At 52.0% G+C, this 68,397-nt stretch overlaps 4 protein-coding genes across 8 annotated transcripts; 2 read left to right on the top strand and 2 right to left on the bottom strand.

The window, feature by feature from the left end:
• Positions 1-17,262: 17,262 nt before the first annotated feature.
• Positions 17,263-21,091, bottom strand: SNAI1 (snail family transcriptional repressor 1). Its single transcript, XM_027646091.1, has 3 exons — positions 21,013-21,091; positions 19,834-20,337; positions 17,263-18,650 (listed from the first exon to the last, which is right to left on the bottom strand). The coding sequence occupies exons 1-3, from the start codon at positions 21,089-21,091 to the stop codon at positions 18,469-18,471; spliced, it is 765 nt and encodes a 254-aa protein (XP_027501892.1). The 3' UTR covers positions 17,263-18,468.
• Positions 21,092-25,184: 4,093 nt separating this feature from the next.
• RNF114 (ring finger protein 114) lies at positions 25,185-31,261 on the bottom strand. Its single transcript, XM_027646297.1, has 6 exons — positions 31,100-31,261; positions 30,147-30,297; positions 28,937-29,043; positions 28,284-28,398; positions 27,384-27,491; positions 25,185-27,175 (listed from the first exon to the last, which is right to left on the bottom strand). Exons 1-6 carry the CDS (start codon positions 31,216-31,218, stop codon positions 27,110-27,112), a joined length of 666 nt encoding a protein of 221 aa, XP_027502098.1. The 5' UTR covers positions 31,219-31,261; the 3' UTR covers positions 25,185-27,109.
• A 382-nt stretch (positions 31,262-31,643) lies between these two features.
• On the top strand, positions 31,644-40,230 carry SPATA2 (spermatogenesis associated 2). Its single transcript, XM_027646216.1, has 3 exons — positions 31,644-31,756; positions 34,359-34,784; positions 36,438-40,230. Exons 2-3 carry the CDS (start codon positions 34,467-34,469, stop codon positions 37,689-37,691), a joined length of 1,572 nt encoding a protein of 523 aa, XP_027502017.1. The 5' UTR covers positions 31,644-31,756; positions 34,359-34,466; the 3' UTR covers positions 37,692-40,230.
• A 579-nt stretch (positions 40,231-40,809) lies between these two features.
• On the top strand, positions 40,810-65,628 carry LOC113948423 (opsin-5-like). 5 transcript variants are annotated; one of them, XM_027646046.1, is made up of 9 exons: positions 40,810-40,845; positions 48,604-48,751; positions 49,340-49,438; positions 51,341-51,429; positions 58,828-58,915; positions 60,534-60,696; positions 61,263-61,390; positions 62,952-63,280; positions 64,087-65,628. In XM_027646046.1, exons 4-9 carry the CDS (start codon positions 51,400-51,402, stop codon positions 64,639-64,641), a joined length of 1,293 nt encoding a protein of 430 aa, XP_027501847.1. In that variant the 5' UTR covers positions 40,810-40,845; positions 48,604-48,751; positions 49,340-49,438; positions 51,341-51,399; the 3' UTR covers positions 64,642-65,628. The 5 variants fall into 5 exon arrangements, with proteins under 5 accessions (XP_027501847.1, XP_027501846.1, XP_027501848.1 ...); XM_027646045.1 differs by lacking the exon at positions 49,340-49,438; XM_027646044.1 differs by lacking the exons at positions 40,810-40,845; positions 49,340-49,438 and adding an exon at positions 54,611-55,070 and having other exon boundaries at positions 48,742-48,751.
• The last annotated feature ends 2,769 nt before the right edge of the window (positions 65,629-68,397 follow it).

Genomic DNA, 68,397 nt, shown 5'->3' with positions numbered 1-68,397 from the left:
CGGCCGCGGAGCTCCAGACTTTCTGTCTGCACGGGGACTTCCCGTCCCCGCTCGGCGCTGCCGCCGCGAAACCAAAGAGCGGCTTGTTCGGCTGCCGGAGCCGCCTCCGCGCTGACTGCCCTTCTCTGTTCCCGCTAGGAATAATATACCCAGGGCTTTGCGCATAAATTGAGTTTCGCAGAGCCAGGCTGGTGGGGAGACTTTAATGGGAAGGAAAATAAACTGTGTACTCGGCACGCGGGGAGGTGTGGTGCTGGCAGAGGGGCGCCGCGAAAAGGCTCCTCTTGGCTTCTTTTTTCCCCCGACTTGTTTGCTGAGGGAGCACACGTATGCACGCCCGCCTGTGCAATGTGTTTGCTTCCCGGGATGCCAAGGAAAAGAGAGGCATTCTAAAGTAGCTGCTTGAGAGCTCTGAGGCCTCTGAGCTGCCGAATTGCATCGGTGACAGCAACCCAGCCTGGCCCTCGGAGGTGGCGTCTGCCTCAGGAGAAGCTGCTGCTTTCCTCCCCAAATCGCTCCCCTCAGGGCTCCGGGGAGGCTGTGGTGCTGCGGGCACGCAGGAGGGATGTTGCCGTGCCGGGACGGTGCCAGCGTGTTTGTGATTTCTCAGCACAATGCTGCGATTCAAGGCCTGGGGAAGAGCATGAGTCACGCTGTGAACTTCCCCGGCCAGTCACCGCTGGGAAACACGCTCACATCTGCTCAGCCACCCTCACAGTGCCTCTGCTCAGGAATAATCCCACCGCTTCTCCCTTCCCGCCTGCTCCCGGTGCCGGCTGGAGCTGCTCCGAGAATATCAGCAGCCCAGGGACGAGAGTGCAGGGGAAACAGTGAGAGAATCCAAGAGGGGGGAAACAGCACCGAATCTGGATGCAGAAGAAAAGTGTCTGAGTTTAATTGCTTTGCTGTGCACGGTGGACACGAGCCAGGACAACGCAGGGTGCTTTTGGGGCAGCTGGGACCTGCAGCCCCCATGCCCCCCCTCCCCCCCGGCAGAGAAGGCTCTATTGACTTAACTCTGAGGTTGCACCTATTCGTGTTTGCGAAGCCTTTGAAGCCCTCGGGGAGAAGCGCAGGGCCGTCGGATGTGCCTGTGACTCAGGAGAATCCGCCCCCTCTATGACCAATAATTACCCCGAGCGGGAGGAGGGAGGCCGGGGGGTCAGCGGGCATCCCCCCACCTGCGGGCAGCCCCGGGCGCAGGAGGGACAGGACGGGCTTCCCCGGGGCCAAGCTGGGGCTGGGAAAAGTCCACGGGTTTGGGAAGCAGTGTTTGCCTTTGAACACGCTCACTGTCAGCTTTCACGAACGTCAGAAATACAAATGGGAAGTGAAATCCCTCTTTTATAAAAATATTTGCTTTAAGCTGAACGAGGGTTGTTAAGGGAAAGGGTGGGTTTGAGGTTTTTTCAGTGCGATGCTCCTCTCATCCTGCTCCCCGGGAAGGCAGCCTCCCCCCGCCCCGATGGTCCCCGAACCTGTGTCCCCTCACTTCTGCAAAATCTGCCCGAGCCGAGGGGGTCCCAGGGAGCAACCCTGACACAGCTCAGGGCAAGCAGTCCCTCAGAGAGACCGAATGCTGCTTTTCTGCCCTGAAGCCCAGCCCGCAGCTCGGGGGCGCGGGAGGTGCCCCCCATCCCACGTCCAGCTTCCTGCGAGGAGAGCCATCCCACGGCGCGCCGGTGCCTCCGTCTGTGCCGCATCCTGCTGAGTAACACCGGTCCACATCCATACATGGGGAAGAGCCGGGCGAGAGCCTTTCTCCTCTGTCAGACCTCTCCCTCGCTCAGTAAATAACATTCCTGCTAATGCTGGTATGTAGGAAACTTTCCAGCTCACGTCAGCGTCGCGGCTCCATCGCCTGCCCCCAGCAGCAGGTCTGTGTGGGGCAAGGACAAACCCCGGCCAGACTGGGGTGCAGAGGGGGTCCCTCCTCACCCACTGCTTCCGGTTCCACCTGTACTGGCAGCATTTTGTTTTGGGGAAAATACAAATCTCTCAGATGACTTGTTCCCCCTCGTTCCCCCTCGGGGGTTGACAAAGGGGTGCCTGTGAAATGATGAGTTCTCCAAGTGACTAAGGCACCAGTGAAAAGCCTCGTTTTGCATTAGCCCAAACATCCTGACAGACCTCAACTCCTCTGCTCCTGCTGCAGCAGCTCCCAGGGTTGGGCATGGGGTGAGAAAGAGCCAGAGAGAAGAGGCAGCGGGTGCAGGAAGGAACCCAAGCACCAGCACAGCAAGACTCTCATGTCCCTGGCCATCCCTGCTTTGGACAGCCCGTGGGTGACTCAGGAATCATTCCCTTCTCCTGCTCAGCCAGAGCTTGGGCTCATTCATGAATCATCTCCTTTGTGTTCAGGCAGAGGGGTACATTGGGGAAGGCACTGGGGGCTTCCTCACAGGTACAACACCATCCTGGGTTCCCCCTTGATGCTCTTTGCACCAAGCTGTGACACTGGGCTGGTGCTGAGGTGTACCTTTGTTTGCCAGTTAAAGCAGCAGTCTCTACATGCTTACAAAAAGAGGGTTTAGGTTTGTCCTAGAATTGCTTGGGATGGTTTAGCAGTGTTAATTCAAAGAGTTCTCCAAGGCTGTCTTGAGGACCTGACAGGACCCTGCTCAAGTCTGGCAGGCAGGGGTGCTTGGGGTCCCTCACCCTCTGCATCAAGTAACCAGGGTGGTGGAAGCTCAAAACTGACCCCAGGCCTGTGGTGGTGGTAAAGATGGTCTTGGCAGGTGGACCTGGGCTATGAGATCCATGCAGATCCAAGAGCGTATTCAAAGCTTTTGCTGTTTGGTTCCAGGTTTACCCCACTTGGGATGCAAACATGCACAAAAGCAAAGCTTTGGGCTGTCTCCAAATACCCAGAGCTGAGCATCTGGGCTGGGCTGATCCCTGGAAACAGGTGCCAGAGCTTCTCTCCCTGCTGCTGGCAGACATGGCCAAAGCCTTCCCCAGCACCTTCTTGAGCTGCTGCCACACACTGGGGCTACCCCTCACAGCCACCTGTTGGCTGCAGACGCAGTGCCCTCTGCAATTTGGGAAAGGCCCAGCCACAGGCACAGTGCCTCCTGTGGCTCTGTCCCACTCTGTGTGCACCCACACAGTGCTGCTTCCCGGTGCTGCTTCCCTCAGCACCAGGCCTCTGGGACCCAGAAGGGGAATTTTTGCTCTTGTTCCTCAGCAGCCAGGCATTCTCCTGCGATGGCCCAGTGTGCCAGACACCCCCCTCACTCGCCCACACCCTCCAGGGAAATCACACCCTCATCCCAAACTGATGCAGTCAGGCTCCAGACTCATTTTATGGCCTTAGAGGGAACTCTGTGGCTCAGGGATGAGCCCACATGTGTGGCTGTGTATCACAGCCCTGCAGCCTTGAGAGAGGGGCCTCTCTGGTTATTCCCACTGCAGATCCAGGTGGACACGGTAAAAAGGGTGCTGGTAGTGCCAGGAAACTGATATGTTTTCATGCATCACTCCAGGTCACAGTGTGGCTCCCTGGTAGAAAATAGGAGTAGGAGCCACAGCTCTGGGACTCAGCATGGAGACAGCCTGCCATCCACTTGAGCCCTTCCTGGCCTCAGCAGAGGAAATGTGTGCTAAGGGCTGCTGGGGACAGGCTGTTTCCTCCCGTGGGCTTTTCCTTCTCTTCTTTGCCCTATTTAGGTATGTAAGGATCAGTGGAGGAAAGCTTGGCTGGCGTGGGGTGTGCAGAGCTGTGGATCATGATGTGGGGCTGGCAGGTCTGTGCATCCTCCCTGGGATGGGGTTACCCTGCCCATCTCCTTCAATCTCCCTTTGGCCAAGGATGCTGTGATAAATCCCTGCAGCGGGTCCAACCCCACACCAGCCCTGGGGCCACGAAGTATCCCTGGCTTCGCACTTCCCATGAAGAGGCCGGATCCTGGTGCAGCAGTCGGGCTGCGTTCCCTCCTAATACACCTATGTGAAGCCAGCAGTGGGATTTGGCCCTCTCTGTGCATCCCTGACAACCTCTCCATGAGTAATGACACAAACGTGCTTCTCGCCCTGTCCCCACGCTGGGCTGCTCACCGGGGCGTCCGCGGGCTCCGCTCGCGCTTCCGCGGCTCTGCTTTACATCAGAGCAGCTCCCGTCCGTCTGTCTGTCTCCTCTTCTCCCCTCGACGCAGCTTCCAGACAGTGTTAAATGCCCAAAAGGAGAAGCAAGCCAGGCAGCAGGCTGTAGGCAGACCAGGGGTCAGGAAGCCTCCCCAGCACCACGCCTGAAGTGCCAGCCTGGCCCCTCCTCCCCACCGAGGTGACAACAAGGACATTTGCTCATTGGCAAGTGCTGAGAGCTAATCATGCCCCCGAGTGCCAGGAAACCACCTGGAGACTTGCCGAGAGGGTGAAAACTATCGATGGGCTCCCCTGGATGTGGTGGTACTGAGAGGAACCAGAGCAGCCTCTGCCTCAGTGGCCCCCGCTGTCACCTCCACTGCTGTTGGGGATCGGCTGTGCCAGTGTCCTGCCCTGGCTCTGCTCAGCCATCCTGACAGCTCAGCCCCACCGGGCAGCTGGTGCTGGAACACTGCCTGAAACTGGATGGAGGAAGGAAAGACCTGGATGACAAAAAAAGTTTCTCCCAGAGGATGAGGCTGCAGGCGAGATCTCCATGTGCTCCCGCCCCGCTGCCGGACATTAGAGGACAGATGTTACATCTGTAACAAACTTTGCACTGGCAGCCTAATTGCTCATTTGCTGTAGAGCTCTGCAGTGATGTGTTTGTCTTAAAAGCAGCCCCTGTGGCTGTGGAGTTGTTCTGAGACACACAAGTGGCTGTTCATGCTTGAGGTGAGAGAAGTGCTGGGTTCCCATTGCCTCCAGCAATGGAATAATCCAGGTAGAGCAGTGCAGCTGGTGAGGGGTGGCCATGGGTGCTGCCGGACCCTGTGGGTGCTGCCAGACCCTGTGGGTGCTGCCAGACCCTGTGGGTGCTGCAGCAGCACGTGGGTGCTGCCAGAACTGCTGAGGCACTGCCCACGTGGGATGGCCATGGCTGGGAAGTGGGTTTGTGCCCAGCTGTAGTTACGATGAAGGGAAATGAAAATAAAAGCACGGTGTTTCCAACTGTCTCCTAACATGCCCCCAGATGTGGTGGGATGGCTGTCTCAGTGCTGCTGTAGCCCAGCGAATGGGATGGGGACTGGGGGAAGACGTGGCTAGGGCCTGGCTGCAGTCCCTGCAGGAGCCCGGGATGCCAGTGAGATAATGAGAGGGGATGTTAAACATTACTGCAGTCACAGGGCTATTTATCTGACACGAACAGAGGCAGCCGGGAATCCTCCAGGGTGCACAGCTCAACTTAGACCCCATTAAAGTTCCTTTTATTCCCTGTGTTTTGGCTGACATTGAAACAGTGCCTGAATTGCTCCTGCGGGAGGCGGTTCCACGCCTGGCGTCAGGTCTGCTCCCGCTCCGGCCAGCGGCCGGGCTCCTGCTGCCTCTGCTCCTCCATCCCCCTGCACCCCCAGACACCCACACGCCAGCCTGGAGGGGGCTGAGCAGGGCAGGGACAGGCAGCTCCAAAGGGCAGGGCACTGCTGGTGTGGGCAGAGCCACAGGAGAGGAGCTGAGGGTCCCCTTCGATTCCAGCCATCCCAGGACTCAGAGGGCTCCCAGCTCTGGCCAAACTCTGCAGGATGGGGACAAGAGGGAGAAGCCGAAGGGGCCATTTTCTCGGAAGCCAGGCTTGTGCTGCCTGCCTGCAGCCATACTCCCGGCACTGCTGCTGCCAGGAACTTATCTCCCTCTGCTCTCAGAGTTTCCTGGGGATTTTTTTTTTTTGTTCTGAATCAGGAAAAAACCTCAAAAACCTCACAGAGATTGTGCTGTACCTGGGCAGGAGTGCAGCGGGCTGAGCAGAGCCTCCCTTTAAAGAGCTGAGGTTTCCAAGCCAAGTCTGCTGTGAATTAGAAACGTGTTTAGTTTTTTTGGGAGGACACACCAAAATAAGACAATTCAGAAAGTTCCCAAACATTTTTTGGACCTCTGAATTCCTGCCCCCCACCTCCCCACTAGCCACTCCTGGATGTGGCTTTAGGGCTGCCAAAGGACCATGGTCAGGGCAGTGGTGATATGGAGCTGCTTTTTCAAGCCAAGCTTTGTATGGCCAAGCCGGATGCCACAGCACCAAGCCGAGGGGATGCCCAGTGAGTGCAGGTGCCATCACACCATCACCCACCCTGCATGGTGTCTGCAGAGGTGAGCAGGAGCCAGGTGCTGCTCCCCGAGGCAGGGCAAGGCAGGAGCAGAGCAGGGCAGCCAGAGGATGGGGAATTCGGATCCAGAAGCGGAACAGACAATTTCCAAGCCGTCGTGACGGTGCGCGGTGATGAGCCGGGGCTGCTTCAAAGGGAACCAGCTTTAACTGGATCAAACCCCGAGCCAAAAGCATAAACACTAGGAGGAAGTTTGGCTAAAGTTAAATCATGTTTTATTTAAAAATCTCCCTCTCCCTGTTGTAAGATGGAAACTCTCCATCTGAAAAGTGAAACTAAGATTGGAAACAGTCTGCAGTCATTAAGCCTATGCTACTTTTTTTTTTCTCTCCAGCTTCTCAAGTAAAATATCAACTGGCTCCACTGTCAGGGACAGGAAACATTAGTAATAAGTTCATAGATTTACATTTTCTCCAGGGAAATACAGGAATATCAGAGATCAAAAGTTGGAGAAAGGAGTTATTTTTATACAGTGATTTGCAACCAGCATTCATTGAGGGGAGTAAATAAATTACAGGCCCTTCACTTTGGGGTTGTTTAAGTTCTTTTTCTTTAATGCTGTCCTTTTTAACTACTGTAGAGAGTCTGTCAGGCCTTACACAGAGCAGGGAGACTTTCCTGCCTGCCAAAGGGGCTGTTCTCCAGCAAATGTAGTTGGCCACTGCAGTTGGTTGTCACATGTGAACATACATAGGGGCCCGTGGGTAGGTGGGCATTGGGGTGGCTCAGGCTTGGATGTAGGACAGGCCAGCCTGATGTGGGGGGAAAATATGGGGAGATGGCTCTGCTGGCCAAAAAGGTGCATTTGGGGGCTGTTAGACCCAGCCAGGTACCCATGTGAGGCAACACTACTGCTGGAGCTGGGCAGCACTGGGGCTGTTGGGGCCCCAACTCTGCCTCCACTGCTGGCTCAGCCCAAGCAAGGCAGTGTCTGTGGGCACCCCGCTGTCCAGGCAGGCAGGGGTGGCCCCATGGGCTTCACTGCCACCCAAGGTGTCCTCCCCCACAGCAAGGGGCTTGTGGCACCCCTGGCTCCCCGGGCAGTCTCTGCCTGAGCTCGTGTCCCAGTGCCCTGGTACACCCAGTGTCCCATGCTGGGTCTGCTGCCACAGCCCCTGCTGCCCCACACCATGGGGGACCACAGCTCCCAAGGCCATGTCCCCCTCATCTCCAGGTCACCCGCAGGGGCTGGACTCCTCTGGCAGGGTCGAGGGTGGCAGGGAGCCAGTCCCAGCCATGGTGGAGACACTGGAAACTTTGTCCAGGAATTTTGTCTGGTGTCATCAATTAAAGGTGAGGGACTCGCTGGCTGGGCAGGATAATGAATGATGGTTTTAAGTACAACTGGAAAAACAATAAAATACTCTATTAGGGTGACACAGCTGTGAACAATGAACATTAAACAACTTCACACTCGCAGAGCTGCTGCAGCAACACTTAGCCCTGGCGCTTGATGGATTCCTGTTTGGAGTGCGCCTCGCAAAGCCACTCTCCGTCCACCCCGGGCTGGGAACTGCTCTCTCCTTCTCCTGCTTAAAAATACATCCACATAAAACGTGCTTTAAGAATCCCTTAAGGTTCATTAATGTCACAGGCAGGGGAGGAGAAAAGAGTTGGAAGGCCTTGAAGTACATGTCGGAAACACTCCAGAGAAAACTGTAAATGCTGCTGGGATGAACTGCAGGCTCTGGAGGATCAGTCATGCTGCAAGACTATTTATTTTCCAGTCTATTTTAAACACTGGACTGTTTCAGATAAGAGTTGCCTGTGGTGGCAGACAGGATCGTGGGACTGGTGTGCAGGAACTCATGCCAGATTCATTTCTGGGGAGTATTTCCTCCCTGCCTTGATAAATCTGCCTTGTCTGCTGTACCAGGTTACTTCCTTTGGAGTTCTCTCTCCTTATTATTACTTATTAAAATTGCCTGCAAATAGCACTTGGGCTTCGTGCAACATCCTGTATGACAATTCATCCTTCTCGTTATCTCAAAGCTGACAATTCCCACCAGGGCCAGAGAGGGTGGGTGGAAAAATGCCTTGAGAAGAAACAGAAATGGCCATCCCTTCTTTCAAGGCTGGAGAAACCACACAGGGGAGGTTGGAGAGAGCAGGAGATAAGTGGGGACTTCCCCCCTTCCGGGACAAAACCAAGAAAGGGAAGAAAAGAATCAAAACTGGTAACACCTACGAGCACCCTCCTTCACCCGCTGGTGCTGGGGTCCTGGGCTGGTGTTCAGAGGGGTCAGTGAACCCCCTGCGACCTGACCTTGCAAACTGCCCCCCCCTTGCCTAGATCTTATCTAGGAAATGGTGCTCAGGTTACACAGCTTGGCCGTGCAGGGCTTTTGGCTGCAGAGAGTGAACCCACATCTTCCCTCCGCACCTCCCGACACGGCCGTGCGGAGAGGCCCGGGCAGGGTCACTGGTCCCTGGACTTTGGAACTCTGCTGCATCCCTTGCTGTGGGGAAGAGATACAACATTTTGGTGACTAGGGCTGCGTGGAGGGGCAGGTCTGGGGAGCTGAGCTGCTGGTGGAGCCCGATGCTTGTTCCTATAATAGGGCTGCAGATGGCATTGGGTGCAGATGCTGTGCTGGAGCTGCTCTGGGGACGACTCTCCTCACCTTCCTGTCCTCCAGGGCTTCATCCTCAGCAGCGTGAGCCGGTGGGTTGAAGCTCCTGGCCCTCATCTCACCCAGTCCTCTCAGTCTGATGGAGTCGAAAAGTCCACTTTGACTCCTGCAAGTGTGGGGCATTGCCACTGGGGAGCTGCATTGGTTTGAGACCGTTTCCACCCTGAGCATCCCTCGTGGAGGCACAGCAACAGCTTCTTTGGCTCCATCCTGCCAGCCTTTCCCAACCCTGACCACGCTCCATCCAACTCCTCTGCCAGCTCCCAGCCTGAGCCATTCCGGCCCAGAGCAGCCTTTTCCTGGGGACGTGCTCTCCATCTCTGGCCTGGGCACCACGGCCCTGCTCGGGGATGGTGCTGCCCTGCACATGTGGGCTTAATCACGGAGCATCTGCTTCCCATTGCAGCCTCCCAGGGCAGGTTTCCCTGGCAGCCTCCTGCAAGGGTGATAATTTTATGTACACAGGCTGCTTCAGCGAGGTATCAGGAGAGCTGGGCAGCAGCAGGGGCACAGGGGGCTCTGCCCTGGTCAGGGGGAGCGGGGAAGAGGGGGGCCAAGGCAGTGCAGAGGGAGAGACGCTCCACTTCCCACTGGGGCCGTAGGGAAGCTGGAAGCAAGTCTCAGAGACACTTGGCCCGGCACAGCAGCATGGAGGGATGCCAGGGACTATTTTGGGAAAGCTTGCTCATGGTAACATCCCAAGCCCAGGGTAGCACTGACATGGTGTCGCTGGCACAGCCCGACCCACCCGAAAGCTGGCGGGTTCGCGAGACGGCTCCTCGTGTGCGGTGATGGGCAGCCCCAGCGCCAGGCAGGAATCTTAACTATCACTTCCCAGCCACAGGTCCTAGAAATGGCAAATGCTGCTGGTGCCAGACGATGCATGACTCCTCCAGACATTTTGGAGAAGCCTCTGGAAAACTGTCTCTTCAAGGGAGCTCAATTTTGGCTTTCTAAATTGAGGCTTCCCAAATTACTTTTGGAAGCATTAGCCATTATTATTTTCCTTCTTTCTGTCTCATCGCAGTATTTTCCCTGACACTTGGTGATAACAGTGTCCAAGCGCTTCATGCTCCCCAGGAGGGGTCCCACGCCATAATACCCCCAGCTCCCACACTGTGACAGTCCCCACACCATAACAGCCCCAGCTCCCACACTGTGACAGTCCCCACACCATAACAGCCCCAGCTCCCACACTGTGACAGTTCCCACTGCTGTGCTGGTGCTGCTGTCACTCCCGTCCCCAGGCAAACAGGGGTGATGCCGAGCAAGAAATTCTCAAGTCTTTCCTTGGCAATGGGCAGGGAGCACTGCAAACCCCATCTGTGCTGCAAACCCACCCAGCAGAGATCAGTGCCAGGGGTTGCCAAGGGTACCCAAGTGCCAGGATGAGGGGCGAGAAGGTGGCTGTGGTGGGGTAGGGCGGGGATAATCCCGGCATCCCTGTGGCCAGGGGCTGCTGACAGCAGCATATCACCCTCTGAGAGCACTTCAGCTGCACAAGGAAAACCTCAGAGCACTTTGATCTGTGCCGAGTCTCCTTGATGGAAAGCAGGGACCGGTGGTGGTGGCTGCAGGATGAGCCCTTCAGCTGCCAACTCTCCTGACTGTCCCGGTGGGACAGGGCTGGCTGCCCCTGCAGCACTGAGCAGTGCTGGCCTCACCAGTGGGGATTGAGGGGGCACCCAAAATGCATGTACACAAGCAGGCTTTTGGCTTGTCTGCTGGGTACACCAGCTCCCTGCCACAGGGCTCAGAGACCTCCTTACAGCTGCTGCTGTGGTATGATATTCCTCACTGTGCATGGAAAAGTGTGCATGTGGAGGTGATGTGCCCTGACCAAGGGTGCAGAGTCAGTATTGGAATGTGATACCTGCATCCTTGTTCTCTGCTCTGCCAACCTGCCCTCACTCAGTGCCTGGTGGCTTTGCAGGTGTTCCCCATCCGAGGCTCCAGGTGCTATGGGGAACAGCTCCAGCACCCAGGAGCTCAATCCCAACCTTGGCAGGGGCTCCCTGTCCGGGCTGCTCTCAGCACACCCTGCCACACTGGGGAGGATGCTCATGGGGAGGATGCTCAGAGGGTGAGGAGAGGAAGGCTGAGGGTGCCCCATGTGCAAGTGGCTCCTTGGCACACATCTGTGCCACAGACCCTCTCTGCCCCTCTGCTTGCTGATGTTATCCTCCAGCCAGGAGCTGGAGCATGCCGGGAAAAGCTTCCTGCATCTGCACTCACAGCCTCCCCCACGTTCCCTCCCACCACCCTTTATTTATGGGACAGCTATTTCCTTTCAGAGAGAAGTAGCCAGCAGTATGAAATGGCAAAAGGGTTTGAATGAAAACAAGGTGTTTGCTTAAATTGCAGAAGATTTGAAGTTTCCCATGGGTGATGGTGTGTGACACCCCAGCCTTCCCTTCCACCCCTGCAGCTGGCAAGGACTGCAGTCTCTGCCCCTCAGGCACGTGCCAGTTGCTGTGTTAGCTCCTGAGATGCTCTGAAGACCATTTGAAGGAAACCATTTGCCATTCATCACAGTGTCTGCATTCAAAAACTGGCCTTCAGGTCCTCACCTGAGTCTCAAGTCACAACTATGATTTTTTCCAGCAAATGTGGGCCCCATGTTGCTGCCCTCCAGCTCTGTGTAAGGGATGATGGAAAGCTATTGCTGTAAAGTGAGGTTTAGGGGGCAAAATTTGGATAATATTGATCACAGACAGCAGCTGCCATAGCCAGGGCAGTAAACTTTCCCACTCCAGTACTTCTTTTGACCTAAAATAACTTCTGTCAGGCAGGTTGAGACCCCAAACTATAGGGCCATATCTGAGGATGCTCTGACCATTGTGGTGGAGGTATCTGGGGGACCAGGTCCCTGCAGCTGCACACAGGCTTTGAAGCCAACCGGATGGGTAGGACACAGGGAACACTTCCCAGCACTGTGGTGTTACCCTGGCTGGGCACCTCTGCGCTGGCTGGGAGCTCCCTGCACCTCTGTGTTTGCTCTGTCACCACCTCGAATGGCAGCAGATACCTTCATAGACAGAGGGAGGGCTCTGTCTCTTCCTGCCCCTCTCCTCGGTGAGTCGGAGCTCCAGTGCCAGCCGCTCGTCCTATGGTCCTGGGGTGACATCCTCTCCTGACACACATCGGTTTCCTGCGCGCGGCTCTCGCGCCACTTCCTACCCCGCTTCGGTTTCCACCAAGCACTGCGTGTCACAGAGTGTGTGGGGGGAGGAAAGAAAAAAGAAATAAGATGAGTAGCTTTTCTTTCTGTGGACTGCACAGGCTGGGCAGGCAGTGCCCGTCCCCACAGCCTGGGTACTCAGGAGCATCCTGGCACCAGCTCACCCATCGTATCCGTCTGGGTGAGGAGAGGTCATGTCCTGTGGTCACCAACGCTTTGACACCAAAACTCACTTGTTCCCTTATTAACAGCCTGATTTCTGAGGTTGGTGAGAAGGGCAGGTGCTCTGCCCCTCCCTGGCATACCTGAGCTGCCGGGGCTGGGTGCTGACACCCCTGTCTTGATTTTAGGGCAGCGGGGGGCTGCCCTGTCCATTGCTCCCTCCCCTGCCCGCTGCAGGGCCACTCTCCAAACCCACTTTCTGCCTCATCAGGGAAGCGGGAAAAGCGATCAATGGCTCCAGCTCTGGCTTTAGAAAGTGGATTAGGGCCAGTGAATAGGAACTGTCTCTCTAATGAAGTGCTATTACCAACAGGCTAATTGAGTAATGACATAATGCAGGCCCTTGAAGCTCTTTATAACGGACCATGACTCCGAGCAGTGACACGCCGCCACTTCCTCGCCTTGCCCTGCTCTGCCTCCAGCACATCGAGGCAAAGGAGGCTCAATGTGCAGCACCGTCCTCCCGGAGCAGCCACAGACAAAGTGTCGCCAGCATAACCCTGCGTGGAAAATGCGGAGGTGGAGGGGAACCCGGACTAATTAGCTCGGGAGCCGCCAATCTCCTCCATGTGAAACGTGAGCCTTTTTATTGGGAAAAGTAAAACAGGCCTCGCATTGCTTTTAGGGAGCCCAGTAAAACAGAAGGTGATCCGTAAATATGTATGTTATGCTGGATTTAAAATACTTTCTGATGATTTTCTAGGCAGATATCCAATAAGTTACAGCACAGCATTGCTCTTGTAGAGCGGTCGGTGCAGGCTGGTGGGGAGGACACAGGTCACTCCTGTGCATGCACCGGTGTCCCTTGTGCCAAAGTGTCCATCCTCAGGTAAAGAAATCGATTATATCACCCTTATGGCAGGTCGCTGATGCTCTGCTGGTGCAGCCCTGTGGTGGGCATCACCCCTTGTCCCACTGGTTTGGGGGCAGGCAGGGAGGCAATCGCTGACAGCGTGGCCGTGCCCAGAAAGACGAGTACAGACAGTCCAAGACCACAGTGATCCTGCATCCCAGACCACCTCCATCCACAGGGAGACATCACCTCTATTTTAATCCTCCAGCCTTGTGTCCCTTCCCCAGGCCTGCCTGGCTCTCTCTCTCTCTGCATTTGCTGTGCTTTGTCTCCATGGGAAGACTCGCACCTCCCCAGCCTCACGCTATCAGTTCATCATCCGATTAAAGATTAATTTGAGATTATTGCTCATGTCAATAGCCCAGAGCCAGAAAAACAATGGCTACACCTGCAGCTTGTTTGTGAGCCCTGTTCCTTATGGTGAGCTGTTAATGGATGGGGGCTTTCACCAGGACTGCCTGTTGACAGGGGCTCTCTGAGCCCTGCACCAGCACCTGCTGCCCTTGTCCAGCCAGGAATAACCTCACACACCTTCCGAGGCCTCCCACATCCCAGCCACCTCAAGTGGGAAACCCACGTTTCCTCTGCTGATCACCCCACGAGCCATCCCTGCCACAAAGCTCCGATCATTCCCTTCCCCAAATCAGAAACAGCCACCCAGTGATTGGCTTTAATAAGGGACCTTTCCCTGGATTTTGCCTGGTTTCTGTTTGTTCAGCTTTTTCTAGGTAAGGTAAGAACCAAAAGAAGAATTAGGCTGCTGCACTTTGTAGGGGCTGAGCTTTGGCTGCCATCTCTGGGGACTGCACACTTTAATGCTGGAAATGCTCCTCTGTAGGCTGTGGGGGATCCAGGAGATCACAGAATCACAAGGAGAACATTTCTGTCAGATAGGACAAGAAAGTGGAAATTTTTTTCCTTTCTACTGCCCTGGAGGTGGGAAGAGGCATTCCAGGGGCCCCCAGAGCTGCTCTTCACCCTCACAACACAAGGGCCAGGTGTGCCTCGTGCCTGTCCGTGAGAGACATGGGGACAGAAAGGGGTAAAACAGGCAATTTTGGGAACTGCAGCCTCCAAATCACTGAGGAGATGAAGCTTAGCCTTTGCAAAGGTGGCTGTAATCCTCCCGCTTCCCTTCTCATCCCCTCTGGGATACTCCAGATGCTAACAGAAGCAGGACAGGGCAGTTTCAAACAGTGTTATGGAAGCCTTAAAGCCCTTTTTAACCCGGTATCTCTGCTCCAAGGGGGTCCCACGGCAGGGTGGGTTTCCCAACACCCTTAATTCTGCGTAGGGTCAGGGAGGGGGGAAAAACACTAGTCGTCTGTGGGAAGAAAAGGCACTTTGTGGTTTCCCTGGAGCCTTTGAAAGGGCTCCAGGAGCTGAGGGGACGTGCGTGCTCATTTAAAGGTCCTGTGGAGGTCCGTGGAAATGAAAGAGCGGAGTTCAAACGCTCGACGCCGCGGCCGTGCCACCGCCCGGGGAGCGCGGCAGCGCGGAGCCGGCACCGCCCGCACCCCGGCACCGCGGCACGGCCAGCGGGGCCCCGCTACCTGCCGGGCGCTTGATTGAATCCCGGCTTTTACGAGCGCTGACACCGTAATCTGTTACAGATGGTCACACAAGGTGGTCACCAAATGGTTCCTCCGTTAATCGCCGGCTGTGTGTCCCCCCCCCCCCCCCCGGTCTCCACGGCTCCCACCCCCCAAACTGCAGCCTGCGCTACCTGGCTGAGACAGCCGGGCTGCGGCAGCGCCTTTACCGTGCGTTTAGTTCCTGCGGCACTAAAACGGAGAGGGGCGAAAAAAGTCATGCTGAGTTTTCACCATGAACCCTTCAGCCTTCGTTGTGCAGCACTGGTTGCCTGGACAAGCACAGGGGACCAAGGGCAGGGGACCACGGCACCGCTGCCAGGGATGCTGCTCGGCAGGTTTCCTTCAGAAAAGGAAATGAAAAAGCAATTGTAATTCATCCTCAAGCCCAGTCCCGGGTGCATTTCTCCATCACAGAGCCCCCAAGGTGTACGGGGGCAGGGAAAGGCCAGAGGGGATCACCCTTGTCTGCAGCAGGCTCGAGCTGCACCCAGGAGTGTCCCGGCCGTGGTCCCCAGCCCTCTGCTCACCCCAACAGCCCTCAGGTGGAAATAGGAAATACTTTTGCAGTAAGAAAATGAGCAGCTGGTCATAAGAGCAGAGATTTGGGCCACATCGATCACCCTGCGACGGGACAGCAGCTGGTCCAGACCTGGGCATCACCTGGGGAGGTCCAAGGCACTGCCGAAGGGGCGGGACATCACCTGAGCAGCCGTGTCCCCAGGGCACAGGGTGCTGGGCAGGGCAGGGAGCAGATGCAGCAGAAACCCAAGTGCCAGTGGGCTGAGCTTTTGTGATTCAGAACAGGCAGCATTTCTTTTTTCCAGTGTTTTAAGGCTGCATTTGTGTTTGAATGCCAGCGGGATTTGTCAGTCGAGCCTGGGCTGTTCACCACCCGGTTTATACCTTCCCTCTAAAAGCCTGGCGTCCCAGCCAGGCGCTGGACAAAGCCAGGAACACAACTGAGAGCAGCAAAGCTTGCTAAGGAGGAGGTTTCTCACAGCTCTCACCGCCGGCCTGACCAATATTAGTTGAAGCCCATTGAGAGGGAGCTGGCAGGAGTCCCCGGTGTGTGCCACTGCGGGGATGAAGCAACAGCCTGAATGACACGGGAAAGGGTCAGGGTCCCCATCTGGTGACAGCCATGGCACACGTGGGCGGGGGGAAGGCACAGCCGGTGCGGGTGCAGGGCCCTGGTGGGGCTCTCACATGTCATCGGAGCTGCAAAGCCAACCCCGGCCGGGGGCTGCTGCTGCTCCCAGCGTACCCACTCCTCGATCCTCCTTTCCAGCTTCTGCAGGTGGTCCGTACTCAAAATTGGTCTTTTTTTTTTTTTTTTAACTATTTAGCTGCTTTTGCGGCTCCAGGATTTTATGGATGGAAAGCTGAAAGTAATTAGTGCCCCTCCCCCGCTTCCTGTTGGGAAAAGGAAGAAAAAAGCACACACAAGAGCAAACCCAAAACTTCCTGCCCTGCTTAATAATCGAGTAATGAGTCCAACTCGGCTGGGAAAGTCAGTTTATACCGGGTGAGCTCTTAATTAAAGAAGGGCCAAGCAGCAGCTCTGCTGACTTTTACAGCCACACACGTCTTCCTGCTCCGAACAGCCCCTGCGAGAGGCGCTGGGAGCCGGACGCCCACGGGCTGGAGGGGGATCAGAGCTGGAGGGTGCCTGCTTTTATTCCCTGGTTGGAAGCAATGTCCGTGAGATAGCACTAAGGAAGTGCGGGGGGAGGGGGGAGAAAGAACAAAATTGCATCCCCTGGGGGAGGCAGGCAGCAAGCCTGGCTGCAACTGTCCCTGAAGCACCTCAGATGTGTAGGAGGCTGGGAAGTTGCAAGGCAGGTGCTTTGGGGCACTGGGAGTTTCATTATGGAAATCCTGGAGGCAGGTATGAGGGGGTACTCCGGAGGACCCACCCCTCGGTGCCCCCCAGGTATGGAGGCAGAGGGACGGCCCCACCTGTGCCGGCTGAAGAGCTCTTCGGTGACAACAGGATGGACACACCTCTGCTGCCGCACCACCCACATCGGGTCGCCCACCAGGAGGTTCAGCTCCCTGAGGCATCTGGTGCTGGAGCCATCTCTGGGGAGGCTCAGGATCCTGCCATAAGCAGTCCCATCATCCCAGCAGGGGCACAGACCTGCTCCCCATGCTCAGAGAGTGCTGAGGGACAAGGACAGGCTACAGGTGCTCCAGCAGTTCCGTGGGGAAGCCAGCACCCACCTAGGCAGGCTGGGAGGGACAAGGCAAGCCATTGTGCTTTCCCACACAGAGCCTGGGAGATCCACTGCACCCCCAGCCCACACCACTGCACAGCTGCCCCAGCCCTTTGACAGGAACTGACTCAGCCTGACTTTTCCTCTCTAGAGAACCAACTGCTTCACAGATCCCTGCCTGCAAATGGCACTTGCCAGTCACCTGCAGCCAGAGGCCAGGAGCACCAGGTAGAAGGAGAGCTGAGCCCAGCCCCCTGGTCCCCAGAGCACTGCCCCCTCACAACTGCACGTTCAACCCAGGCACCCACAAAACCCTATTATAAATTAACCATTTTATTGAATATCAATAAACTGTATATAATTATATAAAAAGTTTCATCATTACAAAATTGTGGCACAAAAATATAAATACCAGTGTACCTTTGAAATGTAAACATCCTCTTTGTAATGATTCCATGAAAACAATGTCCAAAGAAAGATGCATTCAGGAGGCACCTGTCAATACCCATAAATAGGGCTTTTGGCACACACCTGTCGATGGGCAGCCTTGGGACAGGCCACCATTGTATCAGCTGACAAGTGCCTGCTATTAGTCACAGTTCTCTTGAAAAGCAGTTGTTAAGAGTCATATTAACAGGTGCTTGAGTGCATAGCTGCTCTGTAAACAGGGCTGGGGTTTGAAATGGCTACCCCTGCCTTTCATGGACACTGTTAATCTCGCAGGCATTGCAAATTGTCATTGTGCTGGGGAGAAGCAGCTGCTTCACAACTACTGGGATACTGTATTATTGCATAGTTACACCTTCTACAGGCAGTGTATATACACTCGGGGTGGGGGGGAGGCAACGTTTTGTCCTTCATTAAAAAAATATCGGTTTTTAGAAGTTACCAAGTGGTTACGATGTTAAAAAGAAAAAAAAAAACAAAAATCCAAAACAAACAAAACCAAAAACCACCAATAGAAAAACCCCACCCCCCCAAGCTACATGGTTGCAGTGTTCGGTACCGGCGTGGGGCCAGGGTGCAGGTCCAGCCCTGAAAGGTGCCTCTGGCAAGAGGGGGCACCTGCTGAGGGGCTGTGGCAGCAGCAGGGCAGGCTCAGGGCTGTGCCCCCCGAGTCTCACACACTTGATTTGCCACCCACACTTGCCACTGTGTCCAGTCCTGCACCCCCAGACGCCAGGATGGGAGAAGTGGTCAAAGCACCAAGCCTGTCTGAGTTCAAGAAGCATTTGGACAATTCTCTCAGGCACATGGTGCGTGATTATTGGGGTGTCCTGCGTGGGGCCACGAGCTGGACTCGATGATCCTGATGGGTCCTTTCCAACTCAGGTTATTCTATGATCAGGCTCTTGCATTGCACTGGAGGCACCGAGCGAGGAGTGTGAGGGTCTCAAGGGCCAGAGGAGCTGCGTTCAGCCCGGTGCACACTGCAACGGCGATGGAGGAATCTAACTCCTAGAGAAACTAGTTATAATATAGGTTTTTGTGATGCGAGAGGCCGGGGGAGTGGAGTCCAGTCCTCAGCGAGAGCCGGAGCAGCCTGTCTCCTCGTGCTTGTGGAGCAGCGACATGCGGGAGAAAGTCCGGGAGCAGGTTTTGCACTGGTACTTCTTTACATCTGAATGGGTCTGCAGGTGGGCGCGGAGATTAGAGCGGTCAGCAAAGGCCCGATTGCAGTGTGTACAGGAAAAGGGCTTTTCACCTATGGGACAAAGAGAAACGCTCCCAATTAACCAGTGCATCAACACATGAGGAATATCAAAGAAGGAGCCATTCATTAGCCAAAGTTTGTGCAGAGCACAGTGAAAAGAAGTGCTGGCTGTTATTGTTCGGAGGGAAAGACGGGTATGTACAGCATTGCTCGGGGAAGAACCGCCGGCTTGGGAATTGCCTACTCCCAGAAAAATCTCTCCTATGAACCACGGAAAATTAATGCTGGAAACATCTGCAAGCAGCAAGGCTGCTGCACGTACAAACGAAGACACGATACTCGTCTCCTGCCCGGAGCCAAGCAAGGAGTTTGCAGCGAGGCAGGAAAGCCAAGTGCTGTGTGTTAATTATATCATAGCAGGCAGCGGCTGCGAGGCGCCAGCCCAGGGTGAGTGGAGCTATTTCCTCCGCGCTCCCCCTTCTCCTGCCCAGCTCGCATTGAAAAGCCTGGCCAGGGCGAATTCCTCCCAGAAAGACTCTTTTGGAGGAAACAAATGTGTATGCTCAATTTGGAAAGCACAATCAAGTCTACCCGGCTTCCTTCAGCCATCATCTTTAGCACGTTAAGAGGGTGTGAAATCAGTGCCAAGTCACAATTACGCTGTCCCGCAGCCCCACAAAGGATGCTCGGGAGATGCATTGTCGGGGCAGCGGGGTGGGCTGCAGCTGCGGCACCCGGAGCCGTGCCAACAGGTGCCTCCAGCACCTGCCCACAGGCCTCGCCCAGCCTTGCACATCTCAGCAGCGGGTGTGCTTGGAGCCGGGCTCATCGCTGCCAGCGGTGGGCAGCCGGGAACTGGGGCTCTGCCCTGGCCGGGAGCACTCGGTGTGGGCAGAGGAATGATTTCGGCATGGCAGTGCCCAGGAGGGAGGGCTCCAGCAGTCTCACAACTCGTTTATGAAATCCTGGTGAAGTGTGTGCTGTCGCACTGCGGCCAGTGGACCAGCTCCGGGGAGGCACTGCAGCTGCACAGGTTTACAGGCTGGGCCTTGACCCTGCGCTCGGTTTCAGCCAAGAGGATATTTAAAGGACATTTTAGAGAGATGTGCCAAGGGGGTCTGGGAAGCCCTTATCTTCCCAGATAACAGCCGGCCCGCCGATTCGCTGGGGGCAGCGGAGCAGGGAAGCGGGAGGCGATAAGAGAGGGAGGGAGAGGGAGAAGAGGGGACCTTACCGGTGTGTGTCCGGATGTGGCCCTGCAGCAGCCAGGGCCGGGAGAAGGCCTTCCCGCACATCTTGCAGACGCAGGGCAGCGTGTGGCTCCGGATGTGCATCTTGAGAGCCCCCAGGCTCACATACTCCTTCTCGCAGTATTTGCAGCTGAAAGATTTCCTGGCCTGGGCGTCGCAGTGCAATTGCTTGTGCTTGGAGAGCCCGGCGAAAGTGGAGTACGCTTTGGCACACTGGGCGCAGCGGAAGCGCTCGGCGGCAGCGGGGGCCGAGGCCGGGCTGGGGGGCCCCGAGCTCTTGCCTTCATCTTCCTCGCTGGAGAGCGCCGTCAGGTCCAGGGCGGGGGTCGCGCCTCCCGCCGCCTCGCTGCCCGGGCCGCCCGGGAACAGGCTGGAGAGCAGCCCCGCATCCCACACCACCGGCGGGTAGTAGGCGCCGGGGCCGAGCACCTCGGGCGGGGGGATGACGGGCAGAGGGCACGTCTCGTACAGCAGCGGGGCGGCCAGCACTGCGGGAGGCGGCGGCGGTCAGTGGGGCCCGCTGCTCCGGTAGGAACGGCAGCGAGGGGCCCCGACCCACCGCCGCGGGCTCCACGCCCAGGGGCGCGGGGTGCCCAGCCCACCCGTGGGAGGCTCAGTGGGACCCGATCCCAGCCCATCCATGAGAGACCCGCGCCGCACCCCGGAGTCAGAGGGGCAAAGGGACCCCAGCCCGCCCCATGGAAGCCCAGAGCCCCTAGCCCGCCCCGAGGCAAAGAGGATCGACCTCACATCACGAGGGCCCGCGCCCCTGCCCGCCCAGCCACGAGGGATGGGGCGAAGGGGACCCCATGCCCCTGCTCATTCCCGGCACGGGAAGCTCCCAACGCACCCATGCCCAACCCGCGAGGGAGTCCCCGGTGCCTCCGCCCAGCCCAGGGTACCAGGAAGCTGCTCAGCATCCCGGGACAGCAGGAAACACTCAGCATCCCGGGACACGGAGGATCCCGCGCCCAACCCCATGCGACGTGCACAAAATTGAAAAAAACCCACAACACCCCCCAAAGTCCCACAGCTCTGCAACCCTGCGAAAAGTCGGTCAGTCCCAGCCCGTTCCCGTGTGGAGCCTTAGGAAGATTCCACACAGGAGCCCCCACCCCACGCCACCCCGCGGAGCGCCCCACGTGCACGGCCCGTCCACGCACCGGCCTGGCTCTCCAGCTCGCTGTAGTTGGGCTTCTTGCTGGCCGAGAAGTGCTTCTTCACCAGGAAGGAGCGCGGCATCTTGCAGCCCCGGAGCCGGCGCCGCGGGGCCGCCGCGCTGCCGCGCCCGCTGATATGTGCGCGGGGCCGGGGGGGCGGCGCGGGGCGGGGAGGGCGGTGCGGGGCCGCCCCCGGGGGCCGCAGCCAATGGCCCGGGCGGGACGGGGCGGGCACCGGGCAGGTGTTGGTCCTGCCGCCGCCGGGGGCCGAGCCGAGCCTTGGGGAAGGACCCGGGGGCTGCTCCCGGGGGGCGGCCGTGCCGCCCGCCCGGTGCCGGAGTACGAGCGCTGGTGCTGATCCAGATGCGACGGGCCGTTCCCGGCTTCTCTCCGAAGTGTTTCCCAGTGCCGCGCTCCCCGCGGGTCCGGCCGGTGCTCCGGAGGGAAGCGGGCAAAGAGCCGTGCGGGTGATCCACGGCCCATGCCCGGTCCAGACAGACCGGACGCGGGGGGGCTGAGGAAGGCGCTGTGCCCAGGGGCGATTCCCGGGCCCCCCACGTTTTCCTGTCCTTCCTATGCCCCACGGCTGGGGACTGCGGTGCAGGTTGGGACGAGCCTCCGCCCTGCCCCGCTGGGACACGGTCCGGCAGAGAGCAGGCTTCGCCACAGGTTAATAAAGGTTAATAATCATCCGGGAAGAGGCAATGACTTGCAGAGGAGCAGGATGGATCCCGCACGGCCCTCGGTGACTCCCTCCCTCTGGCAGGGGTCAGGAGCACCTGTCCAGACATGCAGGGAAGGTTTTGAGCAGCAACCGCCCAGCAAGCTGCCCTCTGTTCTCTTCCCTCCTGCCTTCACCTGACTCCTTCCCACGGGCAGTGTGGGTCAAACAGCCCTGTTGAGGCACGTGCTCTGTTTGGCTTCCCCCTTCCCAGGGAACGTGTGCCCACGGGAAGGTGTCCAGGCCTTGCTAGCGGGTGCTGGGGCAGTGGTGAGCAGAGCTATACCAGTCCCCCAAGCCTGGCAGTTAGAAAGCTCAGCCCAGGCTTCCAACTTATCCCATCCCTCTGGCTCACGTGGGGGTTTCCCTGCTGGAAGGGCTCAGGGCACGGATCCAGCCACCTGCTGCAGGAGCAGCACTCAGGTCCGGGCCAAGACAGCTGCTGGCGGCAAGGCTGCAGGAGGAGGAGGAACAGGTCCTGCTGGGAATGCCTCCTCTGGCCCTGCCACTCGGAAAAGCACCGTGTGCTGGGCCACTTGTGACTCAACCCCTGCTGACCACGCATTACTCTTCAGCCTCAACCACATGAAATGCAGAAGTGGGAGCAAAGCTTTCCACTGGCACGGCTGCAGCACTGAGCTCACTGTCAGCTTTTCCTCAGGGCAGGAACAGCTTGGAAAGCCTGTCCTGCCAGCCATGCGCATCCTGACCAGACCAGACGCATTTGCAAACTCTTACCCTGCAGCCACGTGCTCTGGAGCTGGATCATCCTTCCTTGGCTGTGGAATTGCTCATGGCTTTCAGCAGGTGTTTATCTGCAAAACTCATCCCTGGATCAGTCTGAAGTTCAGGGGAAAATGTGCCCCTGAAGGCCTTGGGGGATGCAAATCGCAGAGGCGAGGTCCCCCCCTTTTCTCTCGGGGGTCCAGAGGTGCAGCAGCCCCTGGGGCAGGGGGCAGCAGCCCGGGTGCTGTGCAGGTGCCTCCCCCAGCCCCTCAGCAGTGCCCCCCCCCCCGTCCTCCACCTGCCACGGATGTGGTTACACTGGGGACACTCATACAAGGAACACAGTGAGGTGGTTTTCTTTCAAGAAGCAAAGCCTGCTCCTCTCTTCTTTCTGAAATGGCAATAATCTGTTCCAATCACTGCATGTGGAAAAAACTTGCCTGTGCTAGGGGAAAAACTGAGACCAAGTGACCTGACCTGCCTGTGAGCCAGGATGCTACAGGACAGAGAGCAGGACACAGAGGGGAGGGGAAGCTCTGCAACGGTTCATGGGCTGGAAGTGGCAGTGGTTTCTCAGCTGTCCCACCCTGCACTGAAGTACTGGGTTCTGGCAGCAGCTGAGCCTTAGGGCAGTTAGACTGGCCACCACCCTGTGGCACAGCTCCAATCCCAGACCCACATGGACTGGCCCAAGGACCTCACATGTACACTCCAACCACCTCCAGAGCAACAGATCTGCTACAAATTCTTATTACTTTCTTTGGCCCCATGGCTCTGTGAAGCATCTCGACTACCTGGCTGCAGAGCAGAGCACCTGGCACCAAGGGAGGCTGTGGTGGGGTGAAGGGAAGCTCTGACCATGAGCTGTGGGGATGGGGTGTGAAACCTCACTGCAAGGCTGGAGAAGCTCCCTGGAACCCACCGCAGCCCCTGAGCCCCGTGGAGGAGGCCGGGGCTGAGCACAGGGCCGGGAGGAGGGAGCCTCGCTCTCTCCGAGATGCAAGACCTCCCTCTGCTGTCAGCGCTCGCCGAGCGGCCACCGCTGCAGCGGGGCGGGGGAGCTCATCCCCTGCACTCGGGTTGGGGAACGGACCGTCACTCTCTGCATGGGGGACTAAAGCAGCTCCCAGAAGCTCCCCTGAATTCTTTGTTTAAACCAAAACGTCTGAGTACCGGGTAAAGACAGAACAAATGTGAGAAGAACTAGAAGAGAGACCCAAGTCTGTAGCAATGACACTAATTTTTCACTAGGTGCTAAGTATTTTCTGGAGTTTTGAGGGAGGAGTAGGGAAGGAAAAGCAAGGTTTCATAGTGGTTTCAACAGTCTGAAGAATAATGGAATTTGCCCATAAAACAGTGAGTTGCTTTTGATGAAGCACAGACCAATGCAACTGTGACATGAAGCTCTGCATTAGGAAAACAAATAAAACCCCAGCCCCAAAAGAGATAAATGCCCCATTATAATTTTTAGTATATTTAAAAAGAGAAAAAAAAGCTTTAGGACTATGAGCACATCCCTCATTTGCTTTTCCATGACTTAACACAGCCTTGGTTGATTAATCCTTCCTGCATTGGTCTCACCAGTATCTGTCCAGGATAGCTGGCCAAGGGCCTCAAAGGAAATTTGCTATTCTCTTGTCAATCAGGTGAAATGAGGACCTGGAATATACCACCAATGCTTTATTATGGATAGGATCCTTGACAAGATCTCATCCCCACAGCATAAGGAGACCATGGGGATTTACCACTGTAATTCCGGATGAAGCAATGCCTGTGCGTCGACAATTTGTCAGACCTATTAGGGCCAGTCGTTAGCTGGAGAAAGATGCACTTAATAAAATAGCTCAACTGCTAGCCTGTCTCCTCCCATCCTGTCTCTCTGTGCTAATTGTCCTATTAAGGCTGACTCCTTGTGCCAGACTTGGGGAATTTCACAGGTCCGAGCTGGCCCGATTGCATTATCACCCGCAATGGGCGCTCAGGGTTTGCGGCTGCACGATCAGGTGCTGACGAGGCGAGAGCAGCTCTGGCAGAAGCACTTCGCTCTTCAGCAGGGACACCCCAAGGGTTTCGAAGTCCAGACCGGCTTGTTCTATACCAACGATTTTTTAACGACCCAAATGAGCTGAACGGCTTTACACCAACCCACCGGTATCATCAGTAAGACGTACCCCTGTGTGTGTCGATGGAGTCAGCCACGGGGAGACCCAAGGCTCCTCAGCAGCTGGGCTCGGTGGAACTCCGTGTGTATCTCAGGGCAGCCCGGTGGGTGCTCAGCAGCCGGGAAGCAGTGCTGTCCACGCTGCTGTTGCTCACTGCTTACTCCTGGAACCGAACCTCAAGCACAACTAGCATGCATATTCCAGCAGTACTCTGCTATGGCAGCTGTAGTGGTCTCCACAGAAAAGCCCTGCTGGACTCTCAAGAGGTTGTTTCCATGGATTACAGGAGGATCCCACCCAAGGCTGCACCTGCAGTGCTCTGGCCAGCTCTAGCACAATTTTATCCACACTCAATCTGAACTGTTTTTCAAAACCTCCATGGTCTGCTCTTTGAAAGACCAAATAAAGTTCCAACTAATCAGAACAAAATATTTAATGGAAGCCAAAAGTTAAAGTTCCTGCATTTCTCAACATCTACTGTGCTCTCTGCAGAGTTATGCAGCTGGCAAGAAGAGTTTTTTGGGAGGTCTTCCACGAGGAAGAAATTAAAAGGGGTGAGACAAAGATAGGATTTTATAAATTAAATGGCCTTTATTTGTAACTTTGTCTTCAAAAGTCAAAAACATGACAAAGTAATTGCTCGGAAGCTCTAACTGCTCCTTAAACATTTTACCAGAATTGCATGGAAGTGCACTTAGAACAGTAGCAGGAATCTGGGTTCCTGGCAATGGGCATCACCAAACCGCACTCTAGCCAGAACCAGAGATCCCCATCCAACCCCCAATAAATTGTCATCTCTTTGCAGGTCAAGCATTAAAATAACCACCTTCAAACACAGTTCCTTTCCCACAGAACCACGAGATCCCACAATTCCCACCCTCCAGGACTGAGCTTCCAGTCCCCATGCAGGTACTTAGTGATAAGTCTGTAACAGCCCACACCAAGGGGAAAACACACTAAACCCAAGTTCAGCTGATGCATGTTAGAGGTCTGGCTGGACACAAAGTTTGATCAGAGGTTTTCAGTGGGGTGGTTTCATTATTTTCAGGGTAAGGCTACACTGCAGTCTGAAGAGCATGATGAGTAAGGTTACTGCTCAAATAAATGAATTAGTGCTCAGTTCTGGGGTGGTGCAGGTCCACTGCTCCAATTGCAATGCTTACATTAGACATCTCAACACTAAAGTGATTTACAAGTTCTGGTCGGGTGTCTCAGACTGTTACATCTCAACAGCTTGTCTGTGAAGTTACTGAAAACATCAAATTAAAACTAAGGAATCTCTGTGCTAAAAGTGTAGGCTTGAAAACAGAGTATCCATTGACCACAGACTGGAATTGTCATCCTGCTTTCAGGGTTATATTTTAATTTTTCTTGAAAGCTACACCTGACTCTACACACATACTGCTAGATGGAAAACCATCCAAGTACAGCTTCAGCTGCTGTGGGAACATTTAGATGAAGAACAGGAATTCAAAATACCTGATTAAATTTGTGATGCAAAAAGAAAGTGCTATGAACTACTGCTAAGTTTTGCCACCAGCTTGCCTTGAGAGATGGAAAAACCAGGAATATATATGAAAATTTTAGTTTAAATAGAAAGCAGAGGTATTGAAAAAAACCTTCTGAATTCCCCTGTCAGGATAAGGCTTAAAATCACTAGAAAACCAGTTTCAAAGCCACCAATTTAATCATAAAGCCAGCAATTATGATTAATATTTGCTAATATAGTTAAAAATTATGTGTTTTAACTAAGACCAACAATTAAGTTAATTTTACAGGCTAGAAATTATAGTAAGAGTAGGGAGGAAAGTAATCATCATGCATAGAACTGAAGTATTTTGGACTAGTTGGTTACACAGTGCAAAGATTTGCTAAGAAAGTTTACAGTTTGAAGACTCATACTGAGGATATGTTTTCCATATAGTTGAGAGGCTGCCTGTAAGGACTGAAACACTGGGAAACATTATGGAATCACAGGTATCAGAGGTCACTTAAAATGAGAGCTGGTCTGACAGTTACAGTTAGCACCTGGAAGTCTCACTAAAGGGAAACAGCTACAAATACACCTCACATACTATCACTTGGGATATGTAAATGAGACTGGGAAGAGATATTTATTAACTAGTTCAGGCCACTCCATTTGGAATGTTTCTGTTTTTAGACAGTCAAAGGAACATAACTGCCAAAGAAACCAAGAAATGGGCTCAGGGAAAGGAAAAAGATTTGGTTCCCACATGGTGATCTACAAATAAGCTTTGTGTGAAGCAAGTAGAAAAATGAGGCTGATAGGGCTGAATGGCAAGAGACCATGATACCAAAAGACTTGAGTGGTACAGAAATATCAAACCAGGATTTGAAACTGAGATAGGATTAAAGTCTTCCATATTTCTGGACGCCTGAGTTAATCTTGGGATGTGCAGGGAGAAGTGCAAGGATGCTGGGCATTTCCCCCTTGTGGAAGCTTGGTTTTACAGTTAATCTTCTAGCTGGATCATTTATCCCTCAAAGAACGCATCAAAACCTGTTCCATCATATCATCTTCATCAGCATCATAATCCTGTGAACAAAGGGGACAGAAATTCTTTATTGCAACAGCCACGCTGGTTAATCCAACAAATAACAGCAGCAAAAGCTGTCCTTCTTTTTGACTCTCCAATTCCTCCCAGGACACCATGTGCAGGGTGGGGTTTCACAGCAGTGGCCATGTCACACAGCCCAGGTTTTTGAGCCATCAGGCTGCATTCCAAGGGGGAGGATACACATACCACAAAGGTGTCATAGGAAAAGCGATGTCGCCTCTGCAGATGCTCCATGAAGTTAGCACTCCTGTAATTTGGATCTCCCCATGGCATTGAGGCACAAATCGGGCAAACCTTCAAGAAAAACCCCAAAAAGCCAATTAGGCCCCAATGGTTAAATCCTTTTACACTGGCAGTAGGGAGGGCAGGGCAGGGACAGTGTGGAGGGTTGAAGTTCAAGGTTTGTGCTGCCACTATTCTATGTGCAAAGTGCTGCCCAATACCTTGCTGGGATATTTGATACAAAAGCCTCAGACAATTTTAACTGATGTCTTAGATCCCTGAAATGGAACAGCTTACTCTTCTCCCACATTCAGAAAATCAGAACTCACTACTCTCCAGGAGAATAAAGGAACTTTTTTTCCTGACTAATCTGGAATTTCAAAAAACTTCCCAGAAAACCGAAAGTTTCAAATTCAGTTCCGTGTTTTGCAATTCCTCTTACATAAGAGGAAGCATCACAGAAAGACTACTAGAATGGTATACTATGGTATACTATTTTTTGCAAGCATTTTCCCCAAAGGCTTGTAGTGTCTTCTTGCTGAAAACAGCACAGAGGAAAGTTAAATGTACGACTTTTTTTTAAATTATATTTTATTAATTTGCTGTGTCCAATTAACTTTGAGTGTCTGCCATTTTTCAAATATGAAAGGAGGATGTGGCCCAGCTGCAGTCAGAGTAGAGACCAGTCACCTCCAGAGAATGCACTGAAAGCCAACAGCAGAATTATGTGAGAGTTAAAGGCATGACCAGCAGAGCCACACTGGACTTAACAGGAATAATTACATGCACTTAGTTCAATTCACTGTTTCAAAGGGCTTTAAGACTAGACTTCGTTGCAATTCTTGCACCAAGACTCTTTATTACCACTTGTTTTGCATCCATGCTGTGCAAAGCTTTGCAGTGTTCAACCAGCCCTTCCTGATCAAAGTTTTTCTCGCTGCAATACGGACAAGGAAAGGTGAAGCGATTTGGGAAGTTCCTGGTTGGGGGGGGAGGAGAAAAAAAGGTTATTTACACATACAAATTCTTCAAAGCAATAATCTTACTTATTCAATTTGGACAAGCTAATTTTAACAATCAGTTTGTAAACTCCTAACAATAGCTTAAGGAACTCAACATTGGCCATATTTAGACTGATCTACAGTTCTTCTACAAATGTTCCAAGTGCCAAATGTTCTCTTTAAATGCACAGGGCACCACACACATGAGTGCACTGCAACCAATTCCTACTTCCCCCTCATCATAAGTGAGTACAACTAAGAGACAAAAAGATAGAAGCTTCTTTTAAAAACCCAGCCACATTGTACAGAATACCCTGATCTTAAAGATGTCCTGTGCATGGACTAAGCAGAAGCAGCACAGCTTGCCTGGGGCACAGTCAGCTGCATGATCAAGGCTCAGTTTTTAACTATATAAAAATTAACACCCAAACCGAGCGAGGAGGTAAAGTCTGCTCGTACTTTAAAAAATTCCTTTTTGTGACAAAAAAGCCAAGTGCTTCAGAGCAGAGCTGTTACCTGTTGTTGTGGAGGGGCTCTTTAGTCACAGCTTTCACACCTTCCATGATGTAATTCTGGTACTTGGAGCATGAGGCCGCGTGGCTGCGCATCTTGGAGAGGTACATCTGTGCAGGCAACAATGGCACAGCAAGTTAGCTCAAACTACCTGCACTTCCTGATACACTCCTGAGCAGAAGCAGCAAACATGTAACCCAGAGCAGCTTTCTGTACAACTGTTAAAGCAGAAAATCCAAATACTTCAGCTGGTGAGGTGGAAAACTTTTGAGATTACAGATCAGTTAACCTGTAACTTTGCTGCCTGTGCTATGTTACACACACCCCTGCTCAGGACAGCTCACTTCTCTTAACCTACACTACATACTATTTTATATCCCATACTATAGTAGATAAACAAAAGCTTCCTATAAAGCCAGTTCACCTGCTCACTGAGGAGAACAGTGTATGGAAAATAACTCGGCTTTTAGGACAGCTCTTGGTATAGACTGATTGCTAATTGTTCAATCCCATTAATGAAAATTCAGATTTACAACAAGGGAAACTGTAACTGAAGACACTGCAGTTTTTTCTCAGCTGGAATGGAGACAGAATGAAGAAATGACCCAGAAATAAACAGTGAAACTAACTGAACCCTTACCCTCACCTTAGTTTGTCTAATTATCCTTTTCCTGTTGCTCTGTATGTGCTACGACATTTTCTTATACATTCACTTAATGTATAAGGGGCTAAAAGCAGCTCCAAGGGAAAGGGAAGCCCAGGAAGGATGTCACACAGGTGTTCAACATGCAGGACACAACAACCAGTAAGTCCATGGAATACACCAGCCATGCAAGACAACTCTGACTCATGACTATTGCAAAAAAAGCAAATAAATTTCTGTTAGGGAGCCAGAGCTCACTCCCTAACCCCCACAGGCACTGTTTCATTACACTGTTTCATTCACAAGGACACTGCCACAGCAGCAAGATTTTACTGTAATTTTAAAATCAGTCTCTTTCATCTGAAATTCACTTCCTGAACAACAAAAAAAAAACTGTGGAAAGAATCCCAACGTTTGGGTGCTGCCTTTATGAAATACCTTTAGAACATATCAGAATGAACATTTTGACCTGATTCTGCCAAAAGCTGAGGAGCAAGCACTTTATTTCCCCCTAAGCAGCGTGGCTGAGCAGGCACACCTCAGGCACTTAATTTCCAACCACCTTCATACCTTTTTGTTGCAGCCATTGCAAGTGGTCTCTGTGGTTTCAATCTGCTTTTCCAGGTCCAGAGCTCTGCTCCCAGGGGACAGGGTGCTGCGGCACACACCACACACTGGCTTTTTGGGCTTGAGACACTCCTGCAGGCACGGTGTGCAGAACCTGTGGTGGAGAAACACGGGTGGGCGGTGAGACAGCCCCCTCCCCCGGGCACCAGCACCACACCCACTGCCCTCCCTGCCCCCTGCCCGCAGGGATAACCGAGTCCTGAGACACGAGATCGGGGAAAGCAGCGGCCCGTTGGCACTGGGGCACCAAGGGAGGAGCAGGAGGATCCCAGGCCGTCCTGCCCAGCGTTATCTGCTGTTGGACAGGGCTCTGCGCCCTCGGTTTCCGCTGAGAATCATAAAGTGGTTTGGTTGGAAACGACCTTAAAGCTCATCTCGTTCCACCCCCTGCCGTGGGCAGGGACACCTTGCACCAGCCCAGGTTGCTCCAAGCCCCGTCCAGCCTGGCCTTGGACACTTCCAGGGATCCAGGGGCAGCCACAGCTTCTCTGGGCAACCTGTGCCAGTGTCTCACCACCCTCACAGGGAAGGATTTCTTCCCAAAATCCCATCTAACCCTGCCCTCTAGCAGTGGGAAGCCATTCCCCCTTGTCCCAGCACTCCGTGCCCGCATCCCTCAGCAAGATGAGGAACCGAAAGTGGAAGAATAGCGGCTTTATTTCTGCCTCTGCTTTTCTTTAATTCTCCCTTTCACGGACGCTCCAGGTCACCCCTCAGCCGCTGCCGAGCAGCCCGCGGAGCCCCTGCCCTCAGCCCCCGCCCTCACACCGCCGCCCCCCTGAGCCGCCCCTGCCCCCAGCCCCCCCCGAGCTGCGGCTCCTCCCGAGGCCCCGCAGCCCCCGCGGGCCCAGCCCCGACACCTTCCCCCGCCGCCCCGTCCGCCGGCGGGCGCTCACACGTGTCCGCAGGGGACGCGCATGGGGCTCTCGAACACCTCGAGGCACACGGGGCAGGTGAGGCGGGACAGCGGGTCCTGCCGCCGCTCCGGGACCCGCGACGAGCCGCCCGCCGCCATCTTCCGCCGCGCCGCCAGGGGGCGCACTGCGCACGCGCGGCCCCGCCCCGCCCCGGGGCGGGGCCGGGCGCCGTGGGCGTGGCCATGCAAATGAACGCGTCATGGCTGGTGGGAGAGGTCACGCACAGTGGGCGTGGTCTCTCCGATACGCGTGGCCCGGCGCGGGGGCGTGGCCCCGTATCCCCATTCCCGTTCCTGGCGGCGGCCGCGGGGCCGCGCTCCGGCCCTCAGCGCAGCGCGAGCCCCGCTCCCGGCACCGCGCGAGCCCCACGGCCGGTCCCGTCACTGCCCCGCAGACATTCCACGGCCGCTCCATCCCCCGCAGCCCCCGGGGGCGCGGCCTTGAGGGCTCCGCCCCGCCCCGCCCCGCCCCGCCCCGTGACGTCCCGCGGCGGAAGCGCCGTCGCCGCCGTTCAGTTCCGGGTCGCCGCCGCCGCGGCCCTACCCGAGCCGAGAGGGCGGGCGCTCCCTGTTCCCTGCGGGGCAGCGCGCCGGGGGCCGCGCACGGGGCACCGGGCGCCGCCGAGGCAGCGGAGCGGTGAGTTTTGGGGCAGGCCGCGGAGCAGGGGCCGTGCGGGCCGTGCGGGCGCAGCGCGGGCTGTGCGGGGCGGGCGGGGGCGGCGGCGGCGGCTCCCAGAGCCGGGGCTCGGCGGGTGCTGGGGAGGCCCCGGCGGTGCCCGGGGGCTCCTCATCCCGGCACCAACCGGCCCCGAGCGGGCCCCCGCCCGCCCCTCCGCCGGCGGACAGCGCTCGGCGGGGCTCGGGGGCCGTTGGGAGCCGTTGTGTCCGGGAGCCTTGTCAGGTGTTCGGCGGCAGTCCGGCGTTCCTGGTGCTCTCGGCCACAGTAGGAGCAGTGTGTGTGTACCTCGGGAGGAGGGTGCACCTCAGTGCCCGTCCCCTCCTGCTCCCCTGCTGCTGTCAGGGTTTTTGTGCAGCCCAGTGAATCCAGCGTGGTCAGACAGTTGGTTCCCTCGGGTGAGGTTTTGGCCCTGGAGATGGGTAGGAACGTTCTCTTGTCCCACCGGCAGACACTGGACTTTACTGTTCTTGCATCTGCAGGAAATCTTGAGGTTTTCAGGCAATAATTTGCAGCAGAAAACAGCCTCGTTCCTCGCTGTGCTCTGTCACCAGTGCGCTGTTAAGCCTATATTTATCCGTGCCTGCTGCACCGCGCGGCTCCCGAGCCTGTAACCATGGCTGTGCTGCCAGGGGGCTGGGGCGGAGCCCGGGGGGTTTGGTCTGTCCTCGTTTGCAGTTCGACCCTGTGAGCCCTGACCTGTGTGCAGTCCCCGGGGCAGAGGCAGGGCTGGCAGGGGCTGCCATCTGCAAGGCCTTGGTGAAGGACTTTTTATCTGGGAACTCTCCTGACCCTGACGTCTCTCACGTGTAACCGGGTGCTTTGTTTGGTGGGTAGTGGCAGTGGGGGTGGTGGAACTCTTATTCTGACTCCGGTTCCTTGTCAGCACGGGATCATTCAGTGTCCTGGGGGTGTTTCGCTGACGTGCCAGACAAAGATCTCTCTCTGCAAGTCTCCAGTGCAGCTCTTCTTGCCAAGGAAGAGGCTCTGCTGTCTTTGTCCACAGATCCATCCTGCACAACTTGGGGGAGGAACGTGGAGACAGGGGGAACTGCTCCTGGCCCTTATGCTGAGATGTTAACTTAGCACACCACATTTCCTGTGATTCACAGCCTGTCTTTTGACACCAGCACCGTGTGCCTGGGAGCAGAAACTGAACTGCTACTTAACTTTCTCCCCCGCGGGGCTGGCACTGAGCATAACCTTTCATCAGGGAGTGTTAACTGCTAGGCTGGAGGTTTTGTTTGTTTGTTTTCCAGGCCTCTTGGTTGTTGGTATTTTGTGTTTTGGCTCCTTTTGTTCAGTTAATTTTGCTCTTAGCAGTGATTTTCACTGTAACAGAAGTGAGGGGAATTGATCGCTGTTCTAGCAGCTGTTAATACTGGGTGAAAAGTCTTCTCTGAAGTGCAGTTTCAGACTGACTACAGTTGAAACACTGCACTGATTTCTCCCACCTCCCATCAGTTCAAGGGCTGCGTTGTCTTTTTAGGTGAAGAACAAAGCCTGTGGTCTGCTTTTTGATCACAAGTTCCTCGGGCATTCGAGATGGAGTCGCTCGGCCTGTTAATTACCTCGGTTTTGGTAAAACAGCGTTTGGGAGCTTCTTTTGTCACCAGCTGCTTCAGTGCAGTGTGTGAGCTCAGTGAGGTGAAAATGTAGATCAGTGTGCCCATAAAAGCAACTATTCCTGCCAACAAAAGCACATACTGGTAACACAGAAATGGGTTTTGCTCGATTTCAATAAAGCAGTTGAAGGTGGCAGGTGTAGCTTTTTTGCCTAAAAGATGTCAGTTGTGTTTGCAGCTGCTAGCATTCAGCTGAAAACTTGGGCTGTGGTTTACAGGGGAGAGTACCCTCTGGAGATGGCTGCAGAGCTGCCCCAGCACGGGGCTGGACTGGGAGTGCCAGCACAGGGAATGTCAGTGGCCATCAAAAGCCTAGAAAATGCTAGAAATCGAAAGGCAAAGCATATAAACCCTCTCGGTTTAGGGGCAGTCCTGTGCCACAAGAGGGGAAAAAGTAGATGCTTTACCAAGATGAGTAAAGTGAAACTTCTTCGTGGAATTTTTTTAAACTTTGTATCACTATGCATGGAAAGGAAAAAAGGGACAAAAAACCCCCAGGGACTGTTTAAAATAATGTTTGTATAAGTTTTGTGAACTGAAGGGGAAAAATAAAATGGTGAGAAGAGACTAAAAATTTATCCTTCTCCTTGCAGTTTTTTGCTGTGAGTTACTTCTCCCTGGGTTCCCAGAGCCAGGGAAGCCTCAGTGTGGGCTGGAGCCTGCCCAGCTCTGCTGTACCGAGCTCTTGGTGTTGCCTGGTGGTGCTGACTTGGGCAAGGACCTGGGAGAGGAGCAGTGAATGACAGTGAGAAGCAGGACAGCAGCATTTCTGTGGCTGCTCATGCTGTTCTGGAGTCCTAGAGAGGCTGTTGTAGGAGCTGCTGCTCTGTGAGAGCAGGATTACTCTCCTGCTCTCCTGTGGGGCAGGGAGATGCTGTGGGCATCTGGGGTGTGGGCATCTGGGGGTGACTTGTCTTTGTTTTCACTTTCTGTTCCAGGAGAGTTGCCACTGCTGAAGATTCTTGATGCCAGACACTCAACCTACTGCCCAATAGCCATGACAGAGACGAGGTAGCTGCCCCAGCGCGAGGGAAACACTGATTTCAATGGATACAAAATACAAAGACGATTTATTTCGGAAGTATGTACAGTTCCACGAGTGCAAACTGAATGCCTCTGACAACAAGCAGCGTCCTATTAACGATGAGTACTTGCGAGTGGCAGCAGCGGCCTTGCTTTGCCTTCCCAAAATCGATCCCTTTTATAGATTCCGGTTGATTAAATTTTATGAGATGGCTGAAAACTCACTGAGATCTGTGAAATCCTCGAGTTTACATTGTCTCCACAATGCATTCAACATGCTCGAGACAGTTGGAATTAATCTCTTTCTGTACCCCTGGAAAAAGGAGTTCAAAAATATCAAGGTAAGATATTTTTTGTGTAGCCGTAGTGAGAACATGATTTGTTTTCCTTTCTGTTAACACATTTCATGCAGTTCCTTTAAGCCTCCTTTTTTTTTTTTTTCTGTTTATTGGCATGATATATATGTTTGTCTATATACAGTTGGCAAACAGAAGCCATAGGAAAGTTTTTATGTAAAATAAGTGAACTTGTGCTGGTGAGAGTATCCCAAGAGCAGACGTACCTGAAGTTATAATGTATATAAAATAGAAAAAGAGCTTGTTTAAGGTTGTTGTTCAGTCTGCCTTGCTACACTGTTTTATTTCTACTTGGGGATGCTTTCATGAAGGTGAGCCCCTGAGTTGGATTTAATTTCACTCAGTTAGACTTCTGTCTTGCCACAGCTGTTACTGGACACAAGTACTAAGCCTAGTGCATGTTTTCAAGTGGATGCTTTGCTGAGCTTCACACAAATTGTATGATAATGGTGAAGGAACTTCTCCAAAAGAATTGCCTTTAGAATATCTTTTATCTGCTTGTCAGTTCTCAGTTCATGAAGTTTTGATTTTAATGTACTTTCAAATGTATCTTCCTATGCCAGGATCTCAGAGAGAGAAGAGGGAACTCACACACTGCTGGGCTTGGGTGCTGGAAATCACATAGGGAGCTCTCTGCTGTTGAGTTTTCTGTTTTATCTTTTACCTGTTCTTAGATGCTTATTCGAAGCTGCTGCAATGTTTCAGTAATGAATGCTGCACCAGAATTACAAGAACAGTTTTGAGGCCTGAAAGCTGGATAGACAGACTGCTGGGATTGGTGTCTGCAGTCCTTGGCAGTTGTGTGCACTAGCAATGGGTATTTTGGTTTGTTTTTCTTAAAAAGATAGTTTCACTGTTTAGCAGAGAATTTGGACATTATTAGAACATTTGAGAGTTCTCTGTTTCCCCAAGGGGAAACTGCCTTTCTTCAGGATCTCTCTGTAAATCTTCATTATGATTAAGTTCTGGTGCTGCTCCTGTCTACAGTCCAGAACAGGCTGACCTGGGTTAAGCATGTCCCTCAGGTGTGCCAGATGTTGAGGGTATTTCAACTTGCAGAAACTCGTGTCTTTGCTTTTGGGGCTCTTTTAGTGGAATTTTTTTGAATTAATATTAAATTAAATAGAACTGATGTTTGAAACTGTTTAGTAACAGTACAGAAAAAAGTGTGCACCTCAAGTCTATTTAAAGCTGAACTGAAGAGAAGTTTGGCCCTCTTGCTGTAATTCTGGGTTCCTCTTGCCTCCAGCTTGTCCCTGGCTGGGGCAGTTCCTGAAATTCCAGCGTTTTTGCCTTTCATGGTAGACTTCCTGTAACGCAGACATGTCCGGTATGCATAAAAGTTAATGTCAGTGCATAGCAGAGTGATTTAAATCACCAGGGAGGACATTATGCTAATCAGGATTTTAATTTGAATGAAAGCTCTCCTACTTTGAATTTGCCTCATGTGGAATTTCCATCTGCTGAACAGGAGGGCTGCAGAAATCGAGCTCATCTTGCCAAGGGAGTTGCATGTGTTCACAGTCGTTATTATTCTATTTAATTATAATGCTCTCTGTCACTGAATTATCTGAACATCTAGTCCACCACTGAATTTGTAACCTAGTTTTCCTTTTATTCCCCTCCCCTCCCCCTTAGACCTACACTGGACCCTTTGTTTATTATGTAAAGTCTGCTCTGACCGAAGATGATGTAAGGCAGATTCTGAACTACATGGGCTATGTCCCAGAACTGGGAACAACCTATAAGCTCAAAGAGCAGGTCGATGCCATCCAAGTGAAAATGATTTCATTCGAACTCTTTTTGGCCAAAGTGGAATGTGAGCAGCTTCTTGAAATTCACTTGCAAGTGAAGGACAAAGGTTACTCAGAGATCGATGTCATAAACGAGCGGAAGAACAGCAGCGAGGATGTGCGAGGCTGCTCCGAGGCCATGAAGCGGCGTGTGGAGTGCAAGGAGAACTTGAACACTTCCATGGCACGGATGGTGCTCCAGAAATCGGCCAGCGAACGGGCCTCTAAAGATTACTTCAAGCCAAAGGTGAGCAAGCCTTCCAAGTCGGTGGATACGTATGATAATTACTGGGAAAGTAAGAAACCACCTTTGATGAGCTCCCTGAGCCTCAGGAAAGAGCCGATTTTGGTCGATGCGGACGATGACATTAAAGATGAAATTATCCGCCCGTCGCCCTCTCTGCTGACCATGTCCAGCTCCCCACACGGGTGTTCAGACGAGTACTTGCCAACTTCATCTCATCACAATGGCATGCTAAGAACAAACGTCCCTTACAGCTCCTATTTTTCTGCTCAAGAGGACTTAGATTTATATACTGATCACGATTCTAGAGGTATGTTAAATTTTAAAAGACAAGAATCTATTAAGCCTGATGTGTGGCTGTTAAGAAGCGATGCCAACCCCATTTACCACAAACGTACCCACCTAGCCAAAGAGACAGCTTCCCCCAAGTGCCAGAACTGTGGTGTACCCTGCGGCACTTCTGTTTGCCAAAAGTGTGACAATCTGTTCGGCTCGAGGCAGGAATACCCAGCGGTGAAACAGAGCACCTACTCAATCAAAGCACTCCCAAACGACAGCTTGTCACCTGCCTCTGCTCTGAGGGAGAAGTCACAGTACACATCACAGACTCAGAGCCAAGACAGAGCTGCTCAGTTCAGCTCCAAATCCAAACCTTCGGGCACTTCTCGCTGTGGCTTCTGTAACCGCTCCGGAGCCGCGAACACTTGCACATTCTGCTCAAAAGTCTCCTGTGACTCTTGCCTCAATGCTTACTATTATGACCCCTGCTGTAGGAAGAGCGAGCTCCACAGGTTCCTGCCTAACAACCAGTTAAACTATAAATCATCCCAGCTGTCCCACGTGGTCTATAGATAGACCCGATTAGTCTGTCTGGGAAGGAAAGGGGAAGGGGAAAGGGCTATCCTAACTAATGTTCTGACTCCACACTGACCTCTTACCAAAACCACACGTCCAAATATTTGGAATCATGGTTCGGTGATCAGGTGCCAGTTCTTGGTTTTTGTGGCTTCATAGATGCTGCAGATCCATTAGATTTCATGCTGCTATAATTTAGGTAACTCCTAAATGATCATTGCTTTTCAATTTAAATGGGGGAGAGAGCACATTTTTCCTTAAAACTTGGCAGCTGTTGTATTTTTAAAAAGTGACATCACACTTTTCTATTACATCGCAGTCATCTCCTGGCCCAAACAAAGCCAGGCAGGGCTTGAAGATAAAGCCAGAGAATTAAGATTCTCGTTTTCTATGAGCGACAAAACTGCCGGTTTTTGATAAAGTATGACTTCAAAATGTGCAGGAAAATATGTGAATGGCTTGTTTTGCCAACAAGGACTATTTTTTTGACACGTGTCTGCATTTCTTGATCTCCAAAATGCAAACACCACAGCGTCTCTTCCTTTTGTCTTTGTTTCCTCCTTCTCCCCTTCTCTCCCAGTTGTTTATCTCAAGCTTATGTAATCTGAATCCGGGTAATACGTGCTTTATTTTCCGGTGTTGCCAATATCATCCTTCTGGATTTTACTGTATGGTATTTTAAAGAGGTGAACGTGTATCCGTGTCACTCAGATGATGCCTGGAGTGTTGTCCTCTCAGATGAGTATCCATTCTCTTTACTTTCTGTTGCACATGTATTAAGTACTGTTCTTTGTACTGTAAATAGGTGATTTGGAAACAGTTTATTTTTAATAAATGTTTAATACGTTGAGTTCTTAAAAGTGGTAGAATCATTATAATTATGAAGTCTCCCTGGGTTATTTGTTCAGGTGTGACCTTTTGTTTTTCCTTGTACTTTATTTCATAGCTTATTATAGCCACTCTGGCAGACTGATGTTCTTGGCTCTGATCAGTTCTTGGTTTTAATCTGCCTTTTCTTTTTTTTTCCCCTCTGATAAGACTAGCACTAGTCTGAGTGGAGTCTTGTCTAAGAATTGCAGGATTTTGCTTCTCAGTGCACGCTTTTTCTTTGTGGTTATGGAAATTGTAAGTATTAATGTTATGCTTGCTTCCAAATTCATTGCCAAGTCCGTAGTGTAGTCCAGCAAGTAAAGCACTGGCCTGGTTAAAAATCAGAGCTCATTTGTGACTCCTGTTCGAGTGAACCCATCAGTTATGGATGTGAATCAGATAATAACCCTTGTCTATTGCTATAGTACTTGGGAGCCCTGGCTGAGAATCAGGACTCCCTGGTGCTGGGCTCTGTACAGTTTGACCCCCAAACAACACCTGGTTATGAATAGACTTTAGTTTTTTATTAAAAGGAAACTCATGAGAATCCTAACTCCCTTATTCCAACTAGCTAGTTAGCACAAAGTATCAGGCAACCTAATCTGATGTGCAGAACTAAATGTGTTCAAAATATCTGTAAAGAACTCTAGCTGAGATGTAAACTATGTAGTCCACTTTGCACTGAAATTATTCACTTAGGGGTTTTTAACCACTGTTAGAGTCTAGGCTTCTCAATTCAGTGTCCATCAATCCCTGTGTGACACAAACATGCATGAATGATTGTTTGTCTTACATTTTTTTTTTGGGTGGGGGGAGGGCTTCAGGTAGGTAGAGGGGGAAATTATATAGGCTAACATTGTAAAATAGCTAAAATAATTTTAGCCGTAAATGGGTGTCAGAAGCGTGATGGAAATAAGATGGAACCTGGGTCTTACAGAGTGCTGAGAACAATAAGTTACTGTCCAGTTTGCACTAAGAAACAAAGTGAATGGTGTGTGTTTAACAATCAGGGACTGCAACTGAACATAATGTCAAGGTCAAGTACTGCCTTGCTGACCCTAAAGGTTGGGGCGAATGTTGTTTAGGCGAATGATTTTAAGGTTTTCAAAATCTTGTATGTTTTTTATAAATATATATATATATATATAAATATGACACAAATGTAGATACGTTATGTATATAGTGAAGAATTTAAAAAACAATTTTACTATTACAATGCAGTCTGAAGGTGGTTTTCCTTTCGGTGGTTATTTTGGTTTTGTTCACCTTCTGCAGTGTCATGCCTGTTTGGCTGCTCTACAGTGTATCTTCTAGTTCACAAGTTCAGTTTCCATATGGCTACTCACACTACAGTGAATAACTAAAACTGTGATGCCACGTAATTTTTACGGTGACCAGAGCAGGGACTATACTTGCTCTGAAAAAGAAAAGTCCTCTGTATATATGTCATGGAATCCTGTAGTACAAACCTGTGTTGAATTGAAGTGATACCATGCTCTATTTTTGTGTATCTTACTGTATGAGGTTGCTGTGATTGATACAGTAAAATATATGCTAATTTAAAATGCAGGTGTTTTGCATCTGATTTGTTTAAATTAATTTATGTTTTGAAGGAATTTAAAAAAAAAATAAAGAGGCCTTTAAGAAAAGGCTTAACTCTTTTCTTAAAGTCGAGTGCATGTAGCTGTCTGTTCACCACTGTGTTTGCATGCAACCATGATGAGTTGGTGCACAAAGGGGGTCTTGGGCAAACGGGCAACAGTGTCTGTATCGTGGGCCTCAGCCTCCCCAGACTGGGTGTGCTACTTGCAGAACACAGAGCTTTTTAAAACCCGTTTATTTTCCAGCCTTAGCAGCATGACTCAGAGCGTTCCATGGAGCATGTGAGCCGGGATGTCAGCAGTCTGCAGCAGACTGAGGTGGGGTGGGAGCAGGATCTGTGTGCCATGTGGAGCTAACCTCCATGGATTCCCAGCCTTGGCTCTCCATGACACTTATCTAACTAGCTTCCTGATGGAAGCTGCATCTCCCAGAAGATGTGTGATACCACTGAGGTACATTTTGGCACTTGAATTAGGCCACCTGGCTCCTTTTGCATCCTGCTAGCTCCAGAGCAGGATAATTTCTCAAGTTCCAAACTAGATCATTCTTTTTGTTTGTTCCTTGTGTTAAAGCATGTCAGGTGAATGCTGAAATGCCTGAAGTGCCTTTTCTACAAGTCCTTTACTCAAATCTGCTGAGATTACTGGAGGTACCAGAGAGGATTATAAAAATCAGGCTCAAGGTAACTAAAATATTTTTACAGGAAATCTTCCCTCACGCTGTGATGCTTCTCCTGCTGACGTGTTTCTGGTGCATATAAAACAAGCCTTGGTGCTGCCTTGCTGTCTGACTTTCTGATTACAGATCTATAAACTTGTTTTCTGCGTCTTTTGCTCTCAACAGAAGCTTAAAGGTTCCATTCACCGTTAAGTAGTTTAGGTTTGATGGTTTGAAGGACAGCTCCTTGAAGTTGTTTTTTTCTGGAAGATGACTGTGGATTACAAGTGTTTAGTACTAATTATGTGTTTAGTGTTAATTATGCTGTAGACCCTTTTTAGGGAAAAAGATTCACCTTTCCAGTATTTGTTGAAACAGGAGCTAATCTGAACATGGTGATAAATGCTGCCAGAAAACTGCAGACTGAGAGAAAAGCAGGAGGTGACTGCAAGTTAAGGTACATGTTGATGAACCTGGTTTGGCTCTCATTTAGTTGCTTCTCTTAATCAGTGAGAGTGAATTAGGCCTTTTAGCCTAATATCTAAGTGTCTAAGCAGCAACCGAGTTGGGCTGCAAATGTCTCTGTCTGTTGTTTGTGAGGGGTGTTCCATGATTCCTTCTGAAAATCATGGAATGTAGTTGTGTTTATCTAAGATCGTAAGTATGTAAATGTCTTAGAGCTCTTGTGTAACATTAAGTAAAATTGAACGTTGCAGTTACTTTTAAGTACTTTTCTACAGTTGATTGTATTCCCCTAGGGAAGGTTTTCTGTAACTTGTCTTGCCAGTCTGAAAATGTAGGGGCAGGGAATCAGTAACTAAATAGGTTTGTGGTTTTGTACTCCTACATCCGTGCTGTGAAAACCAGACTCTGAGGGCAGCCTTGTGCACTGAGCCACCACATGAAAATGAACAGAGTGCAGCACATCTTCCACAGTGCCTGGAGGAAGGCAAAGGGTTAAAGCATGTGATGTGGCAGCAACTCTTTTACCTCCCAAATCCTGCAGACATGCCACATAATTGAAGCTCTTCCATCTGAGGAGAGGTGTAGGAGAGCCAGGGAGCAGCTGCTCAGTTTGACAGGCTTTCTGTGCAGATTTCAATGTGCTCCTGTGTGTGAAGCTGGGCTGGTCCTCACGACACCAGAGCTCAGCACTGAGGAGATCCCAGCATGGTTTGTTCTGTGTGGATCAGTTTGTGGATCGTGTTTGTTCCTTGGATCAGATGGGAATGTAGATCCCTGGATAAGGCAGATGAGGTGCTGGTGGGCAGCTGTGGGCAGCCAGCCCTGTGCCAGAATCGGGAAAGGCAATTTGATCCTTGCAGAGCTGTGGGGATGACTGACCTGTAACCAGGGAATAATGGTACGTAACACTGCCCAAAGTGGAGCAATCCAGATCATTATTTACTTTCCCCCTCCTGCACTGCTTTTGCTGCTTTCGCAGTGTGGGACAGGCTATGGGAGCTCTGGCTTTGCGATGGGTCGTTGCCTTTTTGGAGCCAGCTGCTTCAGTGCTCTGACCTCTGCAAAAGGAAGAGTCTGCCCTCCTTAGGAGTCCCTGAAGGGACAGCCAGTTGGTTCCTGCCATTTGGTAAGGCAGAGTCACTCCAGGGTTTTTCAAAGGCAGGCAGGATGTTTCTCCCATCTGGGCTGTGCTGCCTCAGATGCCTCAGGAGAGCCGGAGTTGCTGTTGCCTTACCCTGAGGAACAGCAGGGTCAGAGGCTTCAGTTACTGCTGGGCCACGGCTGCAGCCAGCCACCCCTGCTCCCCATTCCCTTCCAGCTGGCAGCTGGAGAAAACTCTGGCTTTCTGCTGCTGTGGCAGAGCAAAGGGGCCATGAAAATCATCTTGACACTCAGCAGGTTCCTGTGTCACCTGTGCTTAAAGCCAGGCATGGACTTGCACTGAACTTTGAAAGGCTTTGAGCAGAAAAGAGGTGGGCAGGTGGAAATGTTCCAGATAAAAATGAAACAACCTGCTCTGATTATTTTTTTTTTTTCCTTAGCCTCAAGGAGAAATCTCTCTTTCAGCTTTCAGAGTCTGGGAGGCACTGAAGTCATATTGCAGGGAACTTCACATGAGGTTAGATTGTTTTAATTACTGATATTTCTTATTGGTAGGTTCTTTTCTGAGTGCTGCAGATTCTGAGTGTGAGTGGTGGTGGTAGTTCTGTTGCTTCTGCTCAGACTGGGCTCTGTCATAGGAGTTCCTACTTTGAGATAAGCATGTGAAATACTTTCTGACTTGGGTAATACCACTCATTTGTTTTTTTCTGTCTTATCTAGGCTTTGAGTTAATTCTGCATTGTGCAGTTTTCTGCATTGAAGAGAGTGTCAGAGCTCCAATAGCTTTAAGTAGTGCAGGACCAGACCTGCAGCGTGTGGCTGACAACTTGTGTGTGGCAGCTGCTTCTGCTGTTGTGGGTGTGGGACTGTCATGCTTCCTGCTTTAGAAATCATTCTCATGATAGTCATACTGTTCTGAGATTTTTCATCATCAACCTGCTTTAAAAAAAGAAAAAAAAAAAATCAACCCACAACTGCTCATCAACTCCTTAGTGAAAAATGTTGCTTTCTCCCAAAGTAAGTAAAATCTGCTCTGTAGCTTTGTGTGCAATGTGCTCCAATTTAACTGCCTTACCTGAAGTCTTCACAGACTACCTTTTAAAGCACGGCCAGTTCTGGTGAGCTGTCTCTGCCAAAGCTCACCATGCATGACTCTGCATCACTGCACACATGAAAACACTAAGAAATGAACTGTCAATGAAAATAGGTGCTGTCATCCAGCAAGTCTGAAAAGGAACAGCCTGTTTACATGTCTCATTGCACTTATGCTAACCAGTATGTTCAAGGTGAACCTTCCCACAGGGCAGTCTGTGGTGGGGAGGAGAGGCTTCCTCCTCTCCCGTGTCCCTCATGCCTCCGGGAGCTGTGGGGGTGTGTGTGGTCCCAGCGGGGCTGTGGCAGCTGGGAGGAGCTCACTGATGGAGAACAAGGGTCTGTGTGGTCCCTTGAAGGGTGCAGAAGAACCTGTTAGATACCCATGTTAGCACTGGGTCAGAGGATCTCCTGAAGAGCTGGGTCCTGGCAGAGAGACCCTCTGTGTTCCTGGGTGGAGCATGGCTGGGTGGGAATGCTGAATGCAGCTCCTACCAGTAGAAGCCAGCAGACACCTGACAGTGCTATGCTGGCTTGGTTTGGTGCGTGTAGGTGGGCTTGTCCTGCTCTGAAGTGATGGGGTCTGTTTGGCCAGGTGGTTTGGAGATGTTCTCCTGTACAGCCAAGCGTTGTAATTCCTGTAATTCCTCTCATGGAGAGGGTTGTGCTGTGACACCGAAGGGGTGGCTGAGGGGATCAGCTGAGTGCCACTGACAACTCTCTCTGTGCCTGGCAGCAGCAGTTCCCAGATGTGCCCACGGAGGAGGGGGCTGTATGGATTTACTGGCTGTACCAGTGCCCAGGTGATCTCATGGAGGCGGGGGCTGTATGGATTTACTGGCTGCAGCTTGCACAGGCTGACTCAGAGGCAGAAGCAGACAAGGATAGCACCTGCCACATCACCTGCTCCAAGCCTCTTTCCTCAGCTGCAGGGCCAGGGTTGGCCCCATAAGCCTTTCTGTCCAGAGGGGTCAGCTCAGCACCACTGTGAAACACCTCCCCAGGAACATGGTTTCCCTTGGGTGGCCAGTTTCCCTGGTGGAGGTGGCTCATTTATTGGTCCTGGGATGTGCATTGAGGGGAGAATGCCATTTCCATCTCTTTTTGCTTTATACTTGGTTTCTGACTCTAAAAATGCTAACATTCTCCAGCTTCATTTCACAGGTACCCAGCCTGGTTTATACGCTGGCTTTGGGCCACCTCAACAGAAATCAGTGGGCTGTGTGCATATGTTCTGCTTCTCCTTTTTTGGGGAGAGTGGGGGAGAGGGGCTTAATTCCCCACGCTCTGCCTCTCGCTCCAGGAGAAGTAAAAACCCTCTTAGGGCAGCTACTGTTGCATCTGCTGCTGTGACTAAATTCTCTTGTTCTTCAGACCTTAATGACAGAAGCTTTTCCGAGGGATATTCCCAATGCCAGGAGGGGAGATGAGCGTGCCTGTGTGTTTTCTGCTGTGCTGTGAAGTCCTGTGAAATAGCCATAGATGGCACTCTGGGGCTGGTCACTGCCTGGCTGGTTTGTGCTGGAGGACAGAGCACGGTGAGACTGTCCTGGGTGGGGGTAAGATGTGCTTGGCCAGCTTTTGAGAGGAGATTCATGTACAGCTGCTGCAGCAAACAGGGGGGGGGGGGGTGAACAAGGCCATAGGTAAAGGTAAGAAGGGTAGAAATTCGGTGTAAGGAATAAGGTGAAACCTAGTGGCAGAACAGCATCATGTTACAGGAATGCTGTTTCCTGCTAAGCAGATTTTTACAGTGAGTGCTTCCATGCAGATGATCTGGCAGTTTGGGTCTTCTGTTGATAAGGATCTAAGGGGACTTTATACTTCGTTTAAGGGCGTGTTTTGTTCAGTGTCTGCCCGGGTAGATACTGTGTCTGCAGGGGTTTGTGTTTTTGCAGATACTGTGGCTGCTCCAGGACAGAATTGGGGATGTGTTAGCTGAGCAGAGGATGCTGCTAGACTCTGTCTCCCACTCCTAGATCTCCAGTGGAGAATTTCACCTTGAGAACATAAAACCTCTTCATGTAAATCAGTAACAGAAAAAAGATTTAGAATGGGTGAGTACTTAAGGGTATAAGGGGGTGTTTGATCTGTGTGTGGCCCTCATACATCAGGGAGAACCTTGTATCTTCAGAGCTCAGACTTGAAAGGTCAGTCTCAGGGATCCTTTTCTTTCCCTTTCTTACTCCTGCATTTCAGTATTCAGGTGGAGAAGCACTGAGTCATTTGAAATGTGTTCTCCACTCCACACATCACTGCCAGGCTCTGGGAAGAGTTGCCATGTCTAGTCTTTCAAAAACACCCTTCGCTTGGACTCTTCTAGTGACTTCTGCCTCCTTCAGGAATCAAAGTCTGATTCAGTTTCCACTGTGACTTGTAAGGTCTTGGACTATTTAGAGGCATATCAAAAATTAAAACAATCTCTTCTGACAGCACCGAAGCCTGTGGTGCTTGAATCTTTGATATGAAGATTTCTCCTGCTTGGAGAATAGTTCATTTTTAATGCTGTGAAATAGAGCATGATAACTGTGCTGCTGTATATACTACAGTGAGCATTATGTGCTGCTTAATAAAATGATGCTTATGTCCAAGAGCCTCCTTTCACAACTGAGAAAGGTGCAGTATTCAGATGCTGGTAACTCACACTGAAAACTTTTGGCACAAATTTGTCTTCAGTGCAGATCTGCCTGCAGCTGGAGTTTAATTCTTTCTCCCTGGTTCAGTGCTCACAGCTTAAAATATGGCCTGTTAAATGTTGCAATGGTCTAGATACCTTTGGGACCTGGTGTCTGTCTGGTCTTGCTCTGCAGGGAGTTGAGACATGAAGATGTGGTGTGTAGCCATCATCCTACTTGGGCTTAGCTGCAGTGCAATGAAAAGCCGTGGAACAAAACAACCTGTTTTCTGTAAAATAATTTTTGGGATATGTTGAAGCACTGTGAGATCTATAAAAATGATTTGGGGGAAAGAAAGTTGAGAGACCCTAGAAAGCATCACATAGCTGCAGAAGTGCAAAACGTACAGTGCTTTGCCACCAAGAACTCTGCTTGCTAGGAACCATCAAACCCAAATGTTCCTGCTGTGGTACAAGGTATAATCACTGTATTTTTGCCTCTTGGCTGTTCCCGAGTCTGTATCTCAGGGCCTGTTGTGGGCATTTTCTGGTATGTTTCAGTGTTTGATTTAAAAATCCTCTTTTTCCTTTCATTGTACTTCCTGCTTTTCAACAGGCTCAGAGGCTGTTGGCAAAATGACTTTTACTGAGCACAAGTAGGATGCTCACATGTCTTTGGAGTGAATGTGGATTTGACACTGATTTGATTCTGCTTTTTCTGCCTGCAGCTTATCACTCAGGCTCTCCAGTGAAGGACACTGTTTCCTCAGTCAGATACTTTCCATATGACTAGATAATGACTATGGGCTGTGATTTTTGTGTCAGTGCTCGGCACTGTGGGTTTCTGTTCAGAAATTGTATGGCCATGTGAGAAGGAGCCCTAAAAACAAGCACTGCATTGTTCAGAGTGACAGGATAGAATGAAGTGATGGGGTATTTTTGTTTCCCTGGCACTTAGTATTTGTCTTTTCCCCAACAAAGCTTGAAGAAAGTTCATTCATTGTCAGCAGGCACCTTCCCTGTCAAACTGAAAGTCATGTCCCAGATTCTCCATTTGTACTCCCTGGAACGTGGTGCTTGTGAAAAGCACCAACTCATCTGCAGGGGTGTTCAGATCTCCCCCTTCTCCCCAGGGGCTGTGGCTGAACAGTTTTCCCCAAACACTGATATCAGGCCACCCAACAGCTTTGCCCCAGGAGCACCTTTGCGAAGGGGAGCCCCATTTCCACTTGTGTTTGGTCAAGAGCTCTCCTGTTGCCAGCAAAGGGGGTTGTAAGTGGGTTTCTGGTTAGGGAAAATGTTCAGCTAGAAATCTGATTGAGGCCCCGAGCTGGTTATGCACCAGTCCCAGGGCACAGTGTCTTTAGACCACGACTGACACAGTTTTATACCAAAACCAAAGGCTGGTACCATAATCTTTGTGCTGGTTTAGGCTGGGCAGGACCACTGATTGCAGTGTGTTTAAACCTGATCTGTGCAACAGGGAGAGGAACTGAGGGGATAGAATTAATGCTAGATAAAACCACAGGTGTGGAAGGCTCATTAAAAACTGTCAAGCCAGGAGTAAAGAAATGTGGAAAAGAAATTACACCCGTGCCAAGGAGTGGAATGAGTAGGAAGATAAGGGGAGAAAGTTATTGGCCTGACAGTCCTTCAGAGGGGAGGAGGGAAAATTGGCTTAAAAATTGAGTCTGATAATGAAGTGGTGTCTGATTACTACATATAAAAGTGACTTTTCTTTGAAATACTATTTTTATAGTCTAGTGCAGAAAAGGTGGCAGCAAAGAAAGTTGATAGATTTCAAAGGGAATATTAATTAGGAACAATTTGAAGGTCCAGCTAAAGATCTATTTAAATTGATGCATTTTAATGGAAATTAGTCTGTCATGTGTTTTCCTGAAATAAAATAACTTGATAATATACTGCCTGTTTTCAAAGTAGCCTTTGAACATTAGAAAAGAATAGACCAAAAATTAAAGGAATTCACTCCAGAGTGTGAGGCGTGTGTTGGTCTGCCAGTGCTGGGTGAAATGGTTCCACTTTGCAGTGCACATGTGAGCTGGGGTGGATGTTAATGGATCTGCTTGTTCACTTGCAGAGATTTTGCAGAAAATTATATTTATTGGTCTAATGTGTCCAGTGTATGATGGGAGCCTAATGGTGAGCCATTCTTTTTGGTTTTGTTGGGAAAATCAGGCATAAAGGAGACACCACAGTCAAAGGCTGTGCTAATTTCGGCTATGACTGGCTGAACTAAAGTGCTCTTTGATCTCAGCACATCTGTTCCCTCTGAGATAACTTCAGGAAGCACATGGACCCTTTGCAGTGTTCACACCACCCAGCCCTTATCATGGCTGTGGGAGAGCCATGAGCAGGAGGAGTTTTCCCTGTAGTGATGTTTAAAGGCAGGTATCCCACTGTGGCTGGGATAACTACAGTCTCTGTGGGTGGTTCTCAGCTGTTCTGTGTGCAACCTGCTTCTATTTGGGGTTTATGCCCTCTGCTTTCCAGGCTTTTAGCCAGGCTTCCACCACAAGGCCAACCCTTGACTCTCAGCATCAGAGCCTGCTTGAGGACCATCAGCTTATTATTCCACGTTTCCCTGCTTCCATCTGCTTCAATCTCTTCCCTGAACTTTGCTGTGAAACCATGGCAGGAGGTGAGATGCTCTTCATGGCAGGGGAGGGTGAAAAGGGAGCACCTTGGTTGCTGAGTGGCTGTTTCCTCCCAGTGTGCTGACCCTGGGTGGGATCCAGCCCCCACAGTGCTCCCAAGGATACTTTGCAGTGTCCTGTCAGGCTGTGGAGCTGAGCAGGGCTGACTTGGAGAGGATCCTGAAAGTTAAGGGTTAAACTCTGGCCAGCTGGACTTTAAGTAAACAGGCAGCATTCAAAGCACAGTGGACAAGTGGGATGTGGGAAGCCAGATTATGCAGGCAATGGGAATTGTGGGTGGCACTGAAAAGCCAAATACAAGAACAGGAACATACATTTTAATATATATTTCCATTACAGTCACAGGCACAAATTGTGAGGGGGGGAAATGCATCTCAAGAGCAACATATGTGTTACCTCATGCCTCCACCGAAGTAGACAAGCATGGGATTAATGTCTATTGAACATAAAGCTGAAAGTTTGGTGTACAGATGGTAGGAAGTTGGGCAACAGCATGTGTAGCTTGTAGCTTAGATCTGCCTTACATGAATGCCATCACCTAGCGTTGTTTCTCACTAAATATTACCCTTCAGATCCATCCCTGACCCATTTGCAAAGATGCTGAGCCGCCTCTTCAGCACAGGAGTGTTCAGGAAATTATGCGCCAGTGCGTGTGACCTCAGCTGGGCTAGGTGAGAATCTGGTGGTGATAAAATCAGTAGAGAACATAAAGCAGTGGGAGAAATGTGAGTTGATAAAAATCAGCTAGTGGGGCTAAATCTTGTCAGACAAACGTGGTGGGGTTTCTCCCCTCCCTTTAAGGTCAGATGCAGGAAGCGATGGGCACAGACATCTGTGAGTCACTTGACAGCACAACAGACTGATGGGTAGGATTAGTGGGTACAAAATGTGCCTGGGAGATATACCAAAGGAGAAAATGTGACTGGCATGCTGAAGAACTTGTTGTATGCAGATTTCAGAGCCGGGCACAGACAGGTAATGAGCAGAACCTCATACCACGCTGTGTGCAAGACAAATACACTAATGCTGTTTGCAGGTGAGAGACAGGGGCCCAGTGAGATGACATGATTTGTGAAAACGAGCACAACAGAACTGGAAGTGATGCTTTCCAGATTAATTTCATTAGTGTGATATACTGTGACTGCTTTGGTACATCCCTGCTCCAGAGGGTAGTGAGAGAGGGGGGATGAGGCTTTACAGAGAACCTCACTCTACATTCAGGCAATTTTGTTTCAGAATTTTCTTCTGTGCCTATTTATGGTGATTTTTTTCTTTGTATGCGTGTGTGTTTATAAATCTGACCAAGCACATCTTTCAATCTGCTGTTACTGAGGCCAGAAATATTAGGAGCATGCTTTTAGGGAAACATTTGTGACCTCACTGATTGTGTTGAGCTCTGTTTGTTCTAAAGCTTAGGATGCTGTCTGCTTTATGAATGCAATTGAAATCAGTGCTTTTAGTCTATGCTGTCTGTTTGCTCTCTAAAATTAAATGCTCTTGTGGCCTGAGTGGAAGCCAAGAGTGGTACTATGCAATGCTTTAGCTGCAGCTGGGCTGACTTGGAGACCTCTCAAACTGGTCTTCACAAGTTTTCTGCCAAGTGGGGACAATAAGGCTTCACTAAGACACCCTGCTCATGCACGGCAGTGGAGCTGGGCTGTGACTTACAAAGTATCTGCTTTGTTTAGTCCGTCTGGACCTCTCTGTAAGGGGCATAAACCAGCCACTTGAGCAGCATCCAAAGCCCTCTCTTCAGTTCCACACTTTTGTGTTTGGTCAGTACAGAAATTCACTTCAGTTGCACCACAGGAACAGTCTGTGAGTAGGTGAATGATTGTTTAGGATGGTTTATTTGGTCTCACGTGGCCTTCTCTGCACATACAAAGTGCTGACAAAGGAATGAGTCCTAAGGATCCCACCCAGAGCCTCTGTATTAGTTCCAGCAGGTTTGGGCTGTAGTTGTGCTGGTGGCCATGCAGGGAGAACATCAAACGAGCAGAAGTGCATCCCTAGCAAGGATGTGGTGCAAGATCCACCCTTTGGTTTGACTCTGGGCAGTGCTGTGCTGTGTTTGTGACTGGCCAGCTGGGTGAGCACTCCCACCTGCACATCAGGCCTTTCTACCCCACATGTGGCAATTTCGTTGCTGCCCATCATGTTTAAAATAGAGCTGTTTCTTAGGGATGTCCCCTCCCTCTGGCCACTAACACTGGCCTGCAGGGTGGAGATAGTGTTTGCATCTGGCACTGAGCCTTTTGCTCCTGCAGATATCCTCAGTGCCAGACACAGCTGTGTGGACTGGTCTCTGAGTCATTAACCCGGGCGAGTATTGAGATTGTTTCCTCCCAGTTGTCTCTGTGCTCAGTGTGAATACATCCATGGGCTAATGTCTCATTTGGCTGAAGGCTGAGGTTCCTTTCAGCTCCTGGACAATGCTGGGCACAGCAGCCTTGGCTCAGGCAGCAGAGTTGGCTCATGTTCCTGTGACCACCCAGCGCTGATGATGGGATGCTTTCATGGGGCTGGGCTATTTGTAGTCACACTCAGACTCATGACTGTCCCCTTTTGCACAGGAGCTTGAATTTCCATCTCTTGCTGACATGGCCTGCCAGGGCACTTCCTCTGGCTCCTCATGCTGCTCCCCGAGCCTCCTGCTTCCCAGGTGAGTGACTGTGGGGCATAACAGCTCTAATTCCTCCTCTCCATCCCATCACCCTGCTGCTCACCTGCCTGGGAGATGATGGTAAGGACACAGCTCTGAAGTACCATGAAGGACAAGGCTGTCCCCAGTCCTCCCTGACCAGCACAAAGTGGTTATTAAAGTCTTTCTCTTTCATGAATAGTTTTGATAGCATGTCTTTTGAGCACAATATCCTCAGAGCTGTTTTGCCACTTGAGCCCTGGCACCTTGCTCGCTGTCACTTTATTTTTGCCTCTCCTGGCTTGATTATTGATGAGAGCAATTTGCAGTCTGTGTTGCTTTATGCATCAGGAACAAACCAGGGGTGCAAGAGAGAAAAGTATTCCCATCCTCTCTGTAGGAGATTGAGCAATGTGCTTCCAAATCTCTGCACACCTGTGCTGTCACAGATCCATGTTTCAGCTCTTTCATTTGCATACAAACGACTGTGGTCCTTCAGGCTGCAGCTGGGCTCCATGTTCGTGCCGTGGAACACGTTCCCAATCTGTGTCTGTCACTGCTCCTTAATGAAAAAGCTGAACATCTCTTCTCTTGAAAGCTCCTCTAATGGTTCAGTTTGCACTTGCGTGTTGCTGACTGATTTTCTGTTTAGACTATGATAAATAAAAATGAAGCATTCAGAACAGATCTCTACCTAGTGATGTCAACGCATTTTGGAAATTTAAGTTGTGCCTCATAACATCCCTGCGATCTGCTTTCTCCTATGAGGGAAACTGAGGCAAGCAGAGGCAACCAAGGAAACTGAGAGTCCTAATGCTGAAAGCTTTAGGACTCGTAGGCTAGACTTTTGTATTATTGAGGAAATTAATGGCTAATTAAAGATTTTTTTGTTTTTAGTTAGGTTAGTAGCAGACATTTCACAAGCACTGCTATAAACATCTGTCCAGCTGCCTTAGTGAATCCAGCTGGATAATGCAGACTCATACCTGTCTTCAGTTTGAGAAAATATGCTTGGAAAAGTTTTAATTTTTGGATGAAGTTTATGTAAATATTAAAATACTTATCAGATTAATAAGACTTCACAATAAGTCCAGAACTATTCTACTTTATGGATACAAGTACTATCTTTGTATCTGCAGCAGCAGCCCCTGAAAACAGATGACAGCTCTCAGTGTGATTGTCAATTACATGTTTATGCTCTGTTTGACAGATAATTTTTTCATGGTGATTTACTCTTCCTCATAATTAGATGTAGCAATTAGAATATCTTATATATTATGCTTGAATTTTCTTCTAATGCTGCTGTAGCTTGATGGTCTCTCAGACACCTGTTCCACAGCACAGTGAGCATGGGAATTAACTCTCCACCACGCCAATCTGCTTATTTCTTGTTTCTTCCTTTTATTTTTCCCCCTTTTGAATAATTCCAATCTCCTGGTATTGGGGAACTCCCAGTGTTTTCCCAGGATACTCCCTATCCCCAGTTGATATTTGATTGTCTTATGAGTATCTAAGTTAAGTTCTTACAGATCTGATGAGCTGGTCTGCTATCCCAGCATTGCCTCTCCTTTGTCTCAGAAAACAGGTGCTCTGCTGTGTCCCTTTGGTACCCCAGGAGTGCTTTTCATTTCACCAGCAGTGCAGAAAAGTGGCCAGAGATTGTCCTACCACCAGCTTTCCCTGCTCACTTTCCCTGAGCACATGCTGCAGTGGGGGGAGAGTTCTCAGCAGACATCACTGCTGTTGGGGCTGGGGTGGGATACACAGGACAGAGGCATCACTGTGTGTCTGCTTTCCATTGCAGTTACTACACACATAAATGAACTGCAAACACACGTCTCCACATGCAGCGCTTTTGTGTCAGTGCCCCTTTTGTGTGGAAAAGGTGGTGGTATTTGCACATATGAGTTGGGTGCACAGTTGTTCGAGTTACTTACTGACTGCACTGGGGCACTTACAAATTCTTGCAGCCAGTGCCTTCCAGCACAGGGGCAGAACCACAGGGCAGGAGATCTAAACTCAGCCAGACTAGTGGTTCTCAAAGTCTCATCTCCTCCTTATCTCTGACACTGCCAGAGCTGTGCTGCCAGCATTTTAGTGGCATGGTCCCAGGAAAGGGTCCTGGGTCTGGTGCTGAGCTGGTGGTTTCTCAAAGGCAGTGGGATATGAGTTTCAGGTTACTTCCCACCATCTGGAGTTCAGAAATGCTAAGCTGAGGGTGGGCAAGGACACTCTAAAGCACCTCTGACAGGGAGCAGCTGGGCTGCACTGTCCCTTCTTCACCTGGTGCTATAGTGATACCCACATCCTCACGGAGCAGCTGGGGAACAGGAGAGCCAGCAGCATGTGGAGGAAACAGCCACTGCCCTCGAGGGAAAGCCTGAGCATCCAGCACTGAATATAAGGCTCCATTGGTGCAGCTGCACAGCCAGGCAGCTCTCTGGGGCTTTGTCACTGTGTGCAGAGCTGGCTGAAGGCTTTAGGAGGTGAGCTGGGTTGCCTTTTGGCTATAACATGACTTGCCAGGTTCCTCGGAACGGGTTTGGTTTTCTGTCCCATCACCTCCATAGCCTCTGGCTCCTCCATCTCTTCTGAGAAATCTCTTGCAGACAAGGGAGGCAGCAAACCCAGGTCAGTGCCTTCTCTGTGGCATCTCCACTGGGCTTTCTTACCTTCTCAGCCGGCTCCTTTGAGTCTTGCCTCACTGCACAAACCAAGTAGGAACCAAATTTTCTCAAAGAATTCAGTCCCTCTTCCAAACCTGGATGAGATTGGCTGACAAATGAAATGTTGGGGAGGAGCAGCGTTGCTGAGGAAAGACAGACTGACAGGAAGGTCAGTTTCCAGAGGAAACTATGCTAAAGAAATAATGCAATTGTGCAAACATGCCCACAAAGTTTAGTAATTGTTGGCAGCACAGTGTGGAGGGGAAAGTGCTGCTGCTGCTCTTTGAGCTTGTGATGCTACTGAGGACTCTGTTCCTTGGGGTGTCATGAACGTCATCCCTCAGGTCCATTCCAGGTGAAAGAAGGAAAAGGGGCACGTTCCCTGATGGATGTTGGGCTTTTTGGGTTAACCCTGGCCGTGTGGGGGGGCTGTACAACAGGGCCTCAGACTTGGCTGGGGCCTTTTGTATTTCTGGAACACAAACAACAACTAACTTTCAGTTTATAATAATCTCAGTATGTATCTATTTACATAGCTGGTGAGTCCATAAATGATTCTCATGGAGCCTCTTTCCAAAGCGCACAGAGGACATAAGGCTATTGCTGTGCATTTCTCCAGGTTTGGGGGTCCTTTCTGAAGTAAATTTAAGCACCTGAATCCAAGCTGACCAGCAGTCCTGACAGTTATTGGAGCTCTAAAAATGAATATTAGGATTTTGATGCTATTCCCATTTCTAACTGGCAACCAGAGGAAAGCTCCTGGTGTGGAGGGAATTAAGAAAATGCTCGTTTAAGTGATGGTCGTGGCTTGTGCTTTGCCAAGCAGAGACAGGTAAAATGCTTTGGGTGGAAAGCAATACCCAGCTCCAATGGCAACAGGCTCAGTGCAGTGATCCCCCTCTCCTTGTGCCCCCTGTCACTCCAAGCATGTCCTTGGAGCACCACACAGGGCACCGTGGGGTCCTGTCTGCTGTCCAGGCGGATCTGCAAGGACAGGTGAGTGAGTTACCGGCCTGCCTCCCTCGGGGGGAGGAGAGGGGGCGGCCGCGGGGAGGGAAAAGCGAGCCTGGAGGTGGTGGATCCGTGGAGTGCTGCTTTGAAGTACGCTCCTTGTGCCTCAGTTTCTCTTGCTGTGAAAGTCGCGGCTCCGAGGCCGGTGAGTGCGGGGGGAGCGGGCTGGGCTGGGCTGGGCTTGGCTGGGCGCGGGTGCGGGAGAAGGGGGTGCTCGGGCTGAGCTGCAGCGCGGGGGCTGTCCTGGATGCGGGGACGGTGTCCCTCAGCCTCCCCAGCGCTGCGGGCAGGGCGGGAGGGACAAAGCGCGGTGCGGGAGGGACAGAGCGAGTTGCGGGCGGAGCGCGGTGCGGGACAGAGAGAGGTGCGGGAGGGACAGAGCGCGGAGCTGTCCGTCCCGACGGTGCTGAGCGCTGTGGCGGATCCCGCCCCGTCCCGGTAAGTTCCCGCCGGCGGGGAGCGGAGCGGGCGGCGCCGGAGGCTCCTCCAGGAGAGGTGAGGGGGGCCCGGCCGCGGGGAAGCCCCTGCCCCGAGGGGACACAGTGCCCCGAGCATCCCTGGACGTGGGGGGAGCTCGTTCCCGCGGGTGCCCCGGGTGTCCCCGGCTGCAGCAGGGCGGGGAGCCCGGCCCCGCGGGCCGTGGATGAGCCGGGGCTGCGGGGACGCTCCCGGGGGTGCTGGAGCACAGCGTGGGCAGGGGATGTCCCGGGGACACGGGACCGGCAGTGGCAGCCCGGGGTGTGAGCGCTGCTCCCCGCCGGGGCCACCACGGGCACGGTGCGTGAGTGAGAGACACGCTTGGGGTGTGAGTGGGGTTGCATCCCCGCAAAGGAGCTTGCAAGAGTCCCGGGTGGGGAACTGAGGCAGAAAGCAGATTTTACTGTCTGTAGTCGGTAGGGATGGGCAGCCCTGGCAGAGGAGAACTCTGTGATTTTGGGAAGGGGTCCAAGGGCTGCCTGTCCTTCAGATCCTGAGCAGTTCTCGTTTCTGCTCTTTTGCTCTTCTGTGACTTTTTAAGCCCTGCACTGTTTGCTAGGCTGGCAGCAATGTCTGAGCTTCCCCTGTGCTGGGAACTGCAGAAATCGATTCCTGCTCTTTACTATTGAAGGAGTCTGGAGGTCAGTGGAGTTTCCAGGCTTATCAGATTTCCTCCTCCTCTCCAAGGCAGACATGGCTTTGTGGCATGCTGGCTGAAGAAAAGCAACTGTCCCCAACTGAAGGGGAAATGAGCAAACCCGACAATCACATGAAATAAAATATATGATCTTTCACGTAGACAGAGTGACCAGGACAGTCCAGCCATGCCAGTGCCCTCCCAGGTGCCAGACATGGACATGGGATGTAAGTCAAGGTTTAGGTTTGATTCTTCCTGTGAACACAAGAATAAGGGCTGGGATGCAGAATACAAGGGTTTCCTGGTAATGTACCTGTGGCAGCAGCTACTTGGAAAACTTCATCTCATTTTGAAGTCTGATTAAATTGAGGGGAAAGCAGCTTTCACAGTCTGTCTCTTCTCAGAACAGAATCTGAGCAATGGAGCTTAAATCAAATTCAGCAGTAGCTCTGTATGTCCAGAGACTACGTGGCTGAGCAGTTTGATGTTGAAGGGCTGTGCTGTGCTGGCTGGCTACCCTGAGGAGACAGTCTCGGCTGAATCCCTCCCTGAGGAGCCACAGATCCAGTCTTCATTGAGCACAGTCACGCGTTTGAAATGTTCCTGAGTTGGAAGAAAACTCCTGTAGCTGTTTCTGTCAGAAATTATTGTGAATGTGTTTAATACCTGCACTGATATTTCTGCAGCTTGTCGCTCTCCATCCACTAAAGCTGACAGCAGAGAGGGAGGCCTGTGCAAGCTTCCCTCATCACATGCTCACCTGAGGGAGAACCTCGGTGGGAGGGGGACCTTTGGGCAGGTTTTCAGCGGACAAGAAGAATCAGAACAGGTTTGTGAATTGCCAGGGAAGCAGACTACTCACTGTCTTGCTTCCACAAGGAAGAAGACCATGTAAGCACCTCCTGAGGCCAGGTGAGAAGAGGTCCTAGCACTCCCCCCCCAAAGTTGCTCAGACAAGAGCACCACCTCCTAATTTGTTGTGGGGGTGGGGAGATGGGGGAAGGCTTTACAAGCCCCCAGTGAAAGCAGCAGGGGAAAGTCTGAGATTTTTCACTAGTTTCTGTGCTGATCTCAACTTCACTTGCCTGTCTGCTGCACAGGCGAGGTTACAGGACCCAGTTTATGATTTACTTTCGGGCACAAAAGTGATAGCTCTCCATGTTTCTATAAAACTGATTTATTGTCTGTGTGTCAATGACATCAGCGCATTGATCAGTGCAAGAGGTGCATTTTTATCAGTTCTGTCTTACAGGGAGTGATGTGTGCTTTACAAGTAGCTCAAGCACAATCATAAAAATAAGGCCTATCTCAAGTAATGTCAGAAATAGAAGTTCCTGTCCTGCAGATTATTGTCCCTTTTTGCCAGCTTGATCTCACAGGACACTTGCAGGTCCCCTGACGTATTGCAGGATGGAGACCTGCCAGGGATCTGAAGGAAATAAAGACCTACAAGCTTGGCCAGTTCTCTTCCTTTTTGCGTGTGTGCCTGCACGCTGAGGAGCAGGAACAATTCCTTCCAGACTGTTCATGGTGGGCCTTGCCCTGTCTTGTCCCCGGTGCAGCTGTGTGACCACAGTCCCTTCTTTCCCCTTGGTTCCGTGTTTATAATGGATGCTTTGCTAAAGCCTCTCAGAGAGACCGTGTGCATGTGCTGTGTTCAGCTCAGCTGCTTCTAAGGACTCTTGAGGAAGATGAAATATGGCCTGGGGGAGAACTGTGCATTATGAGAATTTCAGGAGTGATTTGCCCAGCCCTAAATGAAGGTTGTTTCCGATTAGGTTAATGAAGGATGTTGTCCTCATGGCCAGAGTCACTTGGTCTGTACAGGGAGGTATAAATCACTTGTCCCTGCATGTGGAAAATCTCTGCCCTCTGAACAGCACAGGAGAGGAAAGGAGGTTATTTCTGCTGGACTGTGAAGCATTGAGCATCCAGGGTGCTCTGTGGAGGAGATGAACCCAGGAGCCCCCTTTCACCACTGGGACTATGTCCTCCTGCCCCCATCATACATGGGGGTGCAGCCTCCAGCCCCTCCACCTCCTCCTCTCCTGCTGGACTCACTCTCCTCTGCACCACCCTTGCTCCCAGGGTGAGTGGCTCCCTGGGGGCCTCCCCAGAGTCTGGGCCATCTCTGTAACCCTCTGACCCCTCAGCTGGGTCTCACCCAACTTGCACCATTGCAGAGCTCTCATCACCAGGACCTGCAGGTCCCTTCCTTGCAGCCTTGCAACAGGGATGGGCAGAGCAACAAGTGGCTCAGTCCCCCAGACAGAGCTGTAACTACCCAAATGTGTGTGTATTTATCCCAAAGGCACGGGCTGGTATCTCAGTGCACACATCCAAAATGTGCCTGTGGGAGCTCTGCACCATTTTTATCTGTTTGTTGTTGAGGGGAAAGAAAGAGTCACTTTCTCAAAGAATTTTGAAGAGAAACTTAGAAGCTGATGAGCAAGTAGTAAAACCTCCTCCCTCCTTCCCTTTCCACATGGTTGGTGCCACAGGCAGGCTTAGCTGGGGCTGGGGTTCCACACAGCTGACCAAGAGCTGTCCTCCCAGAAACCAAGGGAGCTGGGCACACCTTCATTTGCCAAAATTCACTCTCATCTGTATGTGTATCTTGCTTTGCAGATGGGAAATGTGTCCAACATCTCGGTGTTCACCTCCACCTTATCGGAGAGAGAAGACCTGATTTTTGGCACACTCTATTTAGTCTTTGGTAAGGAAAGCCCTGTTATCCCTGTGTCCCTGCTGCAGGCAGCCCAGGTGCTGCCTGCCTGCCTTCCAGAGATGTCCAGGCCTTTTCAGCCACTAATGCTTCCAGAAGTGTCCAGTCATTAGCAGAATAATTAAGCTGACCCTTCCCACATTACTCAAAACGATGATCTGGCCAAAGCTTGGTGACTGCATTCCCCTCTCAGGGGAACTGCAAGTGCCTGCTATGGTTTCAAATATTTGGAAAGTTGAAGAATAACGTTTGAGGAACGTGCTGTAACTCCTATCACAATCACCCAGTCTGAGATGGGCAGGGACTCTGTTAGCATCACCAGCTTCATGTTTGTTGAAGGGGATTTGGACCTCAAGCTGGCCCTTGCTCTCAGCAGAAGCTGCTGGTGAAGGTTCTGTAATTTGGAGCTAGTGGCACTGAAAAGCCAGCAGGCAAAACTGAGGGGCTGGGCCTCACTCTGAGGTGGCCCAGACCTGGTTGGTGTGGGCCAGAAGTGAATGATGGGCAAAGAAAAGCCTCCCGAGTCTTCTGAGCCCTGAGCGAGTTGTCTCCCAAATGCTAGAAGAGGTTTTTACATCTGTGAGGATGAGGAACCCAAAGGGTTCACACCACTGGACTGACAGCAGTCCTGTAGGCACCTACAGCTGATAAAATGTGCTTACCACAGATGTGAGACTCACTCTGTGGGAAAAATGCCTTGTGAGGCTGGGAAGAAGGACAAACATCTCAGCATTCTGCCCTCCAGCAACTCCAAAGCCTCCAAAGCTCTGTATTTGGCCAGGTCCCATGTGAGAATCCTGTTCCTGAGGGGAACTTTATTGCTGGCCATTCAGCAGCTTTGGAAGCTGGTTCTTACCATGGGATTTAATTTACAGCCTAATCCATTAGGGAGAAACTCTTATCCTGCCCAACCTGCCTAAAAAGCAGCAAAGATTCCCCTTCTGAGAACACTGAAACCTCTTTTCCATGAAAGCACAATTACATAATAAAAAAGAGAAAGCCCTTGTTATAAAACTTTAATCACCACTGTTGGTTTAAATACACTAATAGCAAACAGAGAGCCTTCTTTTGTTTAGTCTGGATTTTCCTTGATCTTCATAGTTCCTTTCTTCTTGTTTGTTTTGTTACCATGATATTGGACAGCACAGAGTCACAGGAGTGACATTGCCAGGAAGAAATTACAAAGGGGAAGGGGCCCAGCTCCTTGGCCTCACATCAGAGGACAATTGCACAAAGCCCCTGTTATTTGTCTAGCTGGAAGGAAGTGTCCCCCTTGCTCCTTCCAGCTGGAAGAAGTGACTTTGGCCAGATCCTGCACCCAGAACCCATTGCAGTCTCATCCCATCACTGCCCTCCTACCAAATGCCTCTGTAGGATCTCAGGAAGGGGAAGGGATCAGGTCCAATGTAAAGCAACTCCAGATGTGCTCACAGAGCTCTGCGGGTCCCATGGCCTCCCCTGTTCAGCCCAGAGTCCAGAGAGGGAAGCCTGGAGCCCTTTCCAGGCTCCATAAAACTTCTCTGGTATTTGCTTCCAAACATCTCAAGATGCTCCTTGTTCCCTTCCTGGCTCTGTTACACACAGCACTGTTCCCCTGCCTTCTCCACAGGCATCATGTCCTTCTCTGGGAACTCACTGCTGCTGCTGGTGGCCTATCAGAAGAGGTCCTTGCTGAAACCTGCCGAGTTCTTCATTGTCAACCTGGCCATCAGTGACCTGAGCATGACGGTGACGCTCTTCCCCTTGGCCACCTCCTCCTTCTTTGCACACAGGTACCTCATGGAAGCGGCAGGGGGCAGTTTGCAAACCCTGTCTGGAAATGGGGAGATCCCTTATAGGGGGTGCAGGGGGATCCAGGCCTCAGCCTGGTGGCACTGGGGCACTGTGTAAGCTCCCAGACATCCACCCCACCGCGGGTGCTTTGCTGCTCCCTGGTCCCTCTGGTTCCTCTGGTTCCTCACACAGACCTGCTGTAAAAGGGGGGTGGTGGATCTCCAAGCCAGCACCACGTGGCACAAGCACTGCAGTGGTGTGTGCCAGCGTGGAGCAGGGCAGCTCCTGCACCTGTGGCTCCATCCGTGCTTGTCACTGGGGTGCTCACAGAACAAATTAGCAGCGAGATCACACCCATGTTTTCTCAGTCAGGTGCTGGTACCTGTGCAGCCCATTGGGGCCACCCCACATGTGCCCAGCTTTGCTGCTGGTGTGGGACCAGCAGCTGGGAAATTCCCAGCCTCCCTGCGGAGCAGGGACCATGGAGATGACTCCTGTGGCAGGGCTGATATCCAGCTGCCCTGGGCAGGGGGAGGGGTGGGTTCACTTGCAGCTCTCCTCGCAGGTGGCTGTTTGACCGGGCGGTTTGCACCCTCTATGCCTTCTGCGGGGTCCTGTTCGGGCTGTGCAGCCTCGCCAGCCTGACGGTGCTCAGCACGGTTTGCTGCCTCAAGGTCTGTTACCCAGCATATGGTAAGTGCTGGGATGCGTTACCTGATCCATACCTACAGCCCTCTCTGCCAACAGAACCCCCTTTTTTTTTTTTTTTTGTAGTGAGTCAGATCCACATCTTCTGGAAAAGTTTTGCCCAGAGGCAACCTATTCCCAGTCAATGCACTGAGTCTTAGAATCACAGAAATAAGTTTAGGTTGGAAAAAGTCTTTAAGACTACAGAGTCCAGCTGTTACTCCAGCACTGCCAAGTCCACCACTAAACCATGCCCCCAGGTGCCACATCCACACAGCTGTACTAGGGCAGGTTGCAGATTTTTGAACAATCGTTCACAGACTTGAGCTTAGACCAGAGCAGACTCTGCGTCTGGGAAACCACAAACTCTGACAGAGCAACAAGAGCTGCTTTCCCTGGTCCCTGGTGAGAGAGCCATAAGCCAAATGTATATAATTCAGTGAAATAATTAATACAGGAGGGCTGGGTTTGCAGTGTTGTAGCTCCTCTCTGTAGCCCTGTTTCTACCTGGATGTCCTCCACAGAGCTAAGGTGAATGTTTGCACTGCAGAGAGCACCTGAGGAAGCAAGGGGGCCCAGGAGTGTTCCCTACTCATTCCCTACACAGCTCCTCCTCCAATTTGGAGTTCTTAATTTCCTCAGCTCAGCTGCTAATCCTCCTTCTAGCATGCATCTTCAGAATATACTTTGCATTAAAGACCAAAAATAGAAATAAAATGGGAAATCAGAGGTAGTAGTTTGATTTGCAGCCCAGCACCCAGGGTCCATCCTCTCCCCTCTCTCCCAATTCACTGCCAGTCTGCCCTGAGCCGGTGGCCACTGCCAGCCACCAGCATGCTTTGTCCCCAGCAGCTTTCAGTGCCTCGAGGACGATGCTGGAGCAGAGTCACCTTGGTTGTGTACCAGCACAGCAGCTCAGGAGGTGACTAAAAAGGTAGGAGGAAGGATAAAGATGAAAGCTGGTTATTGAAAGGTAGCCCAGGTGCTGGTGGCTTTTCCCTGAGCATATTCTGCTCTCCATTGGCCTGTGCTGGGCAGTCTAACACAGGGGGCTTATCTACAGCCCAGCCCACCTTCTGTGAGGAAATGCATAATCAAAATGTGCTTTTAGTTGCTTAGTTTCAAAGAAAAAATGTTACTTCTATGTATGGCTGAAGATTTAGCACTTTATAGTGAGTTTTAGAAGATCAGGGAGTTTGAGATTTGATGGGGGAGATGGAGTTTCAGTCTGCAGGGAGGGAAAGGTCCTTCCAGTGGCAGGGTCTGGGGTGGTCCTGAGCAGCCCCTGCCCCATGTCCCAGGCAGGGGCAGCTGCCCAGCCACCCTGCTGGCTGCCCATGGGCTGTGGGTGCAGTGTGTCCCCAGGTGTCACACACAGCCCCTTCCCAGCAATTCCCCGGAGGCCGAAGGGGCTGTGGCCGATCCTGCCACTCTCTGCCGGGCTGGGGCCAACCCCGATATTTGTCTTGGCTCCTTGTGCCAGGGCCTGCAGGTGTGGGTGGCTCAGGGTTGCAGTCCCCTCTCTTCACCATGAGAAGCCACCCTCACCCCAGTCCCTCTGCCTCAGGGAACAGGTTCTCCCCGAGCCACGCAGCGGTGCTGCTGCTGTGTGTGTGGGCCTACGCCCTGACCTTCGCCACGGCCCCCTTGGCCGAGTGGGGCAGCTACGGCCCCGAGCCCTACGGGACAGCCTGCTGCATCACCTGGGAAACCTCGAGCAGGGAGGCCACGCTCTACATCCTCGCCCTCTTCATCTTCTGCTACCTCCTCCCCTGCCTCCTCATCCTCGCCTCCTACTCGCTGATCCTGTGGACGGTGTGGGTGTCCCGGAGAGCCGTCCAGCAGCACACATCCCCCCAGCGCAGAGCCCGCAGCCTGCAGAGCCTGCTCCTCAAGGTAGAGGGGATTGGGGGGCTGCAGGGCCTCGGGGTGCCCCAGCCCCCCACCCTGTGGGCAGGTGAATGCAGCAGGGCCCCTCCTGTCGGGTGTCTGCTGTTCCTGATGAATTCTCCAGGTGCTTGTGTCAGTGTGGGTAATAACATATTTCTCATTTAAAGCCATCAGGTGGAGGAGTTTTCATTTTAAATTACATTGGAAAAGATCAGAAAGGAGCTTGCATGAGTCATTGTTCCCCAGACTACAAGCTAATACTATAATTTACCAAGGATATGTCAAAAAAAAAAGTGAATACCCTTTAAAAAAAAAAACACAGCATGAAAGAAAACAGCTTGCAAGCCTGGCAAGACTGGCAAGCCGTGTCCGATCAGGGGAGGGGGGCTGAGCACAGCCCACTTCCAGGCATCCCAGTCAACCTACATGCCAGCACCACAGATTGCTGGAGGGATTTTCAGTGCTTCCAAAGGCTCTTGGGGTCCAACACTGACCTGATCCCAGCAAGGTGTCTGAGTCCTTTGTAGCCATCTTGCTGTGGAGCACTGAGGCAATTCCCAAGTTTCCCAGGTGGGACAGGGTGTGAGTTGCCTGAAGTGAGAGCAGGTTTATGCATGGGATGTGCTGAGTTGCTGCCCTGATGTCTGACATCACAGTGCTCCAGGGTGACAGGCGCAGAGGTCCTTTCCCTGGGGATGTGAGCACTGTTTGGGGTCCAGCTGCACATGGTTGAGTTTTGGAAGGGGTGTCAGTGTCCCTTGTGTGCCACAGGAGGCTCCTGACACCACCATCTCCATCTCCTTCTCTTCCAGCTGAGTGTTGCCGTGTGCCTGGGGTTTCTGGCTGCCTGGACCCCCTATGCTGTGGTTGCCCTGTGGGCACTGCTCGGGGACACCAGCCAGGTGCCAGCGCTGGCCTTCGTGCTGTCGGCCGTCTTTGCCAAGTCCTCAACACTCTACAACCCACTGGTGTACCTGCTCTTCAAGCCCAACTTCCACAAGTTCCTCTCCAAGGACAGGGTGCTCCTCCGGGCCCTCCGCACCCTGCTCTGCTGCAGCTGCCCGAGCACAGCACTCCAGCCCTTCCCGTCCCCAGGCGTCAGTGGCCACGCCGGGGCTTGCAGAAACTGCAACGACGCTTTTGAGTGTTTCAGCAACTACCCCAAGTGCTACAACCCCCCCCAGGCGCCCAGCAGCTCCCCCCTGCACGGTCCCCTGGCCATCCTGGCCGATGGAGCTGCTTGCCAGCCAGGGCTGAAGAGGACAGTGCAGGTGATGGTGCTGGTCACACGGAAGAGGTCGGGCCTGGGTGCTGTGAATGTGGCAGGGGAAGCCCTGCCATCAGCCCTGGTGAAAGACCTGCTTTGAGCCTGGCTGTGCCCAGCTCTGTCCTGCCAGCACACCGCAGGACAAACCCAAACACAACATTCCTCTCACCCACATACCCAGCGGGTCCCCAGATGTTCTGTAGATGAAGTGATGTGAAAATATAAGACCAGCCTTGCCTCCCGCTCTGGTTTGGCTCTTGTAACTCTAAGCCTGGTCTTTGCACTTGCAAAAACAAGAACAAAACCAGACCCTGAGTGCCTGAGATCTGCCTAGAGTACAGCCCAGGGTAGTCTCTCCTGTTGTTTGCTCTCTGGGCCCTTGGCCTTTAGTTTTCATCCTGGTGCTCTGATGACCAAGTAGGAACTTGGTTGTCTTAAAAACTGTCCTTGGCAGGGCAGGCTAGGGGCCAGGAGGCCCTGAGGGGCATCTACCTTCAGTGCTGGCTCCTGCAGCCCCCACAGCCATGTCCTCTCCTGCTGGGGAGCAGGACCATGTCACACAGCTACCTCACTTGGGATTATGAAGCACCTCACTATAGCTCTCAGGGACTGCTCTCTGTGCCAGCTGTGCTACCCCACTCCCTCCGTTTGAATGAAATCCACCACTGTCGTGTGTTTAGAGCAAGGATTTGGGGTTACAATAATACTACAGTGACTAATGGCAGTCCCAGGTTGTGGTCTCCAGGCAGGGATTGACAAATCTGTGGCTGAGCAACATCCTGGAGATGGGGTTGTGGCCACAGGGTGTCCCTGGCACAGGAACAACAGGGCAGCAGCTGCCAGGGCAACAGCATCCTGCAGGATTGAGTTGGCCCTTGGAGGTCAGTGTGGGCAGTACACCCACAGGGAGGGGTTGGGAAAAAAGGGACCAAGAAGCTGTGCCAAGGTCCTGATGCAAAGCCACCCCCCACAAGAGGCCCCCCAGCAGCTCCCCTGCCCCGTCCCAGGCACTGTCACACGAGGGGATCCCGTGGTGTCCGTGCTGACCAGTCACCGTGTCCCAGAAGTTGTCCATTTCTAAAGTAAATTCACTCATGCAAAACTGGCATTTGGCTCTGTTCAGCTCTGTGTTGGCAGCCACGCCCTGGGATGGATGGGAACAGGGATGGAACAGGGATGAGGACATTGCTGCCGTGGCAGCCGCAGAGAGTGGCCGGGACTGGACCGTGGGAGGGCTTGTGGCAGCATGTGAGAGATCACAAAGACAGGACACGGGGACACGGGGCAAAGAAACCTCCTCCGCCCGTCAGCCGAGCCTTCCTCCTGCCGAGGGACACAGCGACGGCGTGTCCGGCAGCAGCAGGACCTGCTGCACCCCCGTGTGCCCGGACACCCGGGCTGGCTGTGCCCTCGGGCTGCCCGTCGGCCATCCCCGGCTGTGCCTGCTGCTGCCCACAGAGAGGAGCCTCCAGAAAGGGACCGAGGGCTGATTTCCCAGCGCAGGAAACGAGCACGAGGGTCTGCTGCCACCTCCTGGGGGCTGTCGGGCCATGGCCACCCGGGATAGACAGGGACCTAGGACTGACCCAGCCAGGCCGGGGACTCTGCTGGGCTCAGGGACACGGCGGGTCCAGCTACCTCTACTGGTTAAAAACACCGAGGTTCAGAGATCACCTAAAGGAGACAGGGAAAAAAAAATATCCTCAAATCCCCTCAGGTCCTTTATTACTCCCGGAAACCCCCAGATCAGTTTCTCCATGTTCAGCTCGCTGTGAGAACAATGCCCAACACTGAGAGCACTAATGATGGGAGTGCTTTAATCTCCATTCCCGGAAAGGGCAGAGGCGCTGCAGCCCTCCAGTAAACCCCAACCAGTTTAATGAACTCTCAGCGTTGTGGCCAGGACGAACAGCAGGTCCGGGTACTCCTCCCTGCCAGGCTGGACCCAACCCCCGGGGCACGGCACGGCTGTGGGTGTTTAACCAGCTGGGAATGGGGCCGACAGCTGCCACCAGCTACTTACCTGAGGACTAGAGACAAGCCCCTCCCTGCCAGGGCAGCCCCTGTGGTGGCTGGTGGGGGGTGAGCCTGCGAGGAGGATGGAGGTTTCACCCTCGAGGCTGAGGTAGGATCTGCACCAGCTGCTGGGTTGGGCAGGGTTTGGGAGGGGGTTCCTGGTTGTGAGAACCAATTTCTTTGGATTTGGTGCTGCTGAAGTGGTTGGGGGTTGCAGTGCTGTGTTGCTGCTTGGTGAGAGCCTGGTCCTGGTGCAGAGGGGGTTTGGTGTGTGAGGGCTGCGCTACAGGCACTGTGTTTCCCACTCACTTGGGGGTCAGGGCACAGCAACACACTCCAAGGTGGCAGGGAAACAGTGTGCCCTAGAAAGGAAAAATGGCGAATAAGGTGACTGTCAAGGAAAGCCAGCAAAACTATAAAATGAACGTGAAAATCAGTGGTTGACATAGCAGCTGAAATGTCTTCCAATGGTTCTAAAGCATGGACATTAATGTGTAGTTTGAGGAAAACTGAAGTCTTAACTTTAATTGTGTAAATGTAGTGACGTTTTAGTGCAGTTGCTTTTTAAATAACTTCTCCCACCCCCTATTCCTCCAGCTTCTTTGCCTCAGATGATTTAATTCCTTCCGGCTGTGGTGGTTAATTGAATGTATAAACCCCTCCACCTGGGGCTCTGTTATCTTGTCTGTTATCTTGGTGTTATCCAGGGGCAGGGCTGGGAGGAGGACCAGCCACTCCAGCAGCACCCACAAAGCTCATTCATCTCCTGTTCAAATCTGAAGTGGGAGCCCCTGATGAAGGTCCTATCAGTACAAACCAGAGCTGCCCTCAATAATGCCCAGTGACCCCTTGCATCCAGACCCTTCTGTACCCCCAAAACTGGCTGTTGCACAAAGGCAATGGTGCACCTGCCCCTGTGCTGTCACCCACTCTTCCCAAAGGCTGGGCAGCCTCAGCCTGTGCCACTGATCTTTACATGCAGCCCCACAGGTAAAAACCTCCTCTCAGGTGGGTGACCTCACCTGTGGGGCTGCACAGCCATGGAGGAAAAGGTGAAGGGTGTTTAACCAGCACAGCCTGGAGCCCTGCTCTGGCTTCCCAAAGGCTGAGCTTCTAAAGAGCAGGTAAGGACTGTTGTTCATGGCAGCTTTAGGACTGGGCTCTAGAAACAGCCCACAGATGCTTTAGTGTTTAAAATAAATGAGCATCTCTTGGTGTGGTTGAGATAAAAATAACATCTTCACCGGGATGGAAGGGAGGCAGGAGAGCCGGCGGGTCCGCTCACGTTGGGTGGGTGAGTCACGAGCAGCAGGGCCAGGGCCCACCTGGGGCATGGGGGAGGCTCAGGCCTGGGCAGGTGGAACTTAAACCAGACCCTGTGGCAATGCCCACTGTGACTGTCCCACAGCTGTCTCGGGGGGCAGGGTGTCCCCAGCCAGGCTCCTTGGATGGGACAGGAGGGGTGTTTGCAGGGGACACACAGGAGCCCATTGCAGGCCTCGCCTGCCTGTGTGAGCCCTGGGAGCTCTCCCTGGCCCAGCATGGGCCGGCTGTGTGTGGCAGCTGGCACAGGGAAGGGGTTGGGTGTCCCCCTGATGAGGGACATGGAGTGGGGTAGGCAGGGGCACCCCCTCCCTGCCTGGCAGAGGGGCTGCTGTCAGTCTGGCCAGTCTGATATGGCTTTACCAGCCCCCAAAATCAAGCTGGGTGGCTCTGCAAAGGGCATCTGGGCTATGAGGAAACTGAGGCACAGAGCAGGCCTGCAAGCTGGCAGGGACCACACAGCAGTGGGTTTGCTGTCCTCTGGAGCAGTGGAGTGAGACCTATTGGTTTGGAGAAT

This window comes from Corapipo altera, unplaced genomic scaffold, assembly GCF_003945725.1.
Source record: "Corapipo altera isolate COAL_440 unplaced genomic scaffold, ASM394572v1 64, whole genome shotgun sequence".
Lineage (NCBI taxonomy): Eukaryota > Metazoa > Chordata > Aves > Passeriformes > Pipridae > Corapipo > Corapipo altera.
This window is presented reverse-complemented; position numbering and strand designations above follow the sequence as displayed.

Coding starts and splice junctions, on each gene's coding strand:
- SNAI1 (XM_027646091.1), bottom strand. CDS start 21,091: ATGCCGCGCTCCTTCCTGGTGAAGAAGCACTTCTCGGCCAGCAAGAAG. Junction 20,338..21,012: donor CGAGCTGGAGAGCCAGGCCG/GTGCGTGGACGG, acceptor CGCCTCCCGCAG/TGCTGGCCGCCCCGCTGCTG. Junction 18,651..19,833: donor CCACATCCGGACACACACCG/GTAAGGTCCCCT, acceptor TTTGTCCCATAG/GTGAAAAGCCCTTTTCCTGT.
- RNF114 (XM_027646297.1), bottom strand. CDS start 31,218: ATGGCGGCGGGCGGCTCGTCGCGGGTCCCGGAGCGGCGGCAGGACCCG. Junction 29,044..30,146: donor GCAATGGCTGCAACAAAAAG/GTATGAAGGTGG, acceptor TTGCCTGCACAG/ATGTACCTCTCCAAGATGCG. Junction 27,176..27,383: donor TTTCCTATGACACCTTTGTG/GTATGTGTATCC, acceptor CTTTGTTCACAG/GATTATGATGCTGATGAAGA.
- SPATA2 (XM_027646216.1), top strand. CDS start 34,467: ATGGATACAAAATACAAAGACGATTTATTTCGGAAGTATGTACAGTTC. Junction 34,785..36,437: donor AGGAGTTCAAAAATATCAAG/GTAAGATATTTT, acceptor CCTCCCCCTTAG/ACCTACACTGGACCCTTTGT.
- LOC113948423 (XM_027646044.1), top strand. CDS start 54,912: ATGCTTTGGGTGGAAAGCAATACCCAGCTCCAATGGCAACAGGCTCAG. Junction 58,916..60,533: donor CACACTCTATTTAGTCTTTG/GTAAGGAAAGCC, acceptor CCTTCTCCACAG/GCATCATGTCCTTCTCTGGG. Junction 63,281..64,086: donor TGCAGAGCCTGCTCCTCAAG/GTAGAGGGGATT, acceptor CTTCTCTTCCAG/CTGAGTGTTGCCGTGTGCCT.